Below are 64,427 nucleotides of genomic sequence, written 5' to 3' on the forward strand. Positions count from 1 at the left end.
AACTGCGATCTTTAATAAGGTTGTAACATGAAAAAGCGATCTTGAATAACATTGTAAGATGAAACTGCGATCTTGTATAACATTGTAAGATGAAACTGCGACCTTGAATAACATTGTAACATGAAAAGGCGACCTTGATTAACATTGTATCATGAAACAGCGATCTTGAATAAGGTTGGAAGATGAAACAGCGACTTTATATAACATTGCAATTTCAAACAGCGACCTTCAGAAGGTCGCTGTATCAATCTGCAACCTTCAACATGTTGGACAACTTTTGCAGAACTTGCCAGATTTTGCAGAAAAATTCAATGAAGGTCGCTGTATGGTTTCACAACCTACCTAAATGTGAAAATAATATGCATGAGCACCTAATAACACTCTTTTGTGGTTCAAACCACCTATTTATGCAAAAAATTCTTGTTTTGTTTTATAAGTTAAATACATTTAAAGGAATTGTAATTGCTGTCACTGATTCGTCAAGACTATGTAAAACAAATTAGTACAGTAAAAAGTCACATTTGATCATGTTGATAAAAAGGAAAAAAACTAAAAATAAAGAGAGTGCTCAATGACATCTTATTCCAATTCAGTCGGCTATCGATCACATCTTGTCAAGAAAATTAAGGTGATTCCGACACGGTTATGTTTACAGAGCATGTGCTTTGAAAGTTTCTATTTTGATTGCTTAAATGTTACCTAATTAACTTTGCTTACAAGAACGTACGAAAAATCAAAAGAAAATTTTCAATTAGTAAATAGTTCCAAAAAGAATAAAACAATGGAGTCGTGTTTTCAATCAGTAAATAGTTCCAAAATAATGGATTTGTATGATAACACTTTTAATCAATTCAAAAAGTTGGTAAATACTTTGAATTATAGCTACGATTTTACAATTCCACTTTCCATTGTTTGTGTTGTCATGTTAATTTATTGAGTGTTAGGTCTTGAAGTGTACCCTAAGATATGAGGTGTTAAAGTGATATGATATATTAACGAACTTTGTATACCATTCTTTTTTCGTGTTAAGGGTTATTAAAAAGGTTACTTGTTAACATATTAATCATATGTCAAAATAATTAATTTTCTTTCTTTTTTTTTAAATCAAAAATCACTAAAAATAAGGTTAAATAAAGTTAACGGGATTATACCATTTCTTTGAGGGGAGGTGAAGTAAAATGAGTGATGTGATAACTAGATGAAGTTAAAAAAAATTAAAGTATATCCCATGGCCTTATATGATGTGTTAACCCAACATTGACAATAGAAATCATATGTATTTAAAGCGTTATTAACTATTATCCTTATAAAACATTTTTTTTAAATCTTTTATTATCTAACTATTTTTTTAACTATTTAACTGAATAATTTTTGAAATGGTAAAAAAGTTATATATTTTAAAAGATTTTATCTACGTGACATTTTTTATGTTTTATTGTGTGAAACCAATTCGGACTACGACATACATTTTTTATTTACTTACCGCTGTGTGAAACCGAGCCGAACTCACGATGTATTTTTTTTATCTACGTTTCATTGTGTGAAATCGAGATGAACTCACGACGTAATTTTTTTTATCTATTTTCGTTATGTGAAATGTTATATATTCTAAAATATTTTATCTACGCCACCACATATTTTATCATCTACGTTTTGTTCGGTGAAACCAAGCTGCACTCATGATGTATTTTTTATCTACGTTTTATTATGTGAAAGTTATGTATTCTAAAGAATTTATATGCGTCATGACGAATTTAATATATGTGTTTCTGAAGAAACACTAGATAAATGATCGGAATAAAATTATCTAGAGGGTTTGGATCTGCATAAAAGGGGGTTGTTCTCTCTCGTTTGATTCGGTTGTGACTGGTCTTCTTCTCCAGTAAACTCTGCAAAACAAAGCACCGTTAGCCTCGTCAAGGGGAGAAGAGGGGTTCTCGCCTTGACCCGACTCCGGCGTGAGAATAAGTATGTGTTTATGAAGAAGAAGAGGTATTGACGAAGTGTGTGCAACTTGAATTTCATACCTGAATTGTCCTTGTATTTATAGCCAAGAGTTTGGGCGGGAAAACCTGTTGATGATGTAAGACCCAGTTTAAAATACCCGTTTTTCACAGCAAATAAGCTTTACATAATATACTAAAAGTAGTCCTTACAAAACTTTTAATATTCGAAACCCATTTAATAAAACATTTACTTGTTTAACCTACTAACAATGTTCCAAAATAAACTACTAGTGTTTACATAATAACAAAACATGGATCAAGTGCGGAAGCGTAACGTTAGGTGTTCGGTTCGAATCGATTGCTTGATCATCATCCTTCACTTGAGTACCTGAAACTAATGTTTTAAACAGGCATTAGTGTTATTAACGATGGGAATTCACGCGTTTGGATTAGGATCGATAACTCATTCAAATCAAGAAGTAAAAATTTCAGCAAAACTGGGCTCCACCGTAATTTACGGTGTCACCGTAAATTACGGTGGGTTCTGGGCATTTGGGGTACCTACCGTAAATCAGTAGATCCCCACCGTAACATTTTAATAGCCACCGTAAATTACGGTGTCACCGTAATTTACGGTGGGCCCTGCACTTGTTTTCTTGCTTTTTGACCTTGAGCATTCAAGTTCCATTTTACAGCAAAGTGACCTTGAACAGGTTTATTACCCACCCAAGGCTAGTTACCCAAATTTAGGACCATCACCCGTTATCACTTTTGCTATCCCAAAAAGGGAAACACTCCCACATCGATCTATATATGAATAAAACCAAACTTTCGTATTTGTCATCTATACAACTATTCACAATTATCAATCAAGATCACAACTCCTATATAAGGAATTTAAACTTTACAACTATCATGGCATGTCAAAGTTTCGACTTACACAAAGGTTATATCCAAGCATTAAGTGATAGTGTCTAGCTTCATGTTTAATACAAGACTTGTTTTGACCCGTTTGAGTGCTGAATTAAGCACCATACAGGGCATGTAAGTATCCATGTTTGTGACTCGTTTTGACCCATTTCGCTTGTTTAGGTCACTAATCATTTTCATGGCATTTTGGTAATCTTGATTGTCATATTTCAGAATTTATTACATAAACTAACAATTAGGTATAATGTAACGAAACAATAAATTTCGTACCTTCTAGAGCGCGTCTTTTCCTCGTGAACTCCCTCCGGCTTGTCCGCTAGATGAACCGGACTCTTTGCCTAGAAAATTCAGTTTTTATAACATGTTTAGAACTCCTTTTTATGACCACAATCACATAATTATGGACCATTATCAAATCTGCGTTTTTATCCAAATTTCACATTTAAATCCCCACTTAGGCATTTCTACAAACACCTAGCGGGTCAGATTTTTCTACCTTCATAAACAAGTTCATGACTTTATGATTCGACATCAAATTTTACTATAATAGTAATTTTTGCATACATTTAGTATCAATATCACAGGAGTTACTTCCTATAATGAAATTCATACTAGGATTACACTCAAAATCCTAATATTCATCATCAACATATAAAACCCATAACCTAACATCCATGGATTCATGGAATTTTCCTGAATTGGAGCATGATTTCATATATAGTTGTCTAGGTTTTACTCCTAGACACTATATCATCTTTAATCTAACTAATTACTGTCATGCATCAACAAAATTTCAGATTTGCTTAAATTCATGAGGATTTCAAGTAGTGAATTCTCATAAAATTTTACATACCTCTTAATCCTCTTGCGATGAGGATCACAATTCTAAGCTCGGATTTCGTTTTGGTTAGGATTTGAACCTCCAATTGCAAGAAATTGTGAACTTTAGGGTTTTGGAAAATGGGGGTCGCCCCTTTCTTGCTTCTGTCGACCAGACACACCAATTTGGTGTGTTTGGTTTGATTTTGTCACTATTAAGATTAAACTTTCGATTTTTGGCAAGATTAGTCCCTTAACTACCATTTCCTTTTAAATACTAGAGTTTTAACCAAGTGTAGGTTATTTTCAAGACTTGTAAACTTTAACTAGGTTAAAGTTTCTACATGGTTATTTCTTGTTTATGAAATTCTTAAATTTCTTATATAAAGATTTATATTTTCGGGGTGTTACAAGTCCACCCCCCTTAAAAGGGTTTCGTCCCCGAAACCGAATTACGTACCAAATAATGTCGGGTGTAGACGTTGCATTTCCTCTTCGGACTCCCAAGTAGTGTCTGACCCTTTTCTGTGCTCCCATTTGACCTTGACTTGGGTTATCATTTTGTTCCTCAAACTTTTCTCCTTACGATCTAAAATCGCAATTGGTTTTACTGCATAGTTGAGGCTGTTATCCACTTCGATATCGTCGTAGTGGATGTGAGCAGTTTCGTCGGCCAAACATTTTCGAAGATGTGATACGTGGAATGTGTTATGAATTCCACTCAACTCTTCGGGTAATTCAAGTCGATAAGCCACTTTACCAACCCGTTCAACGATTCTAAATGGCCCAATAAATCTTGGGCTTAACTTTCCTCTTTTTCTGAATCTAATAATACCCTTCCATGGGGAGACTTTTAGCATGACCATATCGCCAACCTGAAATTCAATTGGCCTATTCCTTTTATCCGCATATGCCTTTTGCCGGTCTTGAGCCGCTTTCAGGTGTGCCCGAACTATGTTGATTTTCGCATTTGTAGTTCGGATTATATCGGCAGGTGCTAGCCCTCGCGGACCCACTTCTCCCCAACATACTGGGGTCCGACATTTTCTGCCATATAATAGCTCATACGGAGCCATTTTAATACTCGCGTGACAGCTATTGTTATATGCAAATTCGACCAAGGGTAAATGGACATCCCAACTACCTCCAAAGTCAATAATGCAAGCCCGTAGCATATCTCCCAACGTTTGTATTGTCCTTTCGCTCTGCCCATCCGTTTGTGGATGGTAAGCAGTGCTAAGGAACAATTTAGTTCCCATCTGTTCTTGGAATTCACGCCAGAATTTCGAAGTAAACCGAGTATCTCTGTCTGACACAATGGATATCGGTACCCCATGCCTTGCTATGATTTCATTGGTGTATATCTCCGACATTTTCTCAGATGTATAAGTTTCACGAATCGGAATAAAGTGGGCGCTTTTAGTTAACCTATCCACGACTACCCAAATAGCATCAAAACCACGACTTGTTTTAGGTAGTTTGGTCAATAGGTCCATCGTGATTTGCTCCTATTTCCAAACCGGGATTTCTAACGGTTGAAGTTTACCATATGATTTTTGGTGTTCCGCCTTGACTTGTAGGCACGTCAAACACTTTTCCACGTATTTCACGGTGTCCCGCTTCATTCCGGGCCACCAATAGTTTTGCTTTAAGTCATGATACATCTTGGTCGCTCCCGGGTGAATGGAATAACGGGATTTATGAGCTTCATCAAGTAGAAGCGTCTTAACTCCACATGTGTTAGGGACCCAGATTCTATTAAAACGAGTCTTTAGGCCGTGACTGCCCACTTCAAGGTCTTTAACTTGACCAATAATTCTTTCCTTTTTCCAGTTTTCCGCCTTCACAGCTTCATCTTGTGCTTCTCGAATTCGTTCTAGTAAACTTGAAGTCACAACCAGTTGCATTGATCGTACCCGTATCGGGGTATAATCTGTTTTGCGGCTCAGCGCATCGGCCACTACATTGGCCTTACCGGGGTGGTAATGTATTTCGCAATCGAAGTCTTTGACGGTTTCCAACCACCGTCTTTGCCGCATGTTTAGTTCCTTCTGGTCGAAGAAATATTTCAAACTTTTATGGTCGGTAAAGATGGTAAACTTTACTCCGTACAAGTAATGTCTCCAAATCTTTAAGGCAAACACCACCGCCGCTAATTCTAAGTCGTGAACCGGATATTTATTTTCATGTATCTTCAATTGCCTCGAGGCATAGGCGATGACCTTGCCTCGTTGCATTAATACACACCCGAGCCCCAATTGAGAAGCGTCCGAGTAAACCACCATGTCTTCAGTCCCTTCCGGTAAGGTCAGTACCGGAGCGTGGGTCAACTTTTCCTTGAGTGTTTGGAAAGCTTCCTCTTGCTTAATGCCCCACACGAACTTTTCCTCCTTACGAGTTAATTTGGTCAATGGTAAGGCAATTTTGGAGAAATCCTGTATGAATCTCCGATAATATCCCGCAAGCCCTAAAAAGCTTCGGATTTCCGAGGGATTTCTTGGAGGGCTCCATTTCGACACAGCTTCTATCTTTGACGGATCTACTAGTACTCCATCAGCACTAATGAGATGCCCAAGAAACTGTACTTCCCGTAACCAGAAAGCACACTTCGTGAATTTTGCATACAGCTTCTCTCGTCTAAGTGTGTCTAATATTTCCCGTAAATGACACACATGCTCGGCTTCACTCCTTGAATATACCAAAATGTCGTCGATAAATACAATTACCGACTTATCTAGCATGGGTTTGCAAACCCGGTTCATGAGGTCCATGAAAGCCGCGGGCGCATTGGTCAATCCGAAAGGCATTACGAGGAATTCATAATGCCCGTACCTCGTACGGAAAGCCGTTTTGGGTACGTCCTCCTCCTTGACTTTCAATTGGTGATAACCGGATCGGAGATCAATTTTGGAAAACCAACTTGCTCCTTGTAGTTGGTCGAATAAATCATCAATTCTTGGGAGCGGGTATCGATTCTTCACCGTGAGTTTGTTTAACTCTCGGTAATCGATACACATGCGCATACTGCCGTCCTTCTTCTTCACGAATAAGACTGGTGCGCCCCACGGAGACACACTCGGTCGGATAAACCCCTTGTCAAGAAATTCCTGAATTTGAGACATCAATTCTTGTAACTCCGACGGTGCAAGCCGGTATGGCGCCTTGGCCACGGGTTTTGCGCCCGGAATCAATTCGATTCCGAACTCTACCTCCCGTTCCGGCGGTATCCCCGGTAGTTCTTCCGGGAACACGTCTTCATAATCTCGCACGACTGGTACATCCCCAATTTTGAGGAGTTCTTTTTTCCGTTTCGCTTGCGTATACCATAAAGGCCTTGCATCCATGTTTCATGAGCTTATGAGCTTCTAGCATTGTGCATATCGCTGGGTTACCTCCTTTTTCTCCATATATCGTAACTTGTCTTCCACTAGGAGACGTTAGCTTTATTTCCTTTCGGAAACAAACCACCTTTGCGTGGTAACGGGATAGCCAATCCATTCCCACTACCACTTGAAATTCTCCCATCGACATCGGGATCAAGTCTATTGTGTATTCCTCGTCATCAATATTCATCGTGCAGTTTTCACATACATCACAGACAATAAAGCTTTTATTATTACCTATCTCTACCTCTAAAGGCATAGGTAATTTTGTTAGAACAAATGAAGGGTGTCGAATAAACCCATATGAAACAAAGGATTTATTCGCACCAGTAACAAATAACACACGTGCGGGAATTGAATTTATAGTGAATGTACCTGAGACCACATCAGGTTCGACCTTTGCTTCAGCAGCGGTCAATTGAAAAGATCTTGCTTTGGCTTTTGTGGCTTCACCTTTTGAGTCTTGCCCTTCTTTCTTTCCCGCTAATTCTGGGCACTCTGATCTTTTGTGACCCGTTCGGTAACAGTTGTAACAAACGGTCACTTTTTCCGGGCATGATATAGCCATATGTCCCGTTTTTCGACATATAGGACAAGGCTTATCTTTGAAGCGACATTCACCCTTATGATTTTTGCCGCAGATTTTGCAACTTGGTGTACCGCCCTTTGCATCTGATTTCTTCGTCGTTTCATTCGTTCTTGCTTTCTTGGTAGGGCTTGGATTTATATCCTGTGCCCTTCGTTCACCCCGCTCTATACTCTTTTTCAACTCAATCTCCCTTTCCCGAGCGGCATTGGCAATCTCGGTAAGGGTCTCATACTTTGAAGGGGTTATGAACTCCCTATATTCTGCGCTTAGCATGTTATGATAGTAATATACTTTTTGCTCTTCGTTCGTTATCAGATCGTCACAGAACTTCATTTTGTCCATAAACATCCCCGTGATCTTGTCTATGGATTCACCCTTGTGTCTGAGTTGCATGAACTCTTCCTTGATCTTGTTTATAACCGCTTTGGGGCTATGGTGTTTAAGAAACAGCGTCTTAAACTCCTCCCACGTCATGGCCTTGGCCGCTTCGTTTCCAATCTCCTTCTTTTTATTATCCCACCAGTCCTTCGCTTGACCTCTTAACTGACCCGTACCATAAGCTACGTAGTCATTCTCATCACAATGGGTTCTCTTGAATACTCCCTCGATATCACCTATCCATCGCTGACACACGATTGGATCAACCTCCCCATTATATATAGGTGGTTTACAAGCTATGAATTCCTTGTATGAACAAGGTTTTCGTTCCCCAGATTTTTCCTTTGCTAGATTTGAATTATCCTCTAGCTTCTTGATTCTCTCTTCTACCACTGATAAAACCGTATTTTGGATTTTATCAATGAAGTTCGACAAACTGTTTTCGATCGCCTTTCCAACCTCTTCGGCAATCACTATTCTCATTTGTTCGGTGACTCTTGGCACCGCATCACCATCACCTCCGCTTACCATCTTTGATACTGAAATGTTTACATACATTGTTAAACATTTCATTTATAATACATGTTTTACTTGTTTTGATTTGATCAAGTTTGTAACTTGACTCAATCATTCTTGTTTCATGCCTTTCTTGTGTTTGAGTGTGCTTGCACACTCTTGATTCTATTATTCTTGTTTCATGCTTTTCTTGTGTTTGAGTGTGCTTACACACTCTTGATTCTATTATTCTTGTTTCATGCTTTTCTTGTGTTTGAGTGTGTTTACACACTCTTTTCCATGCATATTTGTTCGTGAATTATTTCTATACTCCATAAATTTTACTTAAGCAATTACTCTTACCAGATGTTGATCAAGCTTGAACCGAACACTTATTGGCAACCTTAAGCTCTGATTACCAACTTGTAAGACCCAGTTTAAAATACCCGTTTTTCACAGCAAATAAGCTTTACATAATATACTAAAAGTAGTCCTTACAAAACTTTTAATATTCGAAACCCATTTAATAAAACATTTACTTGTTTAACCTACTAACAATGTTCCAAAATAAAGTACTAGTGTTTACATAATAACAAAACATGGATCAAGTGCGGAAGCGTAACGTTAGGTGTTCGGTTCGAATCGATTGCTTGATCATCATCCTTCACTTGAGTACCTGAAACTAATGTTTTAAACAGGCATTAGTGTTATTAACGATGGGAATTCACGCGCTTGGATTAGGATCGATAACTCATTCAAATCAAGAAGTAAAAATTTCAGCAAAACTGGGCTCCACCGTAATTTACGGTGTCACCGTAAATTACGGTGGGTTCTGGGCATTTGGGGTACCTACCGTAAATCAGTAGATCCCCACCGTAACATTTTAATAGCCACCGTAAATTACGGTGTCACCGTAATTTACGGTGGGCCCTGCACTTGTTTTCTTGCTTTTTGACCTTGAGCATTCAAGTTCCATTTTACAGCAAAGTGACCTTGAACAGGTTTATTACCCACCCAAGGCTAGTTACCCAAATTTAGGACCATCACCCGTTATCACTTTTGCTATCCCAAAAAGGGAAACACTCCCACATCGATCTATATATGAATAAAACCAAACTTTCGTATTTGTCATCTATACAACTATTCACAGTTATCAATCAAGATCACAACTCCTATATAAGGAATTTAAACTTTACAACTATCATGGCATGTCAAAGTTTCGACTTACACAAAGGTTATATCCAAGCATTAAGTGATAGTGTCTAGCTTCATGTTTAATACAAGACTTGTTTTGATCCGTTTGGGTGCTGAATTAAGCACCATACAGGGCATGTAAGTATCCATGTTTGTCACTCGTTTTGACCCATTTCGCTTGTTTAGGTCACTAATCATTTTCATGGCATTTTGGTAATCTTGATTGTCATATTTCAGAATTTATTACATAAACTAACAATTAGGTATAATGTAACGAAACAATAAATTTCGTACCTTCTAGAGCGCGTCTTTTCCTCGTGAACTCCCTCCGGCTTGTCCGCTAGATGAACCGGACTCTTTGCCTAGAAAATTCAGTTTTTATAACATGTTTAGAACTCCTTTTTATGACCACAATCACATAATTATGGACCATTATCAAATCTGCGTTTTTATCCAAATTTCACATTTAAATCCCCACTTAGGCATTTCTACAAACACCTAGCGGGTCAGATTTTTCTACCTTCATAAACAAGTTCATGACTTTATGATTAGACATCAAATTTTACTATAATAGTAATTTTTGCATACATTTAGTATCAATATCACATGAGTTACTTCCTATAATGAAATTCATACTAGGATTACACTCAAAATCCTAATATTCATCATCAACATATAAAACCCATAACCTAACATCCATGGATTCATGGAATTTTCCTGAATTGGAGCATGATTTCATATATAGTTGTCTAGGTTTTACTCCTAGACACTATATCATCTTTAATCTAACTAATTACTGTCATGCATCAACAAAATTTCAGATTTGCTTAAATTCATGAGGATTTCAAGTAGTGAATTCTCATAAAATTTTACATACCTCTTAATCCTCTTGCGATGAGGATCACAATTCTAAGCTCGGATTTTGTTTTGGTTAGGATTTGAACCTCCAATTGCAAGAAATTGTGAACTTTAGGGTTTTGGAAAATGGGGGTCGCCCCTTTCTTGCTTCTGTCGACCAGACACACCAATTTGGTGTGTTTGGTTTGATTTTGTCACTATTAAGATTAAACTTTCGATTTTTGGCAAGATTACCTTAACTACCATTTCCTTTTAAATACTAGAGTTTTAACCAAGTGTAGGTTATTTTCAAGACTTGTAAACTTTAACTAGGTTAAAGTTTCTACATGGTTATTTCTTGTTTATGAAATCCTTAAATTTCTTATATAAAGATTTATATTTTCGGGGTGTTACAGATGAAATGTTAACAGAAGATGCTAACCCCGTAAGCGGTTACATTTCCTTCCGTTAATCTTCTCGATCCGACGTGAGTGCACACGGATCGCTGTTCAGATCTATGGCTGGGGAATTTCCACGTGGAAAGTGATCAAGTGGAGGTTTTCTTCCAATTCCATGCCATCTTTGTGATTTCAGGGAGTCTTGTGATAAGGACACGTGTCCGGACGGTTATAACCGTCTAGTGGTGCACGATTGAGTCCTTCTAGAAGATTGTTGCCATAATCTGGTGTGATTCTTTATCGTGTGGCATCAGTTGGGTAAATAATATCCAAGTCTGGATATTATTGAGCGGAAGTGTTTAACTGAGGATTTTTATCCTTTGTTTATGGAGGAAGGCGCAAGGGCTTATGATTTCCCTTTAGTGCGCAAGTATTGTCTGCTACCTGTCTCTTAAGCCTTCTTTGTAGGACCAGTGTGCGGCCGCGCAAGGTCGAAAAAGGGCTGAAAGACGAGGTTGTGGTATGATCCCAAGTACTTATTATGAGGTTTTTGGGACCTTACCCCTTCAGTTTCGTTATGTGAAACCGAGCCCAATCCATGACGTAGTCTTTTAATCTACGTTTCATTGTGTAAAAAGTTATATATTCTAAAAGATTATATTTACGTCAAGATATATATATATAAATGAAAGTCGCACATTATAAACCCAAATCTTTTTGGGTGGGTGATGGGGGGGGGGGGTGTTTCATTTTTTTGTGGGGGAGGGGGTTAGGTTTTTGGGGGGTGGGGGGTTAGGTTTTTTGGGGGTCTTTTTGGTGAGGTATAGGTTTTTTTTATTTATTTTTATTTTTTTTGCGGGGGGGGGGGGGTGGTGGTGGGGTGGGTGTTTAGGTTTTGGGTGATGGTATAGTGGGTTTAGGTTTTAGTTTCTTAGACACGTATCACTCTATAAAGCCTTCTTACACTTCTTACTTTTAGGAGCACTTGTAGAATAACTTAACACTAGGGGTGTAAACGAGCCGAAGCTCGAGCCCGAGCCTAAAAACAAGCTCATTTAGTAAATGAGCCTGAGCTCGAGCTTCGCTTATCGAGCTCGAGCCGGCTCGCGAGCCTAAACGAGCTTTCTGTTTATATATTTTTTATTAATTTATTAAACATATATTTATATAATAATAATTACCATTTATATAAATGTAAAAAAATAACTAAATTATATGTATAATAATAATTATAATTAATATAAATTAATTAATAAATACTTAACGAGTCGAGCCCAAGCCGAGCTCGAGCTTGAAAAATTACCTTCGAGCCGAGCTCGAGCTTTATTTCTAAAGCTCGAATCGAGCCGAGCTTTCATATGTTAAACGAGCTCGAGCCTGGTCGAGCTTGGGCTCGGCTCGTTTGCACCCTACTTAACCCTTATTATTGGATTTAGTTTTCATGTTTTTTTAAAGATGTTATGTAATAGTTTAGCTTCTTTTATAATTATTATTCGCTATGCTAGATATTACATCTAGGAGTGTGCACGGTTCAGTTTGATTCGATTATTAGCATTATCCGTAATCGTAACCGTAACCGAAGTCATCGGTTTTCGGTTCAGTTTCGGTTAATGATTCGGTTATTGCACACCCCTAATTACATCTATCAGTGGATAATATATATCATTATAAGGTTTTACATAAAATTATATTTTTTAAAACTGCTGCACACACACACTCTCCAATTACTATATTATATTATATATTATTATATATATACAATTTGCGTCGATTCTTGTAAACAGTATACAAACTGCACAAATTTACGTTGTTATTTACAGTAATGACACAATCCACATGCCATGTATCACGTTTGCACTTGTCCACATTTGAAGTCATTTTTTCTACAGGAGTCCACGTTTCGAGTCATTTTTATAGCGGAAATTACAGGTTTAAACCTCAGATACACGACCCTGCGATGGTTTCCAGCCAAGCACGGATGACCGATCTGAACATCCGTACACCGATCTGAACGTCGGGCGAACATCATTTATGAGACGCGGGCTGAAGGAGGGGGACTCGATTTTCTGGCGAAATTTTGACAGATCTGTTAATGAATGACGTCCGGCAATGGTGACGGATGGCGGGTGGTGATGCTGGTGGCGGTTAGGTGACAAACACACACATCTCGATCTATCTCTCTGTATATATATGTATATGTAGTTGTATGCAAGTGTTTGACTGTTTGTGGAGATGAACGTGAGACTTACGTTTTAAAGTGTGTGCATTTCACACAATAGTTATAGGTAATTTGCTGTTGTGGAAGAATCTATGTTTGATAGAGGGGATAAAAGTAGTGAAATGGTAGGAGAAATGTTGGTGCATATTCTGTGACAACAACTTAATAGTTTAATTATTTAATCTTTGGATATTTTGTTTTGGGCTTGGCTTATTGGTTAGTGAGTTATTTGTTGTAATGGGTTTGGAAAATGGCGTAGCCCAGTAGGGAGCCCAGTTCACAAACATGTGGTATATAAACATGTTTTGTGATTAGGGTTTTAGTGGTTAGACAGTTTTAGAGAGAGAAAGTCTAGAGAGAGAGAGAGAGAAAATTCGAAATTAGGGTTCTTGAGACAAGATCACAGATAGTGGCTGTGAGGTTGTGAGGTCTTGAATTGATTGTAAAACTGATTGTTTGGATAATCAATAGAAGACCTGTTTAATTGGAATTTCTGTTTCTACTCATTCTGTGATAATCTGATCAAGAGGATTCCGCACTCTTGATTGGATTGACAATTCTGTGAAGATCCAGACATCAAGGGGACCTACAATTAGTATCAGAGCATTAGGCTCTTGAAGAAGCTCGGTTTAGAATTACAGACTGCAGATTAGGGTGGAAATTGAAGAATTTTCGAAAATTTTTAAATCTGAAAACTGGGGTTTTCGAAATTATTGATTTTCTGATATATTCTGCGTTTTTGTTTGTGTTTGATCAGTCTGTGTGTTTGTTTTTGCTGATTTACAGGTTTTCGGGATAGTTCTGGTTGATTGGTTGAGGAATTTTGGATAGACAAATTTGAAGATTCGAAGACTGTTCTTCGTGTTCTTCATAAATTTCAAAAATTTTTGCTGATTTTGGTGTTTCAATTTTGCAGGAATCTGTTAAAAGGATCTAGAAATCTTTGATAATTAGATCAGATTGAGTTTCCAAAATTTGCTGGCATAATTAACAATTTCGCAGCAAATTTAACATCTACACTGACAAACCAGCGAATTTGTGACCTAGCAACTCGGTGACCGGCGAAATTAAAATCCAAAGGCGACTTTGGTAACCGTTTTAGTTGTCCTCAGCGACATTATTACGGTGATCGGCGAAATTAATAGTCGTCTTAATAGCGAACTTGATCAGACCAGCGAAATTAACCGGCAAAATTAAGTGATCAGCGAATTTGTTCCAGCGAATTTAATAAACCAGCATAATTATAATTACTCTACCAACATAATTATAATTACTCTATCAGCATATTTAAGTTGGTTTGCTAACATAATTAGCGTGACCTAGCATAATTAACTTGGTTTGCCAGCAAAATTAGCTAGAGGAATTAAAAGGTGGAGTATTTATTTTTGTGGAGTAATTAGATACGTATAGAGTATATAACGTTTTTGAAAATAGAAAGTGATCCATAGCTCATTTCGACAAACCGTTTGCACGGTTGGACTCGGTTGATTTTTAGGACAAAAAGACTCTGGAAATTTCCGAATTTGGTTTTCGACATTATATATCATTGGATTCGTTTTTTCGAGACGATTCTAACGATATAATTTGGTAAAAACAGTTTTCAGAAAAAATTTTGTACGGTTTTATCAGTACGGTTATGGTAAAACGTGTTTAAAGATGGTCAAGATGGATAAGGTCAGTGAGAATGTTAAGAATTGGCCAAAGCTGAGAAACGTCAAATAATATTCTGTCTGGAAAGAGGAGTTTGAATCGGTTGTGAAGAGTGAAGATACTAGAATGTGGTATTTTATGATAGATGGATCCATTGCTCCTACACGTCGTGTTGAAGGAAGGGTTATAGTGATGTCTTATGACAAGATGGATGAATCTGAGAGACAGGTGGTTGATGCTGAGAAGAAAGCTTTAGCTGCAATAAAAATGTCCTTACCTGATGGCATCAAGCATACCTTTACGAAGTACACTAATTCAAAGGATATGTGGGATGCATTAGAAAAGCGATATCAGGGAAATGCAGATGTTGTGGTAGAAGAGAAGAAGAAAGCTGTTGAGAAGAAGGCTACAGAAGTTTCAAAGTGCATGAATGGTGTGAATGAACTTACAGCAGAGGTGAAGGTAACATCAGAACCTGTAAGTCATACATGTCATAATTGCATTGAACTACATGGTAAAGTTGACAGATTATCGGAGCAAAACAAAATTCTATTAGCTTGTGTAGAGAATTTAAAAGAGTCAAATGTTCTTTTGATTGAACGAGAGTCAAATTGTTTAAACAAACTCAAATCAAATGAACAGGAAATCAACAGTTTAACAAGCAAAGTCAATGAACTGCTACAGGTCATTGATTTGGTTCGTGAAATTGTGAAGGATAAAACTAATGAATTTTCTGAAAAGTGCAGGGAATTAGCCGTTGCACAAGACCAAATTGTTGAACTTAAAGGAAAGTGGGACAAATTTGGAAAATCTTTATTAGTTAGGACTCAAATTCAAAAAAGTTTGAAAAAGAGTAATGATAAAAAGGGTTGGGGTATAATAAAGCCTCATCTTCTAAAAATCAAGACTACTCTTTTTTACCAGATGAGCATGAGCTAATTGACTTTGTGCCTACTACACCAGCTGTAGTAGATCCGATAGCTGTGGACTTGCCAAGTAGTCCAGAATCTTTGAAAGAATCTGTTGAATCTAACATTACACCTCATAAAGTGGATAAGGATACTGAAGATGGAAAAAAGAAAACATTTAAAAAGAGATTTAACAAAAAGAGAATTTATAAGAAAAAATCTTGTACTATAACAATTAGGGTAGATGCTTGTGAACAGTAGAATAATAGGCCATACTATGGATCTTATTTACCATAATGCCACGATTCCTTTTTGTTTAGATATTAACGTCGATTCTTAGGCTCAAATGCGCAGCCCACATGGCTTTGTCTCATTTGCCTTGAATTACCGATTTTAGTCTCAACATCTAGCATTCCTCGACCTGGTAATTTGTTAAAAAGAAATTAGAACACAGTCTACGCATATTACATGTACACAAAGATAGACACGGATGTGAGAGAAGCCAAACCGCCGCTCGTGCACGGCGGCAGGGAGACATTTCCGGTGGGTGGTGAACATTTTGGTGAAGTCGGTCTGGTCAATCGGACGGCGTTGGCGATGATATCATCGTAAATGGCGGTGGCGATGTTGGCGGTGATACCATCGTTAACGGCTGCTATGGTGGTTGTCGGAGTGTGAAGAGCCAAAAGTTTCGCCTTTATCTTCAGGTTCTGCCTGCATGTGAGTTTAATAGCGGATCTGCAAGGGAAAGAGTGCGGCGGAGCTTGGTTGGAGTGCGAAGAGCCGACTACAAAAGTGACACCGCCAGACTGGAGACAAAAGATAGATGATGGGATCAAATAGTTATATACTGCAGCGGAGATGCCGGAGTACGGATTTGTTCTGATTTTTAAGCAGCGTCGGAACCTATAATTGCATAATTAAGAACGAGGGTCGGGGGGCAATGGTAGATGGAAGAGATAAGAGTTGATTGATATTTCAATTTTTGTTTCGTATTCCAATAATAATATTACTGCCCTTTAGTTTCTCAAAATGTTTATTTGTTTTAACTTTGGGTTATTGGATTTTAATAATTCTAAGTTTCACCTGTTAGCTGATAATTACAACTTTGAAAATTCTTTCCAACGGTCCCAACTTGTAAAAATACTTGTAAAAATTTGACACCCGTCGATGATTTTCTAACTGCAATGCACTTGAATCGATTAAGGAGGGCTACAAGTGCACTTGAATCTATTAAGAGAATCAAATCCTTATATGTTAGAAAAGGTTTAATGGGGGTCAAATTCATACAAGTTGGGATCGTTAGAGAAAATTTTTAAAGTTGAGATTATTATCGACCAACAAGCGAAACTTAGAATTATTAAAATTTAATAACCCTAATATTCATTTGTTTGTTTATATTTCTTCGCATTTTAGCTCCTCAAAATATTTCGTTCCTAAATTTTCAAACCTCACCTAATTTTTTTTACACTTGTAGTAGAGTGTTTTATTTTTACATTTTATTTCTTTAAAGAGTTAAATGCTTGGTTGGTCCCTGTGGTTTGCAAAAATTTCATACTTGGTCCTAGTGGTTTACTAATTACACACGTGGTCCCAAAAGTTGTCAAAAATAAACACGGTTGGTCCCCTGACGTAACCTCTGTTAAATTTCTCAGTTAACTAGGTGTAAAATGACTATATTACCCTTAAACAATTAAAAAGCCCACAAAAAAATTAACAGTCAAGTGGGTTCTATGTCCTCCTCCCCTACCTTCTTCTTCAATCCTCCTGATATCTTCCTAGACCACCATAACCTCCACCACCACTGTCTCACCTCCGCCACCGGTTACCCACCACAACCGCCATCAACCCGCCACAACCACCTCGACCACCGAAATCACAGTTTTCTTAAACTGTTGTTCGATGTTAGTAAACTTTCAAAAGATCTGATTCTATTTAAATTTGAAAACACTGTAATCTAATGTTCTTAAACTGTTGTTCGAAATTATTCAAAACTTTGTTTGTTTCTTTTTGGATCTGAAATCTAAAAGATTTCAAAAATTGATTTTGTTTTTCACAAAAACGATTTGAGTGCAAACAAGGGATAATGAAATCTGTGATTTCGATTTTTAACAAGGATTTTTATATTCGATTCTTTGCATACGCTAAAGGGATTTAGAAATTAACAGTTAATTTTTTATTTGGAGTTTCATTTTTCGTTTTTCTAATTTGCCGGAGTTTCGTTGGAAAAACTGTTTTTCCGATTGGGTTTTTAAAAACGGTTCTGGGCTTTAAAATTGTCGATCCTTTTGATTGATTGATGTTGGCGATGAAGTCTGAAACAACAATCAGGTTCTTTGTTGTCAATTTTGTTCTCATGAGTTTCTGGATGATGTTGCCGAAACAGGGATGAGTTTTATTTTATAAAACAAAACAAGGACGATGAATGAAACAGGGATGAGTTTTATTTTGCCAAAACATGGATGAGTTTTATTTCATAAAACAGGGACGATTGATGTTGGCGATGAAAGATTGAAGAAGAAGAAGGTGGGGGAGGGGTAGGAAATGGGATCCACTTGAATTTATTAATAATTATTCTTTTTTAATTGTTCAAGGGTAATATAGTCATTTTACACCTAGTTAACTGAGAAATTTAACAGAGGTTACGTCAGGGGACCAACCGAGTTCATTTTTGACAACTTTTGGGACCACGCGTGTAATTAGTAAACCACTAGGACCAAGTATGAAATTTTTGCAAACCACAAGGACCAACCAAGCATTTAACTCTTCTTTAAAATTTAACAAAATTTCCTTTATGACGGGCGCGAACGTCAACTATCCTAACAATATTGGTTTTACGTCGCTTTTAACCGGACAACCACAGTACAGGTATCATTATTATTGGAATCATTATTGGTATTCATTTTTACGGTTTTCGATCAATATAAAACACGTAATATTACTTTATTTATTGAGTTTTATTACTGATAGGGGCGCACCCCTTGAAAAAAATTTGTAAATTTTAGGTAAAAAACCCCACCGCACCCCGTAAAAATATTGTTAAACCCCTCATCCGCACCCTGAGCAAATAATTCTTTAATTCGCCACTATATACCGGATGTTGATACCGTAATGAATCGAACCCATACCGATAATATATCTGCGCAACGCGCAGGTGTTTTAACTAGTATATTAACAATTTGCGTAGGGTCTTATATACAGTGTCCATTGCTAACTTGCGCCACCGTGTGGCAATATGAGGTTGGTTTACGCAGGGGCTGTCCTCCGATTGGGCCACGTGGCTTTCTATCAGTGCCCGCATGGTATTTGTTATTTTTTACTTTTGATTTCACCGGGTTGCTGGTGGAAAACCATCACCATATAACCGCCACCACCGGCTAAGAGAAAGGGAGAGAGAGGAGTGAAGTAGGGACAGTAAGAAAACAACATAGAAGATGGGTAGGGTTCAGCCGCTAAGCGGCATAGAAGAAGACATCGACTGTCTTCAGAGAGAGAGAGAGAGAGAGAGAGAGAGAGAGAGAGAGAGGAGTGAGAGAGAATGTGACGTGGCAATGGTGAGAAAAGACGATCCAGAGGCGTCGATTGGTCTGTGCTTAGATAACTGTTGGTTCAGCGACGGTTTTACCGTTACCGCCGGGTACAAAGGCCATTTCGATAGAAAATTAGCAGATTTGATGGAGCGAAGGTGGCTTGGTTCCGGTCATCGGATCTGGTTGAGACGATTATGGTTGGTTCAAAAAAGTAAAGTGAAAGCAGGTTTGTGTTTTAAGGACGGATATGGTGTAGGTTGTGATAAAATTAAAATGACGATGCATCGGGAAAGAGAATTGAATCTTTGACGTCCACACTATGATGCTTCAAAATTGGTGAAAATATATACATTTAAATAAGTTAAGTTCTGATTAGATATTTAGATTCAATTTTTGGTTTAACTAAATCTTTCACGATCTATTATTGGTCGAGTGAAGAGCACGGCTAGACATTGCCAATCTGTCAATGTGATGTAGATTTTAACACCCATTGTCACTTTAATAAGGTTACTTTACGGTGCTTAACTTTGAATATTTTTTTCTTTGAAGAGCATGTTTTTATTTATGTGTCGATTATAATTTCTTCTTGAGATCGTGTCATTAGTAGTAATGTATAGTTAATCGAAACATAAACGTACATATTATCACCGAGAATGATTTGGTTTAACGCCCCGCAACGTGGCCGGGATATAACTAGTTCTACAATAATACCTAAAATGTATACACACATACACCAGGATAAGGTTTGAATCTTCACAACTTGAAAGGGATTCATCAATGCAATTAGACCAAAAACCTCTTGACAAAAAAATTATATGATATTAAAGCGAAACATAATGTTTCTTTTGCTACATCACCTAATCCTACGTATGCTTTCAGTTAAGAGTACAATTATGAAATTAGTTTTTATATAATCAAGTGTTGGATCAGTTCTGTTTAAACATAATGGAAAACATGAATAATACCTGTTACAGCAGACAGGCCAGCAGAGAATCCAGTCAGAGATGCAGCCATTGAGTTCGACATGATTGTCAGGATGATCTGGTTCCTCCTTAGGGTGTAAGTTAATGATGGTGATGAAACCGAAATTAGGGAGGTTTCAGTTATGGGGAGAGAGAGGCGAATTTGATGTTATTGAGGGTTTGTGATTGTGTAATGTGTGTGTAACCCTTTAACTCTCTAATAAGCCCCTTATTTATACACCCAAGAGGAAACCCAATTAGTTAATAAGGGTAATATGGTCCATCAACAATTACCAACTAATTATTAATAGGTTATTAAATATATTTTGATCTAATATAATATAAATGATTATATATACTACAAGATTAAATATTACATTTATATATTTAATCTCACATTCTCCCACTTAGCCAAGTAATCATTTATCATGAGTATTAGGTAAGCATGGCCAGGAGTTAACACTCATTTTAGCTTTAAACCAAGAACTGTAGCAGAGAAATACAGCCGTTGAATCATCATTCGACTCAGGACCCCCATTAGTCATACTACAGCCTCAATTTAAAACCTAATAGTTACGATCAAAATATGTATAAGCCCTTTAGCGTCTGATTTGTATTTATATTTGTCTATATGTCATTACACCGGCAGAACATATGTTAGAGACATACAAAATCAAACTGAGGAAATTTTATTGATTAAAACATAAACTAGTACAATATGCCATTAAATAAGGTCTTTAGTAAGTCCCATATTCGATACATGTTCTTCGAAAACTTTAGGTGGGAGACCTTTAGTCATCGGATCCGCTAGCATATCTTTAGTACTAATATACTCAATACAAAGATTATTTTCCTCAACTCGTTCACGTACGAACAAATATTTTGTATCGAGATATAAACCAGCTCCAGTCGAACTGTTACTGTTCGAGAAACTAACGGCAGCTGAGTTATCACAGTAAAACTTCAATGGTCTAGAAATGGAATTAACGATTTTGAGTCCAGTGATCAGATTTCTAAGCAACATTCCATGACAGGTTGCGTTGTAAACAACAATGTATTCTGCCATCATTGTGGAAGTTGTAGTTAACTGTTGTTTATGACTCTTCCATGAGATAGGTCCGCCTGCTAACATAAAGATGTAGCCCGAAGTGGATTTCTTGTCATCTTTGCATTTGGCAAAGTCAGAATCAGAATAACCTACCACTTCTAAGTGATCACTTCTTCTATAAGTCAGTTTATAGTCTTTCGTCCCTTGCAGATATCTGAGGACCTTCTTAGCTGCTTTCCAGTGATCTAGGCCAGGATTAGTCTGATAACGGCCTAGCATTCCAGCAATATAAGCGATATCTGGGTGAGTACAGACTTGAGCATACATCAGGCTCCCGACTACTGACGCGTAAGGTATCTGGCTCATTTGCTCCTTTTCAACCTCTGTTGTCGGACACTGGAATGAACCGAAAACATCTCCCTTAACTACTGGAGCGACGGAGGGTTTGCACTGTTGCATGTTATAACGTGTAAGGACACGATCTATGTAAGTCTTTTGAGACAATCCTAAGATCCCTTTGTGTCTATCTCGGTGAATTTCGATGCCAATGACGTAAGAAGCATCTCCGAGATCCTTCATGTCGAAGTTATGCGAAAGTAACCGCTTCGACTCATGCAGCATGTCTAAACTATTACTTGCCAATAGAATATCATCTACATAAAGGACAAGTATAGTGAAGTTACTCCCACTCATCTTGAGGTAGGTGCATTGATCCACTTGATTCTTCATAAAACCTTGCCTCTTCATGACTTCATCAAACTTGAGGTACCATTGACGTGATGCTTGTTTTAACCCATAAATGGATTTCTTCAACTTACAGACTAGATGCTCCTGACCTTCAGGTTTAAAGCCTTCAGGTTGTTTCATGTAAACATCTTCGTCTAAGTCTCCGTTAAGGAAAGCAGTTTTGACGTCCATCTGATGTAGCTCTAAATCAAAATGAGCTACTAGGGCCATAACGATCCTTAATGAATCTTTACGAGAGACAGGTGAAAACGTCTCTTGATAATCAATTCCCTCTTTCTGAGTGTAGCCCTTTGCAACCAATCTCGCTTTGTAGCGTTCAACGTTCCCATTCGGATCCAGTTTTGTTTTGAACACCCATTTACAACCTACAGGTTTGACACCGTTGGGTAATTCTACCAAATCCCAAACGTCATTTTTCTTCATGGATTCAAGCTCATCAATCATTGCTTTGTTCCATTCAGAAGACTGATCACTGCTAATGGCTTCATTATAAGAGATAGGATCATTGAGCTTTCCAGCATCCATTTCAGTCAGGTAGGTAACGTAATCATCCCAATTAGTAGGCCGTTTCTGCCTAGATGACCTCCTGAGCTGATTTTCGGGTTCAGCGTTGTCTTGGTTTTGAGCGTTTGATGTGCCTTCGTTATGAGGTATGATGGGTTCTGGTTGTGGAGATGGAGTTTGTGCAGTGGCTTCAGGTGCAGTTGCATGGGGTATAAGAGCAGTAAACGGAGTAATGGTAAGCGACGAGTCTCTCCCCCCCCCCCCCCCGCGTCTTGTACTTCTTGCAATTCTTCGTAAGGGTTGGTACTGCTCCCACTGACCTTGAAATCCTCCAGGAACGCAGCACGCTTGGTTTCAACAATACGGGTGACATGGGAAGGACAATAGAAACGATAACCCTTTGAATGATCAGGATACCCGATAAAGAAACAGGTAACTGTTTTAGGGTCAAGTTTCCTTAGGAAAGGATTATATAATGTTTCTTCAGCAATGCAGCCCCATACTTTCATATATTTAAGACTCGGTTTCCTTCCTGTCCAAAGTTCATAAGGAGTTTTAGGGACAGACTTATAAGGAACTCTATTGAGTATATGAACGGCTGCTTTTAACGCTTCAGTCCAGAGGAATAATGGTAAATTAGTGTTGGCTAACATACTGCGCACCATGTTCATAAGGGTACGATTTCTTCGTTCAGCGACACCATTCTGCTGAGGTGTACCAGGCATGGTGTATTGGTTCACAATCCCCTGGCCCTTACAAAACTCATAAAATGGACCAGGAGCTTGACCCACATCAGTATGTCTTCCATAATATTCACCGCCTCTGTCTGATCTCACAACTTTAATCTGACGATCTAATTGCTTTTCAACTTCAGCTTTATAATCTTTAAAAGTTGTAAGAGATTCAGACTTTTCCTTAATAAGATACAAGTACATGTAACGAGAATAATCATCAATGAAAGTGATAAATGAAGTATGTCCTGTGATGCCAGCGATTTGATAGGGACCACTAATGTCAGTGTGAATGAGTTCTAATAAATTAGAGCTCCTAGTGGCACCTTTCTTATTCGCTGATGTCATTTTTCCTTTAAGACATTTGACACATGTTCCAAAATCAGTGAAATCGAGAGGAGGTAAGACTTCATCCTTTACGAGACGATTTAATCGTTCTCTTGAGATGTGGCCTAAACGTTGATGCCACAACATAGATGAAGTCTCTAAGTCTCGAATTTGTTTCTTTTCCATCTTTGTGAGTGATTCATTTATATTATATGACAACAAAGATTTGGAAAAATTATCATCTAGTTCTAATCTATAGAGACCACCATCCAGAATGCCAGTACCATAAACAACAGAATCATAGAGAATAGAGAGTTTGCGATGACCATGAGAAACGACAAAACCGTCCATGTCTAACTTTGGTCCTGATACAAGGTTCCGAGTTACCTCAGGAACATATAAGGTATCATAAAGTTTAATACATAAACCAGTTTTCAAAAATAATTGTAATGTTCCTATGGCCTTCACTTCTAATTCCCGATCATCCCCAACTTTAAGTGTTCTTTGGTTTCTTCCCAGCTTCCGGATTGTAAGGAATCCCTGAAGTGAATTGGTAACATGAACCATAGAACCAGAATCAAACCACCAAGAATTAGCAGGAACATTTAAATTAAAGGACTCAAGTATCATGAAAAAATCGTTACCTTTCTTAGCCAGCCACTCCTTGAAGTCAGGGCATTCCTTTTGCTTATGTCCTGTTTTCTTACAGAACTTGCAATAGGGTTTGCCTAAGGAGTTCTTAGAGCTGGAAGGTGCACTTGTATTAGGATTTGGATTTGGCTTTTGAACCTTAGAAGCATCCTTTCTTTGATAATTGTGCTTCCTCTTCTTTGAGCTGGAGGTGGTGATGTTAGCAACATCAGTAGTGCGATCCATCTTCATACGCTCTTCCTCCTGCACGCACATAGCGATCAGCTCACTCATCGTCCATTTGTCCTTCTGAGTGTTGTAATTGATCTTGAATGCTTCATAGGACGAAGGAAGCGAAGTGATGATGAAGTGAACAAGAAAACCATCACTGATTTCCATCTCAAGGCCCTTCAGCTTATTGGCCATGTCATGCATCATCATGATGTGTTCGCGAATGCCGCTCCTCCCATCATATTTAGTTGTCACCAGCTTGAGGATAAGAGTGCTTGCGTGTGCCTTTGATGTTCCCTTGAATTGATTCTCCACAGAAGCCAAATAGGTTTTAGCATCTTCAGAATCAGGAATGGCCCCTCTGATTGAGTTACGAATGGACTGCTTCATGAACATGAGAGATATGCGGTTACACCTAGTCCATTTATCATGGACTATCTGCTCAGCAGCAGTACTTGTAGCGGTAAGGTCCGCTGGCTTATTCTCTCTTAAAGCATAATCAAAGTCTAGCAATCCTAGAGTAAGCATGAGGGCATCCTTCCATTCAGCAAAGTTATCACCAGTCAAAGGTGGAATCCCGCAATTGGGTGCTGATAGTGGAAATAAGATGAGCAAGTTATGATACAAAAGAAGAAGTCCTAATGTGATCTAATGGGCTTGTTATACTAAGGCAGGCATAAATAATGACCATTTTAATTATGAAGCTGTGATAATGTCTATTACTAACATCAAAATAATAGACTTAGTAAAAATTCTACTTCAACGAAGACAAATCAGCTTTTGCCAGAAGTGTAATCATTTAAGTATGTGTGCAAAGTAATCGTGACAAATCAGCTTTGGCCAGAAATGAGACAATCACTTTAGTTATGCACTTGTCAAGCATGCTAAACATAAATGAATTAAATCAGCTTTGGCCAGAATTAAGACATTTCAGGTTTGTAATGCATACTCAACATAGCTTTCATAATACTTGAACAATAAATAGATGTATTAAATCAGCTTTGGCCAGAATTAATACATCAGAAGCTCATTTAAGTAAAGCTATTTTGGTTTTGCAAAAAAATTATCTGATTCTGATAAATTAATTAAGTGTTAACAAAACCAAGTATTTAGTTCACATTTAAACAACTTAAGTTTTGAGATCTCGAGTGAGGTCTCGAGTCATGGTTTCGACTGAGTTTTGAGATCTCGAGTTAGTTATGAGGTCTCCAGTCGCAACCTTAGTCTCGAGTTGTAGCCTTATTATCTCGAGTAGCAACCTTGGTCTCGAGTAGCAACCTTGGTCTCGAGTAGCAACCTTAGTCTCGAGTTATGACCTTATGGTTTCGAGTAGCAACCTTGGTCTCGAGTAGCAACCTTATGGTCTCGAGTAGCAACCTTATGGTCTCGAGTAGCAACCTTATGGTCTCGAGTAGTAACCTTGTTAACAGCTGTTTTGTGATGATAACTGAAAACTCGAAATTTTAGGGATTGTGGGATAATGTTTCCTGTTTTAATGCTGATCTAAACTTATCAAAAGATTTCGAAAATAATAACTGATTATCTTTTAACAGTTTCCGAAATTTTTAGTAGATAAAATTCAGATCAAAAACAGTAAAACACCCACTAATCTGGATTATATTCCAAAACTTAATGAATTTTTCGAGTTTTCTTAGAACATTATGATGAACCCTAAAAAATATAAACATAATTCTGGGTTCCGAAATCTAGATTTTAAGATTTCAGTTAACAGATTTCGGATATTATTATCCCGTTTATGGTTTCGAGTCAAAATTATTAAACTTATTTTCCGAAAACAGGGATTTCGGCTCATTAGGAAACCGAAAACAGCCGTGATTTATATGGCTTTAAAAACTTCCGTTTTCCAGATTATGATCCCAGAATGATGGATACGAAAACAGAACTGATTTATCAACATATGCTCTGATACCACATGTTGGATCAGTTCTGTTTAAACATAATGGAAAACATGAATAATACCTGTTACAGCAGACAGGCCAGCAGAGAATCCAGTCAGAGATGCAGCCATTGAGTTCGACATGATTGTCAGGATGATCTGGTTCCTCCTTAGGGTGTAAGTTAATGATGGTGATGAAACCGAAATTAGGGAGGTTTCGGTTATGGGGAGAGAGAGGCGAATTTGATGTTATTGAGGGTTTGTGATTGTGTAATGTGTGTGTAACCCTTTAACTCTCTAATAAGCCCCTTATTTATACACCCAAGAGGAAACCCAATTAGTTAATAAGGGTAATATGGTCCATCAACAATTACCAACTAATTATTAATAGGTTATTAAATATATTTTGATCTAATATAATATAAATGATTATATAGGCTACAAGATTAAATATTACATTTATATATTTAATCTCACATCAAGAAGGAGAGTTTATTTAAATGAGCTATGTTTGTGTCAACTTGACATGTAATCTTTATATATTTTTTATTTTTTAAATGTGCTTTTCTTTGTTTCACATATTTATGGGTTGACCTGAAATTTACGAGGTTTGACCCCAATGCGTATTGGTTATATGTCTCAAACAACTTTTGAATTCATTTTGTGTTTGAATTTATGTCAAATTTTAGGTTAGTATCGGGTTAGATCCATCAACCCACAAACACGGCTATTAAACAACACTAAATTATCATCCTAAATTTATAGTTACAATTATTTAAATAAATAACACAATAAAAGTTTCAGCTTCTATTGATATATAAAAATAATGGAATATTTCAACAATAGTTCCTGCTAATTTTCTCAAATATACACGTGATATTTTCGATTACAGCATTCTAAATTAGTATTAACAATTTTTTAAGCATGAAATGTTAGTGAAATTTGTTTCAATCTCATATTCCTTCATCACTAATGTAGATCACGAGTGTTTTCCACAAAGAGATAATATTTGTCGTATTTGATTATATGTTTTGAAAAACCTGAATATTTGATGTTGATTTTTTCGGTCATAATTCATTTGGAACTGAAAGGCAATTTCGACAATGATATATGTTCCAAGTACTTGAGCAACATTTTCCTCTTGCAGATATAACTAAAAGGTTTATAATGTTGAAAGGGCACCTCCAATGTGAGGACGTGACACCCATCCTAAATTTTGTACCAAACATGAATTGGTCCGCGCAGCGAGCGACCGACTCGTCATGCCAAGTGCGTGGGGACCACACAGAAACATTAATTTTTAAATATATTTTTATATAAAACTGAAGTGTAAGGTGGAGGTTCGTATAGGTTTGGAATGAGAAAAAAATAAGGCTTTTTGATGTTCGTTTGAAATCTGATGTGACATATTGAGGTGACGGTTTTTTTTGTTGATCAGAAGAAGTTAACTAAAATCATTTATGTGTTTATAAATAGTTGCAAATATTATATCTGACACTTCAAACAATGCCTACCAAAACAAGAAGAAACTTCTCGCCACTTGTTGGAAACAAAGAACTTATTTACCTTTATATGATAAAGGGGGTCTACTATAATAAGATAGGTCTGATTTTCATTTCCGTCATTTTAGTACGTCACATCATTCTAAACCTCTACCTTAAAAAAACCTATTTGTTTCTTTCAACGATAAATCAATCTGAACCTCCACTTCACCATTCACCTTATCACCTACTTTTCCTCTTTATATCTAACTAGTTTAAGAACCCGCAAACTTCACGGGTTGGTAAAAGAAAATATCTTCATTATCATCATTGATATAAATAGTATGATTTTATACACGTTAAAACACAAAGGAATATATTAGAGTACAACAACAAATTGAAATACATGAATATGCAACGATCACAATTCGTTGAAAATCTCTTCATAAACCACATTAGTTGTTCTATCTGTAGGTTTGCCGTCGTTAAACAAACAGAACAACAAACAATTACATAAATTCATCAAACTATCACCAATTCTGCCAATTAATCGCCTACTCCTTCGATCTATTATTGACCCATAAGTATCCCATAACTTTAATCTCTTCAACCATTTTGCCTGGTCAACAGTTGAGCTTGATCAAACAGAACACTATTCCTGAGATGCCACCGGAAAACTGTATTCAAAATGGCCTGAATAGACTTCTTCCTTTTAAAGGAACCTCGTGAAAGTTATGAAGGTTTAAAAGGCCTGCAACTCCAAAAGCAAAAATAGGGTTAAGCCGACAGCCTGAAAATCCCATTCCTAAGTATCTCCAGAACCCAACATGACCACACTCCATAACACAGATTCCCAACTTCTCATATAGAAGTTACCTAAAGGGTGATTGACCATAGTCGTGTTAGCGTAATTTGCAGAAAGCTCACCTTGTAAAGCTCATGCACACATCTAACGCTCCTTGTGCAATAATTCCAGTGTCATGGTCCCTCACTAAGGCATCTTCATCGATCACTACACTCCGTGCCACATTGATGATCTGGACTCCTTTCTTCATCTTTGCAAAGGTTACATCATTAAACACCTTTAAAGTAGCATAGATAAGCGACATATGAAGTGAGATAAAATCTGTAGTTGAAACAACCTGATGAAAAGAGACCAACATAAACCTTTTATAAAATAGTGAATTAAAAGATTTAAAAAACATCATCGCTATAATGATAATCTAAATCGTATGGTTGTATAGAGACTTCTTTAAATCTACACAAAAAACAAAGATCTAAAGCTAGTAATACAACTTTGTTTACCTCAAACTCAGATTTTTGCCTAATAATGAAATTTTTGACAACAATTCTTTGGTCACTGAGTGAAAGATAGTATCTAAAAAGAACTAAATTTGAGAACAACGGATTCTCTAAAAATACACAGGAGAACAATAGCTATCAGAGAATGTAAAATGGTAACTTCCCTGACTTTTACATGGACTTATTTACCTAAAAATTGGTGTTTTGGTTATTTTTTTCTCAACGGGTCAAAATAAAGAACTAAACAAAAAAGAAAATTGGTCAAACTGGTCAAATACAAAAAATCATAAGTATTTATAAAAAATAAAAAAAGGCTTAAAAGTTTGCATGTGAACCCGACTCATTTTTGCCATGCACCAAACAGTGACCATATTAATCCAAACCCATTTTGAGTCACTATTCAACTCGCTTCTTAAAACAAATTTATATATTGTAATATAATAAAAAATAAACGTGTTAAAAAATCTCACCGAGCCGATAACGTCTAACTTTATGCTCGTAAACAGTGCAAATTTAAATGTCTTCTTCTAAACATAATTCACATTATAAGCCTGTAACAAACATGTTGAAATGATTAGAGAAAATAAATTTATTTGGTAATAAGCGGAGATCAGCAGGACATGGTCGATGGGACCTTTGATAAAACTCTACGCAGGTTGACATTAGTGAAGGACCTTAGCACTATGTAAGGGGCCCTCACTCCATCCACTTCCCTAAACTACCCAATTTGGTGACACCACTACCATAAACTACTGTAACAACTGCCACTAAAATCAATAGTTAGGACAATAATTAGTCAAAAAGAAAACCCTAATTGAGACACCTAAGTAATTCTGCACTAGCCCTAAAATTTTCAGAACAATCAGAATCAGGATCAGGGCCCCTAAAACTCGAGGGGGGTAAACCCTAGTTGAATAGTTATCTAAATATTACGTTGCTTAAAGCTGATTGGCCAATTTTGTTGATTCATGCAAGCTACTCCCGTGCATGGCAAGTCTAGGACAAATAGGTATCCCTTACGGACCGTAAGGGATCAGGCTTACGGTCCGTAAGCAATGCCAAATTTTGGCTATAAATAGCCGACATTGGGACTTGCACAGGGGAGTTGAAACGACGTAAATTGTCTCTGTGTACGTCGAGTTCAGACTATTATATCACAATAAACACACACACGATCACGAGGTGCTGCCGCAATCAGGGTAATAACTCGATCGCTATTACGATTCAACGTCCGATCGATTATAACTATCCAACGATTGTCCGAGTGCTGCTCAAATTGAGCTTGTACTTTGTTATTCATTGTGATTTCGACTTGAATGTTTGAGTGCTGTTCGAATTTGGACTATGCTCTGTCATTCGTTGTGAATCCATTGAATTGTTAAGTATCGCACTTGATAATAGTTGTGAGGGTTTAATCTCGTGAATTGACGTAACTGCTGAATTAATTACTAATCCCGTTTGTGTGTGCATTGTTATTTAAATTAGGTTAGAAGGCTAATCAGTAAAGCTTATACTCTGCTCGTAAATCTGCAATGTGAGTCATTCCTCTTTTATAAACTCTTTTCTCACAGTTTGTGAGTCAACTGTTTTACAAAACTCCAAGTTATTTTCAAAGTTATAATTACAGGGATTAAGTCTATGTAATCACCAAGTTACAGCCGGTATGTGGGGTTTTGTATACATTACTTATTTCCCGTCACACTTGGACAAACGGGTGGCCAAGGGGTGATCTGACCACAGTCATAGACACCATTGGACAAATGGGCTAGCCAATGGATGGTCGAGTGACAAATACTGTGGGTAGTTGGTTTGATATCAGAAACATTGTAATTCCCCTTAATACTGTAAAATATAACAAATGTGTCGTTTTCAGTAAAATGAATGATCCACTCATTATTTCCCTGCTGACAAAACCTTTTTCAAACATGTTTCAGGTGATATGGTATGAGCAAAGAAAAGTGCCGTTGAGCACTCCCAGCTTAGAAAAGTGGCTCAATGTAAATAAATAAATGAACATGTTTTGAAAATAAAGATTTCCTTGAGAAATCACATTATTGTAAATTTCGGGAATTTATCCCTAAATTATGAAACGGGCAGTTTGAATTATTAAAAGATCCTGTTTTAAAAAGACTTCCGCTGTCGCCTAAATTAAATACCACGGGATTCTTGTCCCGCGGCTCCTGAAACGGGTCAAACCGGGTCGGGGGCCGTGACAACTACCCCCCCTTCTTTTTTAAAGAAATACACCATTATAGCATTCACGTTCATCTTCTGCCATCGGGTTCTACCACCCTCAAAACCTACCCGTCGACCACACCGGCTGGGCCGGCGGCGTTGTACCCGCCAGGGTAGCGCCTACCCCAGTGCAGTTTTGACTTTTAAAGTCAATCACAAATGCACTGCAAATGAAAAATTGGTAAAATAATTAGGCCAAATAAATATTTAAACTGAAAATATTAACATAATAATTAGTGTCGGATCCCTAAATACAAATAAAAATGACTTCTAATGGCTGCGTAATACCTTAATGGTAGCAAACAGGGCAGTAGTCTTCCTTGCTATCCAACCTCGAACACAGTTTTTTTTTACAAAAGTCATCACATCCGGAAACCGAACTCGGGACGGAACGAACAAATATAAGTTAAAATTCCATATACCGACAATGCCAGTAGGTAGGGTGTCGTTGCCAACATCATTATTAAAAATACCTTAGGACCAATTAACACAGGGCTCATAATAGGTATTGTGGTTCTCATGGCTGCATAACAGGTTGCAAGAAGAAAACAACGCACTCGCCATCCATGCTATGCAACATCGAACCAAGTTTTTTTTACCAAAGTCATCACAGCCGGAAATCAAACTCGGGACGCAACGACCGAATATAGCTTTCAAATCAATCACAAATGCACTGCAAATGAAAAATTGGTAAAATAATTAGGCCAAATAAATATTTAAACTGAAAATATTAATATAATAATTAGCATCGGATCCCTAAATACAAATAAAAATGATTTCTAATGGTTGCGTAATACCTTAATGGTAGCAAACAGGGCAGTAGCCTTCCTTGCTATCCAACCTCGATCACAGTTTTTTTTACAAAAGTCATCACATCCGGAAACCGAACTCGGGACGGAACGAACAAATATAAGTTACAGTTCCATATACCGACAATGCCAGTAGGTAGGGTGTCGTTGCCAACATCAGTATTAAAAATACCTTATGACCAATTAACACAGGGCTCAGAATAGGTATTGTGGTTCTCATGGCTGCATAACAGGTTGCAAGAAGAAAACAACGCACTCGCCATCCATGCTATGCAACATCGAACCAAGTTTTTTTTTATGAAAGTCATCACAGCCGGAAATCAAACTCGGGACGCAACGACCGAATATAGCTTTCAAATCAATCACAAATGCACTGCAAATGAAAAATTGGTAAAATAATTAGGCCAAATAAATATTTAAACAGAAAATATTAACATAATAATTAGCGTCGGATCCCTAAATACAAATAAAAATGATTTCTAATGGCTGCGTAATACCTTAATGGTAGCAAACAGGGCAGTAGCCTTCCTTGCTATCCAACCTCGAACACAGTTTTTTTTTTTTTACAGAAGTCATCACATCCGGAAACCGAACTCGGGACGGAACGAACAAATATAAGTTACAGTTCCATATACCAACAATGCCAGTAGGTAGGGTGTCGTTGCCAACATCATTATTAAAAATACCTTATGACCAATTAACACAGGGCTCAGAATAGGTATTGTGGTTCTCATGGCTGCATAACAGGTTGCAAGAAGAAAACAGCGCACTCGCCATCCATGCTATGCAACATCGAACCAAGTTTTTTTTTTACCAAAGTCATCACAACCGGAAATCAAACTCGGGACACAACGACCGAATATAGCTTTCAAATCAATCACAAATGCATTGCAAATGAAAAATTGGTAAAATAATTAGGCTGAATAAATATTTAAACCGAAAATATTAACATAATCATTAGCGTTGGATCCCTAAATACAAAAAAAAAATGATTTCTAATGGCTGCGTAATACCTTAATGGTAGCAAAAAGGGCAGTAGCCTTCCTTGCTATCCAACCTCGAACACAGTTTTTTTTTACAAAAGTCATCACATCCGGAAACCGAACTCGGGACGGAACGAACAAATATAAGTTACAGTTCCATATACCGACAATGCCAGTAGGTAGAGTGTCGTTGCCAACATCATTATTAAAAATACCTTATGACCAATTAACACAGGGCTCAGAATAGGTATTGTGGTTCTCATGGCTGCATAACAGGTTGCAAGAAGAAAACAGCGCACTCGTCATCCATGCTATGCAACATCGAACCAAGTTTTTTTTTTACCAAAGTTATCACAGCCGGAAATCAAACTCGGGACGCAACGGCCGAATATAGCTTTCAAATCAATCACAAATGCACTGCAAATGAAAAATTGGTAAAATAATTAGGCCAAATAAATATTTAAACTGAAAATATTAACATAATAATTAGCGTCGGATCCCTAAATACAAATAAAAATGATTTCTAATGGCTGCGTAATACCTTAATGGTAGCAAACAGGGCAGTAGCCTTCCTTGCTATCCAACATCGAACACAGTTTTTTTACAAAAGTCATCACATCCGGAAACCGAACTCGGGACGGAACGAACAAATATAACTTATAGTTCCATATACCGACAATGCTAGTAGGTAGGGCGTCGTTGCCAACATCAGTATAACCTCCATCCTTTCATTCGGCCGCGAGTCAGCCAGGTATTATTTCAAAAACAAAAGTAAAACTGGGGTTAGAACATAACATGGAAGTCCGAAAAGATAATTGGCACCGCGACAGAGACGAAGCCTCAAAATAAGGCGTTAGACGACAACGCAACGTCTGAGCTCGCAAGGCCACAACGCCAACGACAAAATCTAAAAGCACATATAGCAGTTAAACAGCCTTTAGCCTAATCAAACTTTTCTTTGCTTAATAATGATAACAATATGATTTCTACATTCACTACATTATGGTTATCCTCAACTGGAAAACTAATTATAACGGGTTAAATGATTTGAAAAAAGATCATCCAACCAGCTTGCATGATGCCTCTAATGCAAATATATATATTATAATGGCTCAACTGGGTTGAGTGGGTCACCAACCTGACTCAGCCCATCTTGATCTTTTACCCAGCCCACCAAAAATGATATGAAATGATCTAAGAAATCAACTTACCTCCATGAAAAGCGATGAATATGAGAGCCCGTTAAGTCCCCTAAACAACCACCAATATGTATAGCTCAATAAAATTACCTACAAAAAGCGTAATGCTAACTGATGTTAGCATCTTTATTGACCGAAAGCAAGAAAATTAAAACATAGCAATTGACCACTGTAAAGGATCACAGAGGGTCCGAGAATTCATGCTCATAACTTACATAAACATTCAAAAACCAAAATTCTTTAATCTTTGACTTTTTGATTCAAGTCACAAACAAATACAAAAATGTAAGAGTGTAAGTTATAGAAATCAGTGAATAGATATGCATAATCCGAAAGGATTGTAGCGGTGGATGATTAGCAACGAAACTATCATTAAAGAAGGTATCCGATAATATAACCCTATTCTGGAATATATATCAAGGAGCCACCTTCAAGTCCGGTTTCAAATCAAATCAACCAAATCTGGATTAGGGTTACAGTTCATTTTAGTCCATCAAATCCAACATGTAAATGAACGCGATAAATCAAAACCGGATTCAAAGAGCAACGTTTAGTTTTAAACCCTAATCTGGGACTACAGATCTATGAATGAAACATGAACTTCAAAAACTTACCAGTATGAGATTAATCAAATCCGGATTCAAATCGAAAGGATTGTAGCGGTGGATGATTAGCAACGAAAGAGAATCTGCTCGAAGAAGATGGCGAAATTTGAAGATTGGGTGTTCTGAAATTCGCGTGTTGTAGTAAGGAGAATAAGGAGAAAGAGGGGAAAACAAATTGCCGCCCATGTACCAATTCTCTGCTCAAAGAGACATGCCACATCAATAAATGATTGCTTAAGAAAAGGACATGTGGCATTAAGTGTATTTTTTTAGTATAATAGGTAGATTCAATTATTTCATAATATAATATTTTAATATTTCGCTCATAATTAAATCATTTTAAATAAAATAAATTAAAAATTGGATGATAGAAAACACAAAATAAAAAAAAAAACAAAACAACTATTAAAATTACATAAAATACTTGCAACATTTAAATCAAACATCATTGAACATGGTACCAGAGTAAAGTTTCCATAGACGCGGGTCTCCTTCATTTGACCCCTATTTATTTCTTTGTGCTTTCCCTTTCTTTTTCGTCTAGTAGACTTGAGCCTCTTTCGGTACCTTACAGGTGATAAAGTGCAAGGTACATGTTTTTGATGTCGTCCCATATTTCGTGAAGGTGGATGTTGTGTTGTGTTGTTTCTTCGATACTCGAGCTCATGGTGTTTGAAAAGAATGCGAAATTTGTAAATATGAAGGGAAGGTTTCAATTGTGTGAGATATGTAAGTTAAATTGTGTTAATTATGTATATATAGTGGGTTGGATAAAGTGTAAATTAATTGTTTTTTTATTTTAAAAATTTAGCCGTTTGATTTTTTTAAATCCTCAACGGTCGAATGGGACCCACCAACCACTCCGGAAAGAGTCTGCTGCACCAAACAGGACCACAACCCACCTTCCCCTCAAACGCGCACTAGTGGTGAAATCCGGAGTCTGCAGGTCCGACCTGGTATGTAATTTAACGATGGGATGCTCTAAATAAAAAAATTCTATTATATAGTCGGGTCACAAGTCAGATCTCGCTTAACCCATTAACAAATAACTTTGACCTATCCATTTTCCCGCCCAAAACCTAGTAAGGTTGCACCACAAGGTGCCACATGTCTCAAACCTTATTTATTTATTTATTTATTTATTATATACAATAGAAATAGATATGATTGAAAGCAAAACTTTTTATACAAAAAGCCCTCAACAGTAGGGTGAACATTCCAAAAGGCCTGGTTCGGAGATAAATTCAACCTAATTGGGGTATGCGTAATCATGGGGACATACAATCAATAACTAGTCTCACTTATATAAGAGTTTAGGCGACATCTAAACTGGAATCCCTTGATAGATATTATAAAACCGCCAATACAACACTTACTAATCGGGGCCATAAAATGATAGTAGGCAAGCCTGCACCACATAAACTTTCATCCTCTTAAGATAACATTTTTAATATATACTAGGAATTTGACCCGCCGCGCGTTGCGGCGGCGTCGAAAGTTAAGGTAACTCGTATCTGTACTGTATATTTGACCCGACTCTTTACTTATAAAGATTACATCGCCATCGAATGAAAACATATTATATTTGACCCGACTTGCTTTCAAATACAGTTTACAAACATACACAAAATAGGTATATATATATATGGCTCACTCATTGCAGTGTAAAGTTGTAACAATATTTTAGACAACCGTGTAAAATCCTAAAAGTAATTTAGACATTAATATGGTTAGACATAGATAAAAAAAAGTATACTAATGTGTGACGCTGTGGTCTAAAGTCGTAAAAGCAATTCAAATAAAATGAGACGTTAAGTTATTAAGTATAAAAAGTTGGCAGATCAAAGTTGTCAATTACCAAAAGTTAAAAGTGAATGTTTAAGTTACCTAGTTTGAGAGTGTGAATTGAAAGAACTAAAAGTATAGGGGTTAAAAAGTAAAAATATAGGGATTAGAATTGTAATATATGAAAATTGAAAGGAGATAAATGTATAGGGGCTAAGTGTGTATTTTTCTAAAAGTTGAGGACTTAAAGACAAAGGTCCTCCACCGACCTTTGTCTTTAAGATTATACATAGATAAAAAAAAGTATAATAATTTGTCCTCGTTTCGGTGTAAAGTCTTAAAAGTAATTTAAATAAAAGGAGGTGTCAAGTTATTAAGTAGAAAAGGTTAAGAAGGTCAAAGTTGTCAATTACTAAAAGTTAGAAATGAATGTGCAACTTACATAAAGATAGGGGTTAATAGTGTTTCATGTCAAAAAATTAAGGGCGTAAAGTGGAAAAAACTTGAAAGTGTAAGGGCCTTTTTTGTTGGTTCAAAAATTTGAAGGAAAAAAATGAAAAAGTAAAAAACTTGAAGGTTAAAAGAGAAAGGTCTCAACCGACCTTTCTCTTTAATATTATATAAATAAGAATATAACGTCTCACACATTGCGGTGTAAAGTCGTAAAAATAATTTAAAAAAAAATTGAAATGTCGGAGAAAATGAGATGTGAAGTTATGAAGTAATAAAACATGAAGGTCAAGGTTCGTGTTTCACAAAGACATTGTCTTTTTTTCGTACGCACGAAAATGTTAATTGAAAACTGAATGTTTAATTAAGAAATTTGTCATGATAATATACATTTTAAGAAAAAAAAGACTACTTTACTCTTTATTATAAAAAATAGTAAAACCAATAAAATCATAATTTATTTTTTTAATCATTTGGCAAGTATTTTAGTATATGTTTGTAAGTATTTAAGTGTTTAATCCCATTGAGATGACATGTGTGAAGAAGTAAAAAAGCTGAGGGTATGAACATAAAATTTTATAAATGAACATTTGTTGTCTTGTTCCACCACACTACCCTCACCTATTTCACAATTCTTTTTTTGAAACGGACAGATACTGGTGGGCTTTGGGGTCACGTGAGAAAGGCATGGTGGAATCACCGACCTTTGTCTTTCATATTATATAAATTGTTGTCGAAACCAAATCAACCAATAATCGAACTGATAAACAACCCTAGCAAATAGTTTCCAAAAAAAAACAACTAGTTCTAGGCTTATTCGTGTCTATCGGCGAGACAGTATTCCCCAGGTTATTGTATTGCATTTTATCAGTGAGAATTGCTTATATAGATAGTTTTTTTAGTATTCCTTTTTTTTTTTGAGGGGGTGTGTGTGTGTGTGTGTGGGGGGGGGGGGTGAGGGTGGGGTGAGGGTTACTGTATTTCGTGATTGATAGATTCGTGATATCGTTTGTAGCAATGTTGTGTCATTGTGTGAGACATTATGATGTATTTCATTGAATACAAGCTTTCCTTTTTTTTCTTAAAAATGAAATTAAAGTACACACCAATATTATTTTCTTTCTTCATGATAATATTGGGTTCCTGTATACATTGTTTTATAAGTTTAATACATTTAAAGAAATCGTAACCACCCATGGCATTATAGCCTAGTGGTATTAGGGGTGGGATAAGGCTTAGGACCATTAGGTCATAGGTTCGATTCTCACAAAGGGGGTTTTCGCATATTTATTGGGTTTACTCCTGAATTGGTGTATAGGCATTATTGCCTAGTGGAGATGGATATGATCGGGTGGTTCTGCTGGTGGCACGATGATACTCCAGTGGTCCGTCAATGATCCAAATTTGCCGTTCAAAAAAAAAAAAAAAAAAAGAAATCGTAACCGTCGTCACTGGTTTGTCAAGATTATGTAAAACAAATTAGTATAGGAAAAAGTTGTGGGTATGTCGCATTTGATCATGGTGATAAAAAGGAAAACAAAAAACAATGAAAGAGAGAGCTCAATGACATCATATTCCAATTCAGTGGGCTTTAGATCACATCTTGTCAAGAAGATTAAGGTGATTCCGACTCGGTTATGTTTATAGAGCATGTGCTTTGAAAGTTTGTATTTTGATTGCTTAAGTGTTACCTAAATAACTTTGCTTACCAGAACGTATGAAAATTCAAAAGAAAATTTTCAATCAGTAAATAGTTACAAAAGAATAAAATAATGGGTTCATTTTTTATAATACTTTTAATTTAATCAATTCAAAAAGTTGGTATGCTTTGAATTTCATCTACGATTTTACCATTCCACTTTCCAATGTTTGTGTTGTCATATTAATTTCTGGAGTGTTATATGATGTGGTAACCCAAGATGATATTTATGAGAAATCATATTTATTTAAAGCGTAACTAGGTTAGAACCCCGTGTATTACACGGGTTGAATAAATACAATTTTATATACCAAATAATAAAAAAATATATCTTTAAAAATCTCGTTTATTACACAGGTTGAACAAATGCAATTTTATATACCAAATAATAAAACAATATATATTTAAAAATCTTGTTTATTACATTGGTTGAATAAATGTAATTTTATATATTAAATAATAAAAAAAATTATATCTTTAAGAACCCTGTGTATTGTACGGGTTGAGTAAATTTAATTTTATATATTAAATAATGTAATTTTGTACAGTAAAAAATAAAAATGTTATATCTTTAAAAAAACCTCGTTTATTACACGGGTTAAATGAATGTAATAAAAATTTATATCTTAAAAAAAAAAACTAACGGATATACTCGATATACGATGGATGGGGTGATTGCGGTGATTGTTCTTATAAATGTCACGTAAATATAGTGATTACCGTATTTGAGTTGAGAATTGAACATGAAAATATAAGTATAGAACCAATAAACACCTTTTAAACATTTTTGAAATAGGTTCTACCCTTAAGTATTTTAGTTTAATAAAATAAATAAATCATTTAAATTAATTGAGTTAGGGTTAAAGGACATAACTTGCAAGGGTTTGCAAACATCATGTACGTTTTCTGTAATTATTGAAGACAAATGATACAATTTGCAATAAGTGACATACATAAAGGACGATTTTTGTAATTTACTCTATTTTAAAATATTATATATATTATCTCCTATATGAATTGTTTAAATTTATATTAAATTTAATTGCATAATTATCTTTTAATTAATATTAATTATCTATAAAAATAGATGGCTTCAATGAATGACACGTGTCCAAAACTTAGTTTCTTTTATTATAGTAGATAGATTAACTATTTTTATCCTTATAAAGCATAATATTTTTCTTTTATTATCAAACTGAATTTTTAACTATTTAACTAAATAATTTTATAAAATAGTAAAAAAAGTTATATTCTAAAAGATTTTATCTACATAACGACGTATTTTTTACGTTTCGTTGGGTGAAACCAACCCAAACTCATGTCGTATATATTTTACTTACGCCGAACTCACCACGTATTTTTTTATCTACATTTCTTGGTGTGAAATAGAGACGAACTCACAACGTATTTTTTATTTTTTTTATCTACGTTTTGTTATTTGAAAATTTATATTTTGTAAATTTTTTATCTACGCAACCACATATTTTATCATCTACGTCTTCTTGGATGAATCCGAGCCGAACTCATGTTATACTTTTTATCTACGTTTCATTGTGTGGAAAATTATGAAATCTAAAAGAATTTATTTACGTCATGAGGAATTTAATATATGTGTTTGCTTGTGTGAAGCTGATCTCAGTCCATGACGTATTTTTTTTAATCTATGTTCCGTTGTGTGAAAAGTTTATATATTTTAAAAGATTTTATATACGTCACAATATATTTTTTTTACCTACGTTTCATTGTGTGAAACTGAACCGACTCACTACGTATTTTTTTTATCAATGTTTCGTTGTGAAAAGCCATATACACTAAAAGAATTTATCAACGTCACTACATATTTTTTTTATCTACGTTAATTCGTTGTGTGAAACCAAGCCGAACTCACGATGTGTTTTTTTATCTATGTTTCGTTGTCTAAAACGTTATATATTCAAGAAGATTTTATCTACGCCATGACTTATTTTTTATCTACGTTTTGTTGTGTAAAACCGAGATGAACTCACATCGTATTTTTTTATCTAAGTTTTGTTGTGTAAAATTGATCGAACCGAACTCATGGCGTATTTTTTATCTATGTTTCGTTGTCTAAAACGGTATATATTCTAAAATATTTTATCTACGTCACGATGTATTTTTTATCTACGTTCTGTTGTGTAAAACCGAGATGAATTCACATCGTATTTTTTTTTATCTAAGTTTCGTTGTGTAAAACTGATCGAGCCAACCTCATGACGTATTTTTTTTATCTATGTTTCGTCGTGTAAAATTGAGGTGAACTTAACATTACAAAAATAAAATATTTAGTTAAATAATTACGAAAAGTGTAGTAAAATAATTAAAGAAAAAAAGAAAAATTATGTGTTTAAATAATAAGAGTTAATTATGTGACAAGTAGTTCCTTAAAAATGAAAAAGGTTAGGTACTAAGATGTGAAATTATAAAATTATCCTTAGTTCTAAGGGGAGGAGGAGTGGTTCACTAGTGATAGTTTCTATCACTCCAACTATCCAATAAAAACATGCCATGTCATCAACCAAATTTCTATCACTAGTGATAGAAATGTAGGAGGGGTGGAATCACTAGTGATGGAATTCTATCACTCCCAATTTTTTTTTTAATTTTCATTTTAAAATTATAAATTTCACTAATTTTTTTAATTTTTTATTTTAAATTAGAAATTAACAATAAAACACTAAAATTAAAAATTTCATTAAATTTAAAACATACTACTTCAATTTAACATACTAGAAACATACAATTTAAAAAAAAAAACCTACTCCTCGTCCGAATCCGGAAACTCCAAACCTAGAGAACCTACTAGTTCGATTAAATCGAATCTCAACCGAAAGTGAGTTTCTTCGTTACGCAATTGTAAATGGATATATTGTGGAACTTGAACTTGTGTAGGAGGACCCGGCACCCAATCCGGGGATATTGCACGTCCGTCGTGTTTGATCAGCATATTGTGCAATATGATACATGCATACACTATGCTATGTATTGATTTCTTGGTCATCGAACGAACCGGTCGGTGTAGTATACCCCATCTACCCTTTAAAACACCAAATGCTCTCTCAACATCTTTTCTTGCCGATTCTTGCAATTTTTTGAACGCCTTTTCTTTAGCCTCGACAGGAAATGAGGGAGCTTTCACAAAAACAGACCAAGACGGGTAGATACCATCCCCAAGATAAAAGCCTCGTCTGTAATGTCGACCGTTAACATAGAAAGGAGAGGAAGGTGCGGTACCATCCGTTACGCTTTGGAACAACGGCGACGTGTGCAACACTTTGATGTCGTTGTTTGAACCTGGAACACCGAAATACGAATGCCAAATCCATAAATCATTCGACGCCACCGCTTCTAGTATGATGGTTGGTCTTTTGATGTCTCCCCTAACATACGCCCCTCACAACTCTCTTGGACAATTTTTCCACTCGATATGTGTACAATCGATGCTACCGAGCATCCCGGGAAAATTCCATCTAGCCTCGTGTGCGGCGTAAATATGTGAGATGTCGTGGCTCGTCGGTTTACGTAAAAACTCGTTAGCATACAACTTAATGACCGCATTGCAAAAAAATTGCAAACATTCACGTGAAGTTCTTTCAGACATAGCTAGGTATTCATCATATTGATCGGGTAGGTTACCTGTCGCTAGTTGGTGAATGGCGGATGCGCATTTTTGTATCGGCGTGAAACTTGGTTTGCCCCTCGTATCGTAACGTTCTTGAAACCATTCCTCGTTTGCTTCGATGTCTCCAACAATCTTTAAAAATAATTCTTTGGGTAAACGAAACCGATCTTTAAACGTTTCGGCATTGTATAGCGGGTTTTCCACAAAATAATCGTTCATCAAAACTTCGTTGGCACGTATACGATCACGGTCGACCATCTTCTTCTTTGGGCGGGACGACTCGGCATCAAGCTCGGTATACACCGACACAAAATATTTTAGCGTCTCGTTGTTGGAAGACGACTCGGTATCGGTATCGCTAGACATCGGAAACGTCGAATCCGTAGGGAATTCCATTTGAGAAAGATATAAAAATTGTGTGAAATGAGTTTAAATTGGTTTAAAAGATATAGTTTGGTGTGTGAAAAATGGTTAAAATGTAGATATATATAGATAAATGGTTTAATTTTTTTTATTGAATTTTACCGTTTTAAAAAGGTCATAAATCACAAACGGTCGAATTTTTTGAAAAGTTTAACGCGTTATCTGTACAACGCGTTTTGATTACCACGCGTTATAAAAGGAGCGGCGGCGGTGTAGCGTGATGGTTTCACGCGTTGTACATCCTCCATCACGTACCGCCCCGTTTTCTCTAAGTTTGTTTTTCATAACTGATGTTGCCCTTAATATCTAAGAATGTTACAAAATTAAAAGTTGATATTCTAGATTTTTATTTTCAACCTTGTTACTTCTGACAAACTACAAGAACCAACCATATAATTAACTCTAGTGAAAACTAACAAGTTTCTGAGTTTTAACGATTATAAACAATAATAAAGCATATAATTGTTTACTTTGAAAGATTAGAATGATATTAGTTTCCTGAGTGATACATGCCATCCGGTGGTGAAATCTGGATTCTAGACCTCAAAATGATGGATTTTAAACGATGGGATGACCTAAATAAAAAAAATAGTCTATGGTCAAAAACTCAAAATGAAACTTCCATTTTTCCATTTACATGACGAGCTTTTTGACCATGACACCCCCCTCTCTCTCTCTATATATACATGCATGCCCCTATACATAACATCGATAACTTATACAAAATTCTAATAAGATTTGCTATATGCACAGAATAATGGATAACAAAAGCTTTTTATTCTTTGCTCTTTTCATCATCTTTTGCGTACCTCTGGCTCTATCTCAAGAAGTTGGTTAGTCCATATTAATTAAGATATAGTTTTAATATTACAGTTGCCTTTTTGTACGTTTGGTGTTGTATATATATTTTTTTTAGTTCTTAAAATATGTTGCTAATGGTGGTGCAGAGGATGAACAAGAATTCTCATATGATGTGAATAGTCCGAATGGCCCGAACCATTGGGGAGAACTCAATCCAAAGTGGAGTACGTGTAATAATGGAGACATGCAGTCACCAATTGATCTCACTCATAAAAGAGTCCAGACAACATCCAAACTCGGAAGACTTGATAGAGATTACAAGCCCGCTAATGCAACACTTATTAATCAGCGCCATCACCATGATATGATGGTAGGAAAGCATGCCACACAATTGATTAAGCTTTCATCATCTTAAGATAATTGTTATTGTTTAATGAGTATATATATTTACGTTAGTAATTACTAACTTATTATGATAAAAACAAACACAGTTGACATGGGTCGGGGAAGCCGGGCATATTCATATAAATGGAACCGAGTATCAGCTTGATCAAGCCCACTGGCACACCCCTACTGAACACACCATCAATGGCCGAAGGTGTACATAAAAAAGCAAAATATTCATCTCCAAAATTCATTTTAATTACCAAGAAACTAACATTTCATATATCTAACGACAATATAACTTTGTACATGCATAGATTTAATCTCGAGCTACACCTGGTTCACAAAAGTATAGATGCAAAGGTTGCAGTGGTTGGAATCCTATACAAAATTGGTCGCCCCGATTCTTTTTTAGCCACGGTATGTTAAGTAATCGTTTTCTTAACTAATATTGCAATGTAACCAATAATTTTCTATCCACAAAATCTCTAAGTCTGTATTTTTTCTTAATATATGTGATTAGATGGAACCATATTTAAAAGAAGTGTCCTCTATAAGAGATGTTGAAAAAAGTGTGGGAATAATAGACCCCCGACAAATTAAATTTGGGAGTAGAAACTATTATCGATATATTGGCTCACTTACTACGCCACCATGTACTCAAAGTGTTATTTGGACCATTGTTCAAAAGGTAAAATGTATTTATATTTTTTTATAATATTCAAGCTAACTTTACTACATGTAAGGAATTTAATAACTAAAACACGTTTTGCTTCATTGTTTATCAGGTGAGAACAGTTTCACCGGAACAACTGCGTATATTCCGTGAAGCAATCTACGATGTGAGCTCTATATATATGCTCTATTGCCATTAGTTTTCACTTTTGATATGGAACTTTTTTTTTGTTAATTTTAGCTTGTTGTATATCGTACAGGAATTAAAAGCTAACGCAAGACCTGTTCAAGACTTGAATAATCGTTGGTTGAAGCTTTACCAACCAGACAACTACGATGAAACAGATTAGAGCTCCGACCGGATTGGTTTTCAACTCAGCATGGACACATTATTTATACTTTTTAATATTGATCATGAATTTTTGTATCTTTTTATTTTTTTTTTCGTTCTGTATTGTATGATTTTATTTACAAGTTGTCACTTATGTTGTATGATAAATAAATAAAGCATGATACTTATTCTTAAATAAGGTTTTATTTATTTAATATTTTTTTTGCAACACAATTAATTAGTGTAAGAGTCAACACCACCCTTCAAAAAACGAAAAAAAAAACATGTCCGATTCATAACCATGTCTAAGAAAAGAGGCCTAACTAAACCGGTTTAGTTCATTTTCATTTATCGTTTCTCTAAACCGTAACTAGTAGTTCGTTTGAAAACTTCTATCAAAATTAGCCGAACAAGACCGTCAAAACCTCTAGAAGAGTGTTTGGTATAAACAAGTGATCAGATATACCAACAATATCACAATATTGAAAAAAAAAACAGAGTGAAATTTAAAATCATACAAGTAATTATAAGCTAGGATGGAGTAATTGATAAATTAATTCTTCCTTAGTTACACCCATCAACATGTGTTGTTACCCACGTGCCATGCAAAATGAGAAATAACCTAAGGACATCTAGGAATTTAAGATGGGAAGAATTTAAGATGTGAAACTCAACATAAAATTAATTATGGTTGAACTGTGAAAAAAATTAAAAAAAAAATGTTGTGAAACTAAAGTAATAACAAAACAATAATAAAACAATAATGGGGAAAACATAACTCATATTTTATTGATAGGTTTTTTATACAATGAGATACAATAGTGAAATTTAAACATATTTATTGACAGGTATATATTGGCGAGAGAAAATTTATATAGTATAATATAGTATAATATAATATAATAAAGAAAATCACTCTAATCTAATATAATTTATACCTTATTTAACATTATATATTGATCTAAGTATAGTAACTTAAATTACGTAATTCATACATAACTTTAATCATATCTTACCCTAAAATATTGTTTTATAATTTATAAATCTTTATTACTAATTATTTAATATTTTTCTTATATAATCCGTGTAATACAAGAGTTTTTAGTTTATAAAATAACTAGTTTAAGTAACCATGATCTACACGTGTTACACAAAGTTAATGATATTATTTATAAGTGTTCGTATAGAACTTTGAAATGAAAGAACGTTCCCTTAATTATGTAAAGCTAAAATTACAATGAACTGGAAAAAAAATAATACGAAAAAAGTACAAGTCGTTATAATTTTTTACACACTACATTTGTTTTTTTATTTGTAGGTTTGCCGTCTTTGTCTAATATTAGTAATTTGACTCCATCTCTGGTTTTACTTTTAATAAAGATACATATAACTGCCCATGGGTGAAAACCGTCTGTTTCTGAAAACCGGGTGTTTCGAGTACAAACCAACCCTGGATAGTAATTGTCTTAGGATTTTGTTGACTGTCATTGCTAAACATACACCTAAGGGAAATTTCCATCTATGAAACTTGAAAGAAATCTTTTTATCCGAATGTATCAAATTAATTCTAGAAATGTAGGTGCGGGTACCAATATTTCCTCATGATATTATTTCTTCTTCTATCACATGGTTAGATAATCTTTTTACATGTAGGGTTCTTCTATTACACAAACCATTTTGTTGGTTAATGTTACGTAATAGCATTACTGGCACACCAACTTTTATTACTAATGTGTGTATGGGCAAAACCTGATATTTTAAGCCTGTTGAGAACATCCGGTGAGTATAAAACTTGTTATAACAAATTATTAAGATGTTTTGTCTAACAAAGACTATCTGAGCTAAGATACTCTCTTTCTTCACCTTGGAAGAGTGATAGCAACCGGTCATTAATCTCTTGCACAACCTCGTTCTTAGGTGCAAGTATAGCCCTCTCACTAGAATAATTTCATTGTTGAAGTTTTGGAGAAGTGAAGGATAAACAAAATCAATCAAACTGGAAATGGGGATAAACGTGTCTTTAGTTAGAAAATCCTGTGGTATTTCAATTGTTTCCACTCCATCATTGTTACCACCGAAGTTTCCCTAACCCAAATCCAATAACCATTTTGAAAAATTGATTATTTCACCTATATCGAACGTCAGACTTGTGACAATAGTCAAAATTTGCATATATCCGTACAATAATTAGACAATGATTAGTGCTTAATGTCTGTGCTGATTTAACATTTATGACATGAATGTTTCCTGATTATTGTTATCATACATACATGTACATCATATATTGCAAAATGTCATATCATTGTTGCATGCAACATTTATTGATTCAAATGATGCACGAAACAAAGATAGCACAGTTATCAGATAAATCAGAAAAATGCTGACGGAGTTCAGTACATAGACAGACATGGTATTGAGAGCCAGAAACCAAGAGTTACACTAGTATAGTGTGTAGGAAAGTAAGCATCACAAAACTGCCTTCCTAGAGATAGTTTAAGTGCCGGAAAGTGCCTAAAACTCTGTCACACCCCGATTTCCACGTGTCTCACCGGTGGGCCCGGTGGGGGATTACCGTGACGTAGTTGGCAACATTATAGTCAAACTACACAATATATATGAATGCACAGCGGAAGCATAAATATAAAATATATATTTCAACATTTAGTGTAATATCAATGTATCACCATTGTTGAAATAATAATCCACAGGGGATCAAATAATAATAACAAAAATATTGTTCAACAGACTTTAGGCATCTTAAGCTTGCGAGACTTCTAGTGATGCTAAGGAGAAATCCCAGCCAATTACGCATAGTACCTGCATTTAGTCTTTTTGGGGAAAATACGTCAGTTTACACTGGTAAATACATTCAACTGACACTTTTGTAAAATGTTTGATAAAATTTGGTTTAAATGCTCAAGGCACAAACTCTTTATAACTTGGGATAATTCATAATCAAATCTTGTAAAGAATTACATGTCACTATGCGTTCGGTCGCCCGAGTCGTATCGAGTTAAAGTTTAATAGACACACCACATAGTATAAAACCGTGGCGGGTAACCAATGGCTACACTTTTATAGTTATGGACATAATGCCGGGTGTACGCCTACACCGGGATGTCAAGGTCGTGGCCATTCGTAAATGCTGCCAAGGATATCCGGGACATGGTCATTAAGCCCCCAAAGGCGTAAAGCCAACAAAACAAGTTTTTAAACGGGTCACATTGATAATACCCAACTACTAATGAGTTGGGGTTAATTGCCCGACCAAGCGGTATTTTAGATACCGTAACCCAAGCCCGTATAACGGAAAATAAGTTAAAAGTATTTACCTTTGCAAGTATAATCCTTAATTGAATAAATCACAGATAGCTTTTACTGGTCTCCTATTCTGGAACGAAGGTTTTAAAATAACCTATTATAATCCTAACGGGTCTTTAATTTAGCCGTAGCTTAGACCGGTCAATTTCAAAGTATAGTTACGGTTTAATCGCGTGAAAGGTGGAAACCGTGAATGGAGCAACAAGTTTGAAGACTTGTTTTATATGGGTATAATAATCATACTCTGGATTTTGGGGTCAAAACAATATGGTTTGGCCCGTTTCGGCTAACTTATGTAAACTAGTTACATAAGCCGAACCGTGCACGCTAAAGGCGCAACGAGTAACCGCAAGAGTCCTACACTGTTTTCCTAAGTCAACATGCCTTAAAGAGGTTGTGGTATCAGTAGGATACCTTCCATAATGCCCGTAACGAGTTTAAGTTCATAATGTGCCCCATAGGGGTATTTCGGTCTTTTTTAAAGATTTATAAAAGAGGTTTATGAGTTCTACAGGAAATCTGAGTTTCCTGAACAGTTTATAAAGTCTAAAATACTTTATTTATTAATTAAAATCAGTAGCAACTGGAATCGGGTCAAAAGACCTTGTAGAACTCAAGTTATGGCCGAAAAGGGTATATTCGGTATTTACCGAACCGTTGCCATAACCGCAGGTTATGAGCAGGTTAAAAATAATTAAAAATCTTTAAAAATCCCAAAATATTATTTTACATCAGTGAGTAAAAGGTTTGGTGTCGAAATCCGGGTTTAGATAGGCGTTATGCTAATTGCGCTATTTAATTACTAAAGTTTCGCAATTTGCGCTATTTAGCATAACTCCTATTCTGGACCTCGGATTGACGTGAAATTTTAGGGACATGCTTAGAAATCAGTAACCAAGGTTATGATCCATTCACGTGTCCGAAATTCTCGTTTTAATTTATAAAGGGCGTTACGTTCAACTTTTAAGCATTTAACGGAAATGTGTAAAAGACTCGGACAAACAACGAACCGGTCACAGAGGGTTATACCATCATGTAACCTGGTCCTAAGAGAGTCCTAAGGTATATCTAAATCAAACTTTAACGGGTCAGAACTGAAGTCAATGCAAAAGTCAAACTTTTGCGACTTTCGGCTCCGAACCGGGTCAAAACAATAAATGGTCGGATCAAACAAGCTTAGACTAGTTTATATTCTTATTATCATGTTTTATGAGTGTTCAAACAGGTTACATATCATCTACATTACAGATTATGCAAGAAATCGCAAAATGACATTTCTGTTGACTTTTTCTAAGCACGTTTGACTCGATATTTGATCTAGTTAGAGTGGGAATCAGAGGGTGCCCTTTTAGGGGTTTAATGCCCACATGATTACCATCATATAACTATCTTTGATTCGACAAACCACTGGACCATTCGTGATTTATCGCAAAGTCAATCGTTAATTACGACGGATTGACTTTTAGGCTAAAACTATGGAAAAATGAAACCACAAAGGGTTAGGCAACTTACAGAAGCTTGGTGCACGACTTAGGATGTTAGAGGAGTGCTTGAGAGCTCCAGAGATGGCCAAGAGAGCAGGTTTGAAGTGTGATTCATTTGTGTGCAATGTAGTGCCTTTTATAGTGCAAAATTAGGCCTAAGATCATTACAACACACCCTACATTGGATCATGGATGATCAGCAGGTGGCCCTTGGTGCTAGGGGGCAAGTAGAGGGTGCCCATGCTCCAATAAATGCTCAAATGATCGTTCACAAGTTCAAACAGCAAGTCTGTCCAAGAATTCTGCATCTGGGACTTGTACGCGGCCCGCATTAGATTCAGGCAACTTGTACGCGGGCCGCCTGGATCTTCATGTCAGGAAACGTATCTACAGGTGGCTCGCGGCCCGCGTTATCTTACTTGTTTCACTCAGGCGGGCCGCCTGAGGCCTGTTTTCAAAGATTTTCAAATCTTTTGTAATCATTAACCTGACCTTTCGGTTTCGAAGGGGTAACTTTGCGATTTGACCCTCGATTATTTACCGTTGAGGGCCTCGTGCCTTTTACCCGCATTGTTAAGTCCCCGGTTAGTTTAATTATTATCCGAAAAGCCTTATCTTTTATTGTTGACGCTTTTAACCCCTTTCATACGAATTTGATCATAACTTTCTCGTTTTAAAACGGAACTTCGCGAAATTTATATAGTACATTCTAGTGAGCGTATCTTACTGTTATAAAGCCTCAGGTTCGTCAAAGGGTCACTCAGAGGTATAATTAAACATGTTGACACAGTTAACCCTTGTAGCTTGTAGTCTCTCACTTTCTTCCGCGTTTCGCTCCGTACGATCCATGATTTATTCGTTTGAAGGTAGGAGCATCAATTAGGGTTACTATACAGTATATTTACCCTTTGTTGACATTTATAACCCTCGAATTTACATACTTTCAAGGTTTGTCAACTTTAGTCCTTTATTTAATATCTAATGCCACGTGTAAACTAATGACACGTGTTAACACATTATTGGACACAAAATTTCGAGGTGTTACATTCTCACCCCCTTAAAATAAATCTCGACCCGAGATTTACTCAAACAAATAAGGGTATTTCTCTTTCATCGTGGCTTCAACTTCCCACGTGAATTCGGGACCTCTACGGGCATCCCACTTGACCTTTACTATAGGTACATGCTTCCTTCGAAGCTTCTTTACCTGTCGATCTTCAATCGAAAAAGGCTTCTCCATAAATTTCAAGCTCTCATCTATATGCACATCTGTGTGTGGGATCACCAATGATTCATCAGCGAAGCACTTCTTTAGATTGCAGATGTGGAACACATTGTGAATTCCATTGAGCTCCTCCGGTAAGTTTAGCTTATAGGCAACGGACCTGACCCGTTCGATAACCTCGAAAGGTCCTATGTATCTCGGGCTTAGTTTGCCTTTCTTACCGAAATGCATCACCCCCTTCCAGGGTGATACTTTAAGTAACACTTTTTCGCCTACTTCGAAGTGAAAATCTTTACGCTTTGGATCCGCGTAACTTTTCTGCCTATCTTGGGCAGCTTTGAGACGGTCTCGAATCTGGACAATCTTGTCCGTCGTTTCGAAAACTATCTCTGGTCCAGACAATTGGACATCTCCAACTTCCGCCCAACAAACAGGCGATCTACACTTTCTACCGTATAATGCCTCGAAAGGCGCAGCCTTAATGCTGGTATGGTAGCTATTGTTGTAGGAGAATTCGATTAGTGGTAGGTTCTTATCCCAACTACCACCCAAATCGATAGCACATGCACGCAGCATGTCTTCCAACGTTTAAATAGTACGCTCACTCTGACCGTCTGTCTGAGGATGGTAAGCCGTACTAAAATTCAGACGTGTGCCCAAAGATTGCTGGAAACTTTTCCAGAAATGTGATGTGTATCTAGTCTATCGGAGATAATAGACACAGGTATGCCATGCAAGGCTACAATCTTATCAACGTATAACTGGGCTAACATGTCGGAGCTATAAGTCTCCTTGATGGGTAAGAAATGCGCTGACTTAGTCAGCCTATCAACGATAACCCATATTGTGTCATTTCCTTTCCTTGTCTTGGGTAACTTGGTAATAAAATCCATAGTTACACATTCCCACTTCCATTCAGGAAGTTCAGGCTGTTGTAGCAAGCCAGATGGCTTTTGATGCTCAGCTTTGACTTGCGCACAAGTCAAGCATTTGGCTACATAAGCGGCTACAGACTTTTTCAAGCCTATCCACCAATAATTTGCCTTTAGATCCTGATACATCTTATCTGCTCCAGGATGGACAGAATATTTGGAACTATGGGCTTCCTGGAGAATGACATCTCTAAGTCCTCCGTAAATCGGAACCCATATTCGTCCATTCAATCGTAAGATTCCGTCCTTGCTAAGAGTTAACTGTTCCTCAGTTACTCCCAGCTTCTCTTGAGGATAGTTAGCTTCCAACACAGCCTCTCGCTGTGCAGCTAATAACCTTTCAATCAAATTATTCTTCACTTCAATGCTCTTGGCATTGGTTCGAATGGGTTTCACCCTTTCCTTTCTACTTAAGGCATCAGCGACTACATTCGCCTTGCCGGGATGATATCTGATTTCACAATCATAATCATTTAAAGTCTCCATCCAACGGCGTTGCCTCATGTTTAGCTCCTTCTGATTAAACAGATGTTGAAGGCTCTTATGATCAGAATAGATCACAAACTTGATACCATACAGGTAATGCCTCCACAGTTTTAGTGTGAACACAACGGCACCCAGCTCCAAGTCATGGGTGGTGTAATTCTTCTCGTGCACCTTTAACTGTCTCGAAGCATAGGCAATAACCATGCCTTTCTGCATGAGCACACATCCCATGCCAGTGTGTGATGCGTCGCAGTAAACTACGAACTCCTCGGTACCTTCAGGTAATGTCAACACAGGAGCGTTGCTCAGCTTCTGCTTTAAAATATCAAAGGACTCTTGCTGCTTAGGGCCCCAAACAAATTTTATCTTCTTCTTGGTCAGGGAAGTTAAGGGCGCAACAATCCTTGAAAAGTTTTCAATGAAACGCCTGTAATATCCTGCTAACCCCAGGAAACTACGAATCTCTGTAGGCGTCTTTGGCTCTTGCCAATTCATGACAGCTTCAACTTTAGCGGGATCCACCTGGATACCACGCTCGCTGACAACGTGTCCTAGAAATTGGACTGCTCGTAGCCAGAATTCGCACTTGGAGAATTTGGCATAGAGTTTCTCATTATGCAGGAGTTTGAGAATACAACGAAGGTGTTTATCATGGTCAGCTTGGTTCTTCGAGTATATAAGAATGTCGTCGATGAAAACGATGATGAATTTATCTAAGTACGGCTTGCAGACGCGATTCATGAGATCCATGAACGCAGCCGGTGCATTAGTGAGCCCAAAAGGCATCACTAGGAACTCGTAGTGACCGTAACGAGTCCTAAATGCGGTTTTATGCACGTCTTCATCTCTGACTTTCAGTTGATGGTAGCCTGACCTCAAGTTATTAATGCGTAATGTGGTAGGCCCCTTTTTTGAAGGTGATGTTACCCTCGGCTAAGTGGTTTAAGTCAGCAGGGATACAATCCCAAGTAGCCGGGTTAATGTATTAATAGTAGTTTACATATGAGGGGATCAAGCCATTCGCACCCCCGCCATCCAATACTAGTGGGTATTGAAGAAGGTCCTAGTAAGCTTGACCCAGGTCCTTGGAGGATCTATACATTGAACAAGGCAAGAACCTTACCGAACCATTCCCTTAACCCCCGACCAGGTAGCCAACATATCTCTATATAGACCGTAGAGATATGAATGGTGTAAATCTTTTATTTTATATAGACAGTAAAATAACGCCAAGACACCACGGACAAATGATAAGAAAGTTTCACCTTCAACATAAGAAACTAGTTATTAAAGTCATTAATACAAAACCAAATAAAAAGTGCGAAAAGATTAACAAAACAAAAGTATTACACTAAATGTTTGTCTTCACCAAGTGATGTAAGAGACTTAGGCAAACATGGTCTTTGATTGTCAAGAACTCTTACTATCAATCTTGGATCCCGAGACTACTACACACACTCTATGATGGATGATGGTGGTGGATGTGGGTGTTGTGATGGTGGTGGAGTGTGGGTGAAGTGGGAGAGAGGTGGTTTGCCAAGTGATGCCTTTGAAGTGAACCAAGCACCTCTATTTATAGCCTGCACAGAAGCCCGGACACGGCCCCGTGTCCATTGGGCACGGCCTCGTGTCCATCCACTTTCTCTTTCTTCATTAATTGCAGTTTGTCTGCATTAGTTGACCACGCCCCCCGTGTGTAGAAGCGTATCTGTACTATCAAGATTTGCTTGGATTCTCCGAATCTTAGCGTTGACCACGGCCGTATGGAGCTGGTCATGCCTCCGTGTTGGGAAATAGAAGCTTCTACAACTTTGTCTTTTCTGTAGACACTTGGGCACGCCTCCGTGTCCGCTGGGCGCCGGACGTGTTCAGCCTTCTGATATCTTGTTTTTGCATGGGAAGATGCTGTCGAGGGGTCGGGCATGCCACGTTTATTCCTTTTCTTGTATTTATGTTAGATTTAGCTGTATTTTTGCTTCTTTTGTCCATTTGAGCTCATTTAATCCTGAAAATACAAAAGGAAGACAAAAGCACACTTTTTCCAACATTAGTACTAAAAAAAGGTTAGTTTTATGCCTCATTTGATGTAATTTATATGTTGCATTTTACACACATCAAATACCCCCACACTTGAATCTTTGCTTGTCCTCAAGCAAAACACTATTTAATGTCGCTTACACTCCCAAATGGAATGGGTAGATGAGAAGTTTTGAGCTTGTCTTGAGTGTCGGGATTCCAAGATCTTTATTAGGTTTTATTTTTATGTTATTTACAATCCTATTCATTATGATTTATTTAGAACATTTCATAAGAGAAATTACTTATTTGGGCATAACATGCCTCTTTAAAATTCTATTTATATACAAGTTCACATACCTCACGGGAGATCACTCAACACTCGGCCGAAGATGTATTTTTTCGAAACACTTGAGACCGGCATGGAACTTATTTCTACCATTTGCTTGCCAAGCAATCAATCCTCCTCCTTTTTAACTATAAACCTTTGTAAATATCAAGAGGACTTGGGGAAGGGTTAGGCATGGGTTAAAGGTAGGTGGTTTTGGGTTAGTGGTTAGTAGAAAAGGGCGAAAGGCGTAAAAAGCGTCGGTTTTCGTAAAACTTTTTATTTTTGTGACTTTTTATTCAAACGAAGCATTTTTGAAACAAAGTTTCTTTTGAGGAACTTGTTTGTTTATTGCTAGACTTCATTTTTTTTTGATAAGGAATGTCACATGAAGACCGAGCTTTTTACTAAAATAAAGGGTTTAAAATGAAAAAGGGTTTTGGTGGGTAAAGGAGGTTTGTTTTGTGGGTTTAGAAATGAAAAGGTTTAGGCTCAAAGGGGTTAACTAGGGGGATTTTGGGTAGGTGGTAAAAAAAAAATAATGGTGTTGAAAGAAAAAGGGTTAGTCCTAATACCTCCATCATTTATTTACTTGGGTTTAAGTTGGTAAGGACCGGGAATGCATTGTCATGGCAAGTTCTAGAGTCGTAAGAAACCAAGCGGCTATTCACACAAGATACGAAAGATGAGCATTTAGTTTAAACATGTGTATTTGTATGCTCAATTAAAGGCTCAAAACTCACTTTTTGTGGGAATGGGTTTTTTATGTGATCAAGTATATATAATCAAATTATAACTATATTTGTCATGTCGTTTCATAATTTTCTTATGTTGGTTCTTTTTATCACGACGCTATCGGTTGTAAATTCGTAAAAATATAACCTTTTTAGAACTTGTTACTCCCAATTTAAACCAAGACAAGTAAAAAAAATGAAAAGTTTTTGAAAAAATTTGGGGTGTTTAGCGGTTCCAATTGAGTTTTGTGTAAGACTTGTAATTAGGACTTGCAAAATTCAAGGTTTTAGCACCCCCCCCCCCACACACACACACTTAAATTACACATTGTCCGCAATGTGTCCCAAAAATAAATTTTTAGGTTGATTGAATGTGTAAAAAGGTGTGTTAAAACAAAATTTTATGTTACTGGGCATCTGGACACGGGCCGTGGTGTCCGGGCACGGCCCCGTGTTCAGATTGCCAGTAACAGAAAGTAACAGAAGGCTGGGCACGGGGGCGTGTTCAACGAACACGCCGCGGGTCCAGTTTCCTGAACTGGACGTTTTTCTGCAGATCCTTGAGCACGGGGCGTGTTGGCTGAGCACGACCCGTGCTGAACTTGCTGTAATGAAGAAAAATTGTCGGGAGGCTCTGTTTTTGTGCATGGGGTGTTGGTTCAAGTTTCCCTTAGTATCCTTCACCATCCCGAGTGTGTTTTATTCCTGAAAATTAAAGCTAAACAAGAAAGCATAAAGGTTAATCTAAATTAAACTAAGGATAGTTCCGCGGAATGCCTCTGTGGTGCGCCACGTTTATAAGGGTCCTTTGCTAGACCCAAAGGCAGTCATATGTTACCCAAGTGGGATGTTTTGCATCCCATGTTGCACCGTCGGAGAGCATCATCCAAACTTGAGTCTATGACTTTCATGTAATTTATCGGGTCGTCGTCTTCTACTCTCTTACCAACCCCAAACTTCATCTCCTTGTCCCCAACCCTCAATGTTAGTGTCCCACCATTCATATCTACCACTGCGTGGGCCGTAGCTAAGAATGGCCTCCCAAAGATGAGTGGTACTTCGGTATCTTCCTCCATATCTAGTATGACAAAGTCGGTCGGGAAGACAAAGTCTCCGACTTTAACCAATAGATTTTTAGCGACACATTGTGGATATTTTACGGACCTATCGGCGAGTTGTATGCCATTTTTGTAGGGCTTGTTTTCCCTAGTCCGAGTCGGTCGAACATTGATGCGGGCATGAGGTTGATACTAGCCCCGAGGTCGGCTAGTGCATTGCGAATGGGAGATTCCCCAATTAAACAAGGGATGGTGAAGCTTCCGGGATCGATCTTCTTTTGCGGGAGTTTGTTGAGTAGCAAGGCGGAGCATTCTTCACTTAAATTAACTAATTGCAATGATTCGATTTTCCTTTTGTGAGTAAGGAAGTCACTCATAAATTTTGAATATTTAGACATTTGAGTTAGGACTTCGACAAATGGAATATTAACAAGCAATTGTTTTAGTAAATTTATGAATTTTTTGAATTGCTCATCGGTCTTTTGGCGAAGTAACCGACCGGGTTATGGTACCGGAGGATTCTTGGTAGGCTCTTGATTTGGTGGAGGAGCCGTCTCTTGTTGGTGTGTCGGCGAAGTTGCAGGTTGGCTAGATCGGCTCTTATCGGTTGGAGGTATCGGAGCCTCCTTGGGACCTACGGTACGGTTTCTCAATGTGATGAGATGCACTTGCACCTTTGGGTTGGTTTAGGTATTGCTGGGTAACGCGCCTTGTGGTCTCTCGGAGAAATTTTGAGCTAGTTGATTTAGTTGTTTTTCAATGTTTTGAATACTAGCTTGTTGATTTCTAAAGTTTGATTCCAGTTGTTGAAATCGATCCGAGTTTTTATTTTCGGTGTCGGAGATGAGGCGAGAGACGGTATCCTCAAGCCTCTCTCGTCTCCCTTGTTGTTGTTGAGAGAAATTTTGTGACTCGTTTCTTGGTTGTTGAAAGTTTGTTCGTTGGTTTAGATTTTGTTGGTTACTACCATTGCCGGGTTCTCTCCAACCAAGGTTAGGGTGGTTACGCCATCCTTGGTTGTAGGTACCTGCTGGAGGACCTGACGGCCTAAGTCTATTATCAATGTAGTTTACCGTTTCTGTTTAATTATCCATTTCTTTCATACAACTCTAATTTTCATGTGGCCCACCTCACCATTCACAAGCCATAACCGAGGCCGTTTTTGCCATTTCTAATTTTTTTTATTTTTGAAGAAAGGGTCTCGATTTGGGCTTGCAAAGAGGTGCTTTCGTCAACCTTATGGGCGCCCGGGGCAATAGATATTGAGCCTCGGGGAATGTGCCATTGAAAATTGGTTTCAACAATTTCCTCAATTTGATTATAAATTTGATTTGGGCGACGATTACGTAAAAGTCCCCCGGAGCTAGGGTCAAGTGTTTGTCTTGTGTGTGGCAGCAACCCATTGTAGAAAGCGGATACTTGTTGCCATACCGCAAGACCATGATGAGGACACTTTCTAAGTAGCTCTTTGAACCTTTCCCAAGTTTCATATAAGGATTCCCCGTCCTCTTGTGAATATGTATTAATTTTAGTCATTAATTTACTCGTTTTAGCAGGAGGGAAATACTTATATAGAAATTTTTGGGCTAGTTCATCCCAGGTGTTTACCGAACCAACTGGGAGGGTATTAAGCCAAGCCTTAGCTAGGTATTTTAGTGAAAATGGAAACATTCTTAGGCGGATGGTGTTATTTGATGCTCCATTGATCCGAAAAGTATCACATATTTCCAAGAAGTTAGTAATATGTAAATGGGGATCTTCGTCCGCAAGCCCGTGGAAGGTTGCGGAGTTTTGGAGCATTTGTATCAAATGCGGCCGAAGTTCGAAGTTGTTGGCCTCGACATACGGTGCATTAATAGCGGCGCCAAGATTACCTACGGTGGGCCGTAGGTAATCCATGAGGGTACGTTGATCTGCCATTGGAAGTGGGTCCCCCGAAACTTTCTCTTGGTTTTTAGCTTTAATCTTTTTCTTAGAAAGCGTTCGGGTTCGTCTAGAGGTTCTTTTATGTCTCTATTGGAACTTGTGACAACCGGGGATTAACGCCTCTTAATTACGTGATTAACGAACATTTAAGGCGATAATAAGTAGTGTTTAAGGCACGAATTAACTTAATTAGGCGTTTGGTATGCCTAGGAACGCTGATCGGACGTTACAGTGCGCTTATGGGGATTTTCGTGAAATCTACTGAACGATACACGGTAACGAACTGACACCGTACAAAATACTGACAACGCCGTCGACTACGAAGTTTATACATACAACATATACTTACGGAATTCATTTTGCTAAAATATTATGATTTCAAACAACACAAACCGCAAACGCGAACGAAAAACGCGCAAACAACGACAACCGACCGCATCTTATGTGATTTAATACCAAAATTATAATTTATGACGTTTTTTTTTAGCTCGGGTTTTATAACGGGTCTCGTAGGAATTACGGGCCACCTAAACACGAGGATTGGGCTTGTGGGCCTTGGGCCCAAGCCTAAAGCCCACTATAAAACCTAAGTATATATGGGTAGTGATACCCTAATTTTATTCATTTTAAACCTCAGCTCACCAAACACGCCTACCATCAGATTTCCTCTGCTTCTTCTCTTTCACTTCTAATTAGAAACCCTAACACACATTACTCTCACCCTCTTAATCTATACATAAACATACACACAGACAACACCCTAGCCGACACCCCCTTTCTCTTCTCTTGCTCAATCGCCGGCGACCAGGAGCCGGTCACCGGTGCCGGCCGTCGCACACCCCCCCCGATTGACAACGCGGAGCACCACCACCACTATCCGGTGGTGGTGCGGTGACGAAAACAAGCAGACAGACACAGAGAGATGGAAACGAGAGATAGAGAGGGAGATCAGAGAAGATCGGAGGACGAGAAGAGGGGCCGGCGGAGCCGGTGTCGAGCTCCGGCGGCGGCAGCAGCGGTCACGAGACAGAAACTCCGGTGAGCGATGTCCAGTTATTCATTTTTTTTCCCCTCTTCTTTCTCTCTTTATCTGGTCCGACCCATTGTTTCAACAGGTTTCGGTTGTGCTTTTCGGTGAATAATGATGAGGTACATGTTCGGGTGATGGTTTTACTCCCGGGTCAGATTTGGGCTGCGGGTCAGTCATGGTTCGGGTCACGGTTCGGGATTTTGTTCAATTTTGGTTCGGCTTTGTAGTAAATCGGGTCAGATTTGAGGTTCACAGACTTGATTCAAGTCTCGGGTCAACCACGGGTCAACCAGGGGTCACGCAGTTCAGATTTCGGGCTCGGGTTTTGGCTCGGGCGTGGTGCAACTCGGGTCGGTTCGTGTCAAGAAGTCAGCAGCAGTTCGGTTCGTGACTCGGGTTTTGGGACAAATTTGCACCTCGGTCAGTCGGTTCAACTCAGATCTGGGGTTCGAGTAGTCACATCAGCAGGATCGGGTCACGGTTCACGTCAGTTATGTTTCGGGTTCACATCGGGTCCGATTCGGTTTGAGTTTCGGTTCAACAGTCAAACGGGTTTTGGTTCGAGATCGATCAAGCTCAGATCGGGTTCAACACGTTCAGCAACTCAGTCAACACCCGAGTCAACTCGGTCAACAGCGAGTCAACCCAGTCAAAATGGTCAAACTTGGTCAACGGTAGTCAGTCAAGACCCGGTAAAGTTTTAACGATGCGTTAGACTTTATATATGGATTCGTTAGATTTTTTTTAGTCTACGCGAACCGAGCTTGAACCGTCGTACTCTAGTTTACTTATTTTAGTGGTCGTTATATTTTGCGAAAGATATATATAATTGTGATTTGTTTAATGTTGAGTTTTGACAAAATATGACGACTTTTATTGTCGGGTTATTCGAAAAACAGAGGAAACTCTGCCCGATTGTCGTAAAAATCCGACACTTATCGAAGATTAGAGTATTTCTTTTAAGGATAAAAATAAAGCATATTTATTTTGGCGACATTTCACGAGTTATAAAAACGAGATACTAATTAACGAAATTCGATCCTATGACAAAACAAATATAATTGTTTATATTTATTTCAACCGTCGCACATTCGTATACTCATACAAAACAAATATAACCGTTTATATTTATTACAAATGACGTTAGTCCGTAAGCTTTTATAAAGGTAGATATAATTTTCTATATTCATTTTTTTTAAAACGTCGATAATTCGAAACTTTGAATACTTATATAAAATAAATATGATGTTTATATTTATTTCAAATGTCGGGACTTCGAATATTGTCATAAAAATTATTCGTTACAAACGTCTAAACCGAACACGGCACATATCGCTGTCTCTCTACGTATTTCTATGTACAATGACTAATACGACTTCATTAATATAGCTATGTCTATACATGTATATATAAACATATACATACTACACCCTTCGGGAACTAATTTATTTCGCGACTTAGTTTTATCCTGATCATGAACGGGATCAAATAACCATAGATTGGTTATTCTAAGTCCGAAATAATAACACCCTAGAATCGTTTAGTTAACGATTCGGTAGAGCTCGGACACGTAGTTTAACTATGTCGTTTATTTAGAAACTTATAAATATTCCTTCGTAGGAATGTCGTAATTGCACGCTAGCGAGTTCATGTTCTTGGAACGACATCACGCAATCATACTAAGCTAGCTTTGCACAGGAATGTCAAGGTGAGTTCATAACCCCCACTTTTTACTGTTTTTTTTTTTTTTACATTTTTATAAATGTTTTCGGGGGTGGAAAGACATGCAAGTTTTTGCAAAAGAAAACACTATTTCGATGAACGAAAACACATCTTTATAAACCATGTTGCAAATGAATTTCAACGAACTCGAAAGGTTTACGAAAGGTTTATACTAAACATACCGGTTTTACAAAACAAACGCGTATTTTCGCAAACATGCATGATTTTCATGACTAGTGACGAGAATGTCCTAGTTACAACAACGGAACTGGGTTGGCCTGCGTACGAAAAACGAGACAACTCAGTGAGATCATGTCCCCCTTTTCTTTCAACGTTACGGTTTACAACTTTCAGGGGGAAATACATGTCAAACTTAGGTATGATTAAGTTATGGAATGAACTCTTAGATCATGTGAGCATAGGCTGTAACTGAGGTGCCATTAATCCTTTTGAGGACCAAGGAACAAAGGTTAGATCTAATGGGTACGGGCGAGCCCCACTCACGGTCCATGGGTGACCACTTAGAGTGCTGTTGTGTCCCAGTCGAGGTTATTCGACACTAAAAATTGCCTACGCGGGTTGAGTACCTCCTATGTCGTCGCATATATTAATGTCCTCGCGAAACATTAATGATCAACATGTTCATAGACGCTTTACATACCAACTTACAACACTATAACTTTCAAATGTTTTAATATTCATTTGACGCAAACTCATAATACATGTATTTACAAACTTTGATAATGTTTTCAACTTATGTACAAGTAAGAGGACGAGTTGGTCCTGCTTACAAAGACTCTCGTGGGCTAGACTCACAACTTTCATATATCATGCCGAGAAAATGATTTTTCTATATTTTCTCAACAACTTTTAAACCGGTTATCAAAAAGATTTATTTTAAATCTTTTCAAAACAAACTATGAACTCGCTCAACTTTATGTTGACTTTTTCGCATGTTCTTTCTCAGGTTTTATTTTCAAAGCCATGGAACGGTTGGAATAGGAGAACCCACGCGATTTCGAGTACTTAGCGGGCGTTCATTGTTTAGAAGTCTTAGCTTTTTGCTTCCGCTGTGCAATGAAGATACCAGTCCAGTCACGCCAGTCTCTGATATTTCGGGGTGTGACAGATTGGTATCAGAGCTATAGGTTTCAGCGAATTAGGTTTCTGTAGAGATACCTAGGCTTTAACCTCACTTTTCCTGGGAACTTAGATTGTTAAGTCTTTGAGCACATACAGAACGCCTAGGACTCGAATATGGGTTCCAACCGTTGCCAAAAACAATGAGTCCACAATTTTGGTTTTAAACAAACACAAGAGTTGTGTTGATACACAGTTCACGAAACAGATTCATTCCTTAAGGAAAACTTTGAGAGTTTGGGATAACATGCAATTAGAACCTTTGTAAAGCTTATGTCAAAACTCATTAAAGGTCCTCACTTAGAAACCGTGACTAACAACTCGAGCAAACACCATTATATTATGCCTTCTATGCTATTTCACTTACCCGAGCAGGTAACCTACGTGGAACGAAACGCTAGTGCGCGAATATACGTGAAACTTAAACTATACGTCAGCGGACGTCGAAGTACATCACACATGACTTTCGAGGCAAGGCCTTGGGAAAACATAAACGGACACGACAACAATGATGCTAATCCTGTGAGCGAGAGAAACAACAACCGGAATGCGGTACTTTGCCACGTGATCCTGCAAGTGACACGAATCATGCTGAGGTACGTTAAAACAAGATTTCACAATGATCCATACTTAGTCTGAAGAGACTCATAGTTGTTGGCGCTGCAAAAGAAGTCACACGTCTTCGCATTCCCCCTATTTCATTTATGGCGATTACACTATGTTCGACATTGCATGGTAAGGTCAACTAACAGAGGGTTATCACGCGAAATTCCAGGTAAACGTCCGTAAATTTCTTTTTGTTGAAATTCCGACTTTTGCATAAATTGAGTAGATTTTTGCATTTCTCCTCCCCCTAATGATCATTGCATCACGAAAATTTTCTTTAATAATAGCGAATACTCATTTGCTTCATTCTTGACGAATTCATATGTTACACATGCGTTTGTTACGCATGTGGCTTCACTTGAAATGGTTGCATTATCAAGTTCAAATATTATTTCGTTATACTCGCTCCTTGCATTGTGATCTTGATGAACCGCATTATTGCATGATGTTGACTCTTTGATATCGAGTCAACGAAACTTGTTGAAACTCCTTTCTTTTCAAGCCATATACATGGTTTTCGTTGTAACCATTTCGAAATTTTCTGGTTGATACATGCATCCATTGTTGGACTTTGTTTAAACCAAGTTCAATTGTTTGAACTTGCTCGTATTATACATTCAATTCAGGGTTCCATATGATGGATTGAGGCTATCATATTTGAAATACTCCCAACAAGCACTTCAGTTGCTTTGAACCATAACATGCTTGTTTGGTCTTCGACTTCGTTGAATTGTTTCCTTGATCACGATCACCTTGTGGTGACGTACTCACAAATTTGAAGCTTGCGCTAATCTCGTTTGCACACATCATGCACGGATTTAGTTATTTATTATTTGTTTATTTGTATTAAATCCGTTTCGCTGAATTATCATATTAAAGCAGTCTTAATACAATTGTGTATTAAGATAATGGTACACAAGTTCATGTCATATCTCGGTGTACCTCTTAACGATTCTTTCAACATTGATCGAACATTTTGTGATATTCATTGATTTTCATCTTCGATCGAAAACACTATTTAGTTGTTGTTTCCTTATCAATTGAAAATCTCATGATGTTTGCTTGGAACAAACATTCACATTTACTTCGTTGAACCTTCCATCTGATTTCAAACACGGTGAACTTGCTTGATCACCATTATTATTGAATTGTTTCAATCACAACGACACCTTGTGGTGTCGGAACGAACTTGTAGCTTGGGCTAATCATGATTGAGCGTTTTATGCAAAACACTGTGATGCCTGTTCAGTCACCGCTATTGTTGA

The 64,427-nt window shown here is 37.1% G+C and overlaps 1 protein-coding gene, 1 long non-coding RNA gene and 1 other non-coding gene across 3 annotated transcripts; all 3 read left to right on the forward strand.

The window, feature by feature from the left end:
* Nucleotides 1-43,955: 43,955 nt before the first annotated feature.
* Nucleotides 43,956-45,220, forward strand: LOC110929626 (alpha carbonic anhydrase 7). The gene is made up of 6 exons (XM_022172785.2): nucleotides 43,956-44,134; nucleotides 44,256-44,362; nucleotides 44,466-44,568; nucleotides 44,672-44,839; nucleotides 44,937-44,990; nucleotides 45,084-45,220. The coding sequence occupies exons 1-6, from the start codon at nucleotides 44,009-44,011 to the stop codon at nucleotides 45,171-45,173; spliced, it is 648 nt and encodes a 215-aa protein (XP_022028477.2). The 5' UTR covers nucleotides 43,956-44,008; the 3' UTR covers nucleotides 45,174-45,220.
* Nucleotides 45,221-58,173: 12,953 nt separating this feature from the next.
* Nucleotides 58,174-58,280, forward strand: LOC118482868. The gene has a single exon (XR_004869089.1). It is a non-coding gene; the product is annotated as a small nucleolar RNA R71 (small nucleolar RNA).
* A 1,020-nt stretch (nucleotides 58,281-59,300) lies between these two features.
* LOC118479655 lies at nucleotides 59,301-60,690 on the forward strand. The gene is made up of 2 exons (XR_004859817.1): nucleotides 59,301-59,702; nucleotides 59,780-60,690. It is a non-coding gene; the product is annotated as an uncharacterized LOC118479655 (long non-coding RNA).
* The last annotated feature ends 3,737 nt before the right edge of the window (nucleotides 60,691-64,427 follow it).

The sequence above is a fragment of the Helianthus annuus genome, chromosome 1, assembly GCF_002127325.2.
Source record: "Helianthus annuus cultivar XRQ/B chromosome 1, HanXRQr2.0-SUNRISE, whole genome shotgun sequence".
Lineage (NCBI taxonomy): Eukaryota > Viridiplantae > Streptophyta > Magnoliopsida > Asterales > Asteraceae > Helianthus > Helianthus annuus.

What these genes read in the sequence shown, in the direction of transcription:
- LOC110929626 (XM_022172785.2), top strand. Translation starts at nt 44,009, where the DNA reads ATGCAGTCACCAATTGATCTCACTCATAAAAGAGTCCAGACAACATCC. An exon ending in TTTGGACCATTGTTCAAAAG is followed by an intron (nt 44,840 to 44,936) that starts GTAAAATGTATT and finishes ATTGTTTATCAG; the next exon opens with GTGAGAACAGTTTCACCGGA. An exon ending in TCCGTGAAGCAATCTACGAT is followed by an intron (nt 44,991 to 45,083) that starts GTGAGCTCTATA and finishes TATATCGTACAG; the next exon opens with GAATTAAAAGCTAACGCAAG.